This window comes from Daucus carota, chromosome 6 (assembly GCF_001625215.2).
Source record: "Daucus carota subsp. sativus chromosome 6, DH1 v3.0, whole genome shotgun sequence".
Taxonomy (NCBI): Eukaryota; Viridiplantae; Streptophyta; class Magnoliopsida; order Apiales; family Apiaceae; genus Daucus; species Daucus carota.
In genome coordinates, this window is record NC_030386.2 from 7605082 (window position 1) to 7677170 (window position 72089).

The 72089-nt window shown below is 36.7% G+C and overlaps 8 protein-coding genes across 10 annotated transcripts in view; 4 read left to right on the forward strand and 4 right to left on the reverse strand.

Moving 5' to 3' along the window:
* Positions 1-14863: 14863 nt before the first annotated feature.
* LOC108227257 (chaperone protein ClpB4, mitochondrial) lies at positions 14864-23897 on the reverse strand. The gene is made up of 10 exons (XM_017402313.2): positions 23483-23897; positions 22738-22956; positions 22423-22660; positions 21095-21290; positions 19655-19709; positions 18835-18985; positions 17733-18041; positions 17013-17278; positions 15964-16893; positions 14864-15423 (listed from the first exon to the last, which is right to left on the reverse strand). Exons 1-10 carry the CDS (start codon positions 23768-23770, stop codon positions 15112-15114), a joined length of 2964 nt encoding a protein of 987 aa, XP_017257802.1. The 5' UTR covers positions 23771-23897; the 3' UTR covers positions 14864-15111.
* Positions 23898-26362: 2465 nt separating this feature from the next.
* LOC108225706 (uncharacterized mitochondrial protein AtMg00310-like) lies at positions 26363-27145 on the reverse strand. The gene has a single exon (XM_017400637.1). The coding sequence runs from the start codon at positions 27143-27145 to the stop codon at positions 26363-26365; it is 783 nt and encodes a 260-aa protein (XP_017256126.1).
* A 3184-nt stretch (positions 27146-30329) lies between these two features.
* Positions 30330-32063, forward strand: LOC108227258 (protein SENSITIVITY TO RED LIGHT REDUCED 1). Of its 2 annotated transcripts, none has more exons than XM_017402314.2 (2): positions 30330-30534; positions 31087-32063. In XM_017402314.2, the coding sequence occupies exon 2, from the start codon at positions 31110-31112 to the stop codon at positions 31929-31931; it is 822 nt and encodes a 273-aa protein (XP_017257803.1). In that variant the 5' UTR covers positions 30330-30534; positions 31087-31109; the 3' UTR covers positions 31932-32063. The 2 variants fall into 2 exon arrangements, with proteins under 2 accessions (XP_017257803.1, XP_063936490.1); XM_064080420.1 differs by lacking the exon at positions 30330-30534 and adding an exon at positions 30807-30915.
* A 420-nt stretch (positions 32064-32483) lies between these two features.
* On the reverse strand, positions 32484-37485 carry LOC108227259 (chaperone protein ClpB3, mitochondrial). 2 transcript variants are annotated; one of them, XM_017402316.2, is made up of 7 exons: positions 37228-37479; positions 37037-37103; positions 35833-36028; positions 34794-34848; positions 34152-34302; positions 33410-33589; positions 32484-32725 (listed from the first exon to the last, which is right to left on the reverse strand). In XM_017402316.2, the coding sequence occupies exons 1-6, from the start codon at positions 37375-37377 to the stop codon at positions 33414-33416; spliced, it is 795 nt and encodes a 264-aa protein (XP_017257805.1). In that variant the 5' UTR covers positions 37378-37479; the 3' UTR covers positions 32484-32725; positions 33410-33413. The 2 variants fall into 2 exon arrangements, with proteins under 2 accessions (XP_017257805.1, XP_017257806.1); XM_017402317.2 differs by lacking the exons at positions 32484-32725; positions 33410-33589; positions 34152-34302 and adding an exon at positions 34547-34676 and having other exon boundaries at positions 37228-37485.
* A 1817-nt stretch (positions 37486-39302) lies between these two features.
* Positions 39303-41842, forward strand: LOC108225707 (serine/threonine-protein phosphatase 7 long form homolog). The gene is made up of 3 exons (XM_017400638.2): positions 39303-40244; positions 40346-40829; positions 40982-41842. Exons 1-3 carry the CDS (start codon positions 39673-39675, stop codon positions 41801-41803), a joined length of 1878 nt encoding a protein of 625 aa, XP_017256127.2. The 5' UTR covers positions 39303-39672; the 3' UTR covers positions 41804-41842.
* A 1953-nt stretch (positions 41843-43795) lies between these two features.
* Positions 43796-46181, forward strand: LOC135147167 (uncharacterized). Its single transcript, XM_064080020.1, has 2 exons — positions 43796-44884; positions 44982-46181. Exons 1-2 carry the CDS (start codon positions 43796-43798, stop codon positions 46179-46181), a joined length of 2289 nt encoding a protein of 762 aa, XP_063936090.1.
* A 4900-nt stretch (positions 46182-51081) lies between these two features.
* LOC108228135 (cytochrome b561, DM13 and DOMON domain-containing protein At5g54830) lies at positions 51082-54356 on the reverse strand. Its single transcript, XM_017403624.2, has one exon. It carries the CDS (start codon positions 54010-54012, stop codon positions 51337-51339), a length of 2676 nt encoding a protein of 891 aa, XP_017259113.1. The 5' UTR covers positions 54013-54356; the 3' UTR covers positions 51082-51336.
* A 13813-nt stretch (positions 54357-68169) lies between these two features.
* The window catches only part of LOC108227511 (C2 and GRAM domain-containing protein At1g03370), an 11171-nt gene continuing 7251 nt past the window's right edge, over positions 68170-72089 (forward strand). The window contains exons 1-5 of the mRNA XM_017402692.2: positions 68170-69205; positions 69640-70863; positions 71232-71414; positions 71592-71875; positions 71973-72089. Of these exons, the coding sequence (XP_017258181.1) occupies positions 68857-69205; positions 69640-70863; positions 71232-71414; positions 71592-71875; positions 71973-72089 (2157 nt within the window). The 5' untranslated portion in view covers positions 68170-68856. The remainder of the gene's footprint in view (positions 69206-69639; positions 70864-71231; positions 71415-71591; positions 71876-71972) is intronic.

The following is a 72089-nucleotide window of genomic DNA, read 5'->3' on the forward strand; positions in this document are numbered from 1 at the left end:
TATTGAAATGTTATGTTGCTTGGTAAATGTTGTTGAAGTAGTTGAGATTTTATGTTCTGGTGAAGATCAAGATATAGCCAAGCGATAGCTGAAGATTATGTTATCCACTTATACAGGAAATGATATTTCATAATATTATTAAATAAGATGATTTAGTCCGAAATGCATGAATGATTATATGGTATAAGGGTGTTACAAAGACTGCGAGAAAACTGCTTTCATCACTCATAGAGGAGTATACTGCTACAAGGTCATGCCTTTCGGTCTCATCAACGCGGGCGCCACCTACCAACGCATGATGAATAAGATCTTCGCACCGCAATTAGGACGCAACATGGAAGTCTATGTCGATGACATGATTGTCAAATCTATGCTCCAAGAGACGCACTTGACCGACCTGCGAGAATGCTTCGCAAACCTCAGAAAACACAACATGAAACTTAACCCCGACAAATGCACTTTCGCCCTGGGAGCGGGAAAATTCTTGGGTTTCCTGGTGAGCCAGCGCGGGATCGAGGCCAGCCCGGAAAAAATCCAGGCCGTCATTGACATGCAGCCCCCAAAAACCATCAAGGACGTTCAACGCCTCACGGGGCGCCTCGCAGCATTGCGACGGTTTATATCCAAGCTTGCGGAACGATGCCTCCCTTTCTTCGACACCCTCAAAGGAGCACTCAAAACCAAAAAGCTCACATGGACAGAGGAATGCCAAAAGGCCTTTGAGGACCTCAAGACATACCTGGCATCCGCGCCACTCTTGACGACCGCGTCCCCTAGCGAACCATTGTCACTATATCTGGCAGTTTCTGACAAAACGGTGGGCGCAGTGCTTATTAAGGAAGCAGAAACGGTGCAAAGACCAGTTTACTATGTCAGCCAAACACTAAAGGACGCAGAAACCCGCTACCCCAATGCAGAGAAAACAGCCCTAGCCCTTGTCATGGCAAGCAGGAAGCTTCGTCACTATTTCCAAGGGCGAGAGATACGGGTCGTCACGAATCAACCCTTGCGCAAAATCCTCCACAAGCCTGAGCTGTCAGGACGACTTATTAACTGGGCGATCGAGCTCAGCCAATTCCACCTCACTTATATCCCGAGAACCGCAATCAAAGCACAGGCCCTGGCAGACTTCGTCGTGGAGTGTAACTTTGCTAAACCAGACGAGGAGGCACCGGACAACCAAAAACCCCTCCCGGTAGCGGAAGGGTGGAAGCTTTACGTGGACGGCTCCGCCACCAACACCAGATGCGGAGCCGGGGCAATACTCATTAGCCCGGATGGTTTTTGTATAAAACAAGCCCTTCAGCTCAACTTCAAGGCCACCAACAACCAGGCGGAGTATGAGGCCCTGCTCTCAGGTTTAGACCTCGCCCTAACTCTGCAACTGCAAAATCTTACCATATACAGCGACTCCCAGCCCAAATCCACACACAAGTCAACCGCCATTGTACGGCAAATTACAATCCCAAAAGAATAAGTTCAAATAGTCTAACCAGCCAAGTTCAAACGTAACTTAAAAAGCAACAGTTTAGAGACAAAGGAGTTAAATGGTGGGGGTCTCGGTCGAGTCATCAATAAGCTCTTCATCTCCCTCCGGGGTGGCAGCCTCGGTCCCGGGTTGCTTCTCTGCATCAGCCATGACCGTGTCCGGGTTTTCCCTTTCCTCAGCTGCGGAGCGGGAAACCTCTGTTTCCTCCGCCGCGGGATTCTCATCCACGGTTCCCAAAGGTTTTGGACTCTTTGTCCCAGCACTACCTCCAGAGCTGCCACCCGCGCTCTCAAGCTCCTTCACCCGGTCAGCAAGCTTTTTGTTCTTCTTCTTCCTCTTGTGTGCCTTAGACTTTGCTTTCTTCAAGGAAGATGCCAGATCCGCTACCCGCTTCTCCAAAGCGTCAACACCGGAAGAAGAACCACCCGCGCCCGCCACTAAGCTCAAATACTCTGCACTTTCTTTCACAGAAGAGACTCCCTCCTCAAAAGCTTTGGCCAAGGCAGCCCGATATTCAACACTAGCCTGATATTTCCGGATGGCCATCTCCTCAGTGGGTCGCGACGCAACCATAGCTTCAGCTTCTTCGGCACGCTTACGCAGCTCGGTGAAAGTCCGCTCCGAGGCCGCCTCCTTCCCCTCCCAAAACAGCCTTTGGGTCTCCAACTCCTTGTCCACAAGGCCCCTTCGATCCGAAAGCACCTGCCAGTCAGCTTTGAGAGTCTCCATCTCTTGGGCAAGTTCTTTCTTTTGATCCTCGACTGCATGGAAGTTCTCCACCAAGGTCTTCTTTTGACCTTCAAGATCAGCAACCTGCTTCCGCAGTGCAATGTTGTCCTGGCGGAACATTTCTCCCCGGGTGCTTAACGCCAAGTCATACCCTCGAGCCTGCAACAACCATCAGAAAACATATCACAACCCACATACACAAAATTAAACGCTAAGTACAAAAGCAACTGCACAAACACATACCTTCCTGTGATGGAGCTCGGAACGACGCACCAGCTTTTTCCATCCCAACCCATCCAACTTTTCAAAATCATCCTCAGTGAGGCCAACCTGTCCTGGTGGCCCGGCTCCAAACAAATTACCTCGCCCCACACGGCGGGCATCCACAGGTCCCACCTCATCTTCGGTCCCGGACGCATCCCCAGCACTGACACCCGCCATCAAATCCACATTGCCGCGGCGCTTCACGCGACGACCAATCTGGGCACTCAAGGTCAACTTCCGACCACTGCCAGCACTGCGAACCCGCTTTCTCCGCCTGGGAACCTCGGGAGTCCGTCCCTCTGTTGTCGGGTTCTCCAGCATCAATACAGTCGACGACCCGCCGACCTCAACACCTTCTTTCTCACCAGCTGCACGGGACGATCCCGCCTCCGCAACTTTCCCGCCAGCCTGTACACTGACCTCAGTTTCACCCTCCCCGCCAAGACCATCATCAAACTCGCCCGCGGTGGTATGACCGCCACCTTCTCTTTCTTCGCTGTCCGCAATCTCATGGATCTCAGGACTCCTCTCAACGTCCTCGTCATCATCATCTGCATCCCCAAACACATCTTGGTTTTCCACCTCCTCACTTGGCACATTTTCTTCCTGCTCAGTCGCGGGCTCCGGTTCATCCCTCAAAAGCAGCACGCGGCCTCGGGACGCCGTCCCCGAAGTAGAGGCACCAATGGCCGTTCCCGCGGGTTGCACCAACGCCCCCCGTGTCGCCCGGGCAGCCGCGCGTCCCGCTCGGCTTTGAGCCGGCGTACGTCGCCTTGCCTGCGACCGCCCTTCACCTTCACCCCGGGCAGCACCCCTATACCTGGGGGGATTTCGGTTCAGCAGGCCCGTGAGCAATTTTATCTCTTCTTCATCAGTCATGCCCTCCAAGGGCGGCAACTCCGTCAATCGCGGGTCCAGGACTGCAAATTCAAGCAACATATCACAACACTATAAAGCCAAAAACCCACCAAACACAAAGCAAACTCCCCCCACATTTAGTAAAGTCAAAAACTTACGCAGGTATAGTTGCAGCCTCCCGTTCTCAAAGAATGCACTCTTGGTCCAGGTGCTCCCCAACGCCTTTGTAATACCAACCAGTATCTCCACGTCAACCGCGGACAATTGATCCCGCGGCGCGCGATAACTCTTCTCTACTTTCCGGGCCATATTAGGCATCCACGCCAGTTCGCCACCCGCCACCACCAGAAACTCATACTGCCAGTCCGTCATGCTATTCGGAAAATCAAAGGGCATATAGTCCACAAGCTCTCTGCCAATCACGCTGCTCTTATTGGCAAAAGGCAACTCCACAAACGGCTTGGCCGTGCTCGTCTTGATGTTAAACAGGTGAAAGAATGCCTTAAAGGTAGGCTGCTTCGCCAAAGTGGTGCAACTCGCTATAAACCAGTTAATAGCCCGGATCGCGTTGGGCGTGATCTGCGAGATAGAGCACTTCAAATGCACGCAGACAAGGTCCCACATAAAGCGGTGCATCGGGAACCTCAAGCCCGCCTTCAGCTGTTCGAGGGTCACGCATATGGACCCGCCAGCACCACGATGATGCAACCTCTCCTCTTCCCGGGCAGGCCTCCAGCTATAGTCACTCCCAAACCTAAACAGCTTCGCCATGTATGGCCCATACTCCGCCACATTGAACGTACTCCTCCTCTGGAGATGATCACAGCCTGCCAGTTCTTGCTCCACCTTGGCATTGTTTATCTCCACTGGGCGTATCTTGAAGGTCCGGTAGAAACTACTCTGATCCTCAAAAAACCTGTAATGCAGGTCTTTCGGCGGGAGTGGAATAGTAAACCGCGGAAAATCCCGCCATCGACCAGACAAACTAATCAGCGGCCTTGCCTCCCGCGTCACGGGATCAAAACAATCTTCCCCGGGCATGGCAGCCATTTCTTCTTCAGTACCCGGATGAATAGCTTCCAGACGCACCTCTTCAGCCACAGCAGTCATCAATTACCTGCAAGATGGCCACACAGAGAACAGCCCGTTACAAACATCGCCTCCATCCCGTCAACATTAGCGGCATACAAATCAAAGACAAAAACACGTTTCACAACACAACCCCTTTGCGTTACCCGCGACCCCCATACAAACATATTATCAAACACCTACAGTACAAACACGTGCAACCGCCGCATATTACAAACCTTAAAACTTCAACCTAACCCTAATGGTGCACAACCCGAGACAACAATCCCGAGGTCGCTACACCGCCATCAGACCGCAAACGCCACCGTGCGGACGGCAGCCATGGCGACGAAAGCTCCACTACTACCACCACAAATCAAAGACGAAAACACAGACATTCAGGCATTTCAAAAAACTGAAAGACAAGCCCTAAAACACCGATCTACCCACACTACGGCGCAACAACACGATTACGACACTTATATACGCCGGCGAGCAACCAAATACACAAAACACAGTAAGAGCGGCAGCAAACACGATGAACAAAGCAAAGTCTAAAAACATCAGCAAACTACGACTCAGCAACAACATCAAGAGAAAAGACAAGCATAAACTTAAAGGATCGCCGGCGACGCTTACTTGTTAACGGAAATGACAAAGAGAACGGTTGCACTTTACTCCCCTGAACGATCTCTCGCAACTTACAGGTGAAAAAGCGGAGCACTTCGAAAAAACTAAAGCTTCAGACAAATATACTCAGAACTGGTTTTTAAGACATACATATATACCCCCACAGTTACCAAGAGGTGCATTAACTGCATGGCCACGTGCACACACACGATTGGCTCAAAAACTGCACCATCACACCCACCCCTCCTCAAAAGCCGCATAAACCGTACTTCATCCCCAAAAAACCCCCAACTTCGAAAACCGGTGCCTCTTCGATTACCCATGTACACAAATACATATCCGCCACTCTACTTATCAAATCTCACCCACAACATTCTCGCATTCAATTTTATTCCCCATTTATTACCCACTTTATTACCAGTCATAAATTGGTCGAAGACAAAAAACATAAATACAAGCAAGCCAAAAGCCAGCGGGAAAGCAAAACACTTCACATATATATATTAAGATTCTTTTTTAATACAAGCCAAAGCGGACTCAGTCCGCGACAAGGAAGCCCTACTCTACAGCTGAGCCTCCAAATCCGCAATGCGGGCTTGGACATCCTCTAATCGCTCCTGCAGCTCGTCCCTCTCTTCCCGGGCCGCAGTCAGCCTCTCCGCCACCGTAGCCTCCGGCGCGGGTTCCGGCCGATCAATGGGCACATACCACCGCCCATTGATCTGCACCGCCGCTCGCCCGCGTCCCGGGACCAGCATCCTCTCATACACCTCCTCAAGGAGATCGTCATAGGGAAGACCATCTTCCAACATATCAGCCAACCTCCTAGCAAAAGGATCAGTAGGCAAATCGTTGAACAGGGTAAGAAGTTCGACCCTCCTCATCCAACGCATCTGCGTCCCATAGCTCCCACTGGACACATCACTCCCGTTGCTCACAGATGCCGAAGAATTATCAGACATTTTTTACAGAACTTTCACAGGAAAAAGAACGATTTGACGATTAGAAGAGAAGAAAGAAGATGAACGCACAGATGAAGTGCACAAATGAACTTCTCTAGCCCTTGATTAGTCCATATTTTTGCATATTTAAGTGCCTATTTTTTGTTTATTTTCGTAGTATTAATCGCTTATTTATTTTATTTCAGGAAATTGTAGATAAATAAAGAAAGAAGAATAATTGCAAAAAAAGGGGAAGAAAAAGAAAAGAAAAGAAGAAAAAAGAGAGTTGGCAAGTAAGGGGGCACATGGAGGGCTATGATCTACCCAACACACAAGGCACATGGATGGTCAAGATTTAGCCACCCTACCCCTAAACCCTAAATCTTTAGCTATAAATACCCCACCTTTTTACTTGTAATCATCATCTTTTTAACCTAGTCTTTTCCTAGTTGGTAGGTAGTATAGTACTAGATCTTCTTTTGTTCTCTCAATTTCATACCATATTTGTAAACACTTTTATTTTTAATGCAAATCTTCTTTAAGCTTAATCTTGTATTGTCTTAATTTTCTTGCTCCAAGTGAAATGTTGCTTCTTAGTACCACCATATGCTTAATTGCTTTTTGGGAAAAAAGGAAGTCATTGAGCTTGTGATTAGTGTAGATCTCTTACTTTTTAGATTTAATTTGTAGTAGAAACTTAAACTCTAGCACAAAAGATAATTTGTGTGGGTGTTTGGTTTATTTTATCGATTTCATATATTACAGTTTAGTATTACGCAGTTCGTTATTTTAATAATCGATATGCTTTCGTTTTAGTGCTTTTAAAACTCAAAAACATTTCCCCTGTTTTCACTTTTCTAAACCCCTGCTCTGTTTCCTTTAAAATTCGAAAACCCACCTCCATTTTCGTTTGAAACCCCCCCAGTCATGTTTATTGTTATGTTGATTGCTGCTTTATGTTTACTGAGTTCTCCGAGTCCACTGCTTCGTTCTTTTGGGATTTGTTAAATTGAGTAAGTTTGGTTTCGTTTACTGAGTCTGCTGTGAGTCGACTCGCTTTCTGTTCACCGAGTCTGCCATGGCTGAGTTGCTGCGTTTTTGCGAGTCCTGTTTAGCTGAGCTTTGTTTGTGGGTTCGTTTTTAGTCCAGTTTTTATGTTCTGTTTTGCTTCTCCGAGTCTGAGTCAGTGTTTCGTCCGAGTTCTTGATTCTGGTTTTGTGTTTTCGTTTTTCTTACTATTCGCTTGCCATGATTTTGATTAGCTGCTGCGTTTTTGTCAAGTTTGTTGGCTTACTGTTCTGTTTTTAGTCACGAGTCCTGTTAGTTGTTAGACTGCAGCACTGGTTTTTGTCTAGTCTTTGCTACCGAGTCCACCGAGTCTGAGTCATTTTGTTGCCGAGTCTCGGTTTAGTTTTAAGTTTTGTTTTGCTGTGTCGATTGTAAACTGAATGGCTGAGTTTGCTCTGTTTTTAGGTCGAGTCAGGAGCTGGGTTTCTTTCTGCTAAATTTGATGGTTTAGCTTTCGGTTTATTTGGTACTGAGTCGTGTCCAGTATAGTCAAGTTGTCGTCGAGTCAGTTGAATTTTCCACCCAGGTCATTGGTTAATTTTGTATTGATTTATTTAGTTTAAGTTTTAGTTTGGTGCTATTGTTCGAGTCACGTAGTTTTTTTTTTTTTAGTCAAGCAGTGCTCTAGTTTATTTTCTTCTGCTCGATTGAGTTTTTGTCAAATTTGGTACGCAATTTACATTAACAGAAGCATGGGTAGTGGTTAATTTGTTTTGTAGTTCTCGGTTAATATTAGGATTTGATTTGATTTAGTCTAGTTTATGAACTTTCTATTTATTTCTAAGTTTTGGATAATTTAATTTAGGATAATTAAGTTGTTAAATTTTTGATAAGTCACTATTAATTAGTTTGATTAATCTCATTTTAGATTTAATTTAGAAAAAGACACCCTCCCCACCAATTTAATTTGTTCTAATTCGCCTAGGTTAATTATTTAAGGATTGCGAAAATAGTTTTAATCCCTGTGGACGAATCTTAAATATTAAAACGGTGATCGTGCGCTTGCGATTTAAACGTAATATTTTTAGCACATCAGCCCTTATATAGCCACAGCCACAGCCCCGCAATAAAAGCAGAGGGTGTTCCCAAAGCGTTCAAACTTCCCACAGGCGTTTCCTAGGTCAAATATAACTCAAACGCACCTGGAAAACCAGCGGTCAACAGTCTCCTCAGTGAATGTCTGTGCAGTGCATTTAATGCACACGGACACCCACAAGCTACAAGTCCACACAACTTCAACACCCCCAACCGTACCGCCACCACTCCCTAATCTTCCCGCCAGAACTTCCCTCATTATTGGCCGCGTCCAATACTTGGGGGGCACATTTTCATTTTACTTCAAATTTTTTACTTCCCTCATTATTGGCCGCGTCCAATACTTGGGGGGCACATTTTCATTTTACTTCAAATTTTTTCAACTTCCCTCATTATTGGCCGCGTCCAATACTTGGGGGGCACATTTTCATTTTACTTCAAATTTTTAACTTCCCTCATTATTGCCCGCGTCCAATACTTGGGGGGCATATTTTCATTTTTTACTTAAATTTTTAACTTCCCTCATTATTGGCCGCGTCCAATACTTGGGGGGCACATTTTCATTTTACTTCAAATTTTTTCAACTTCCCTCATTATTGGCCGCGTCCAATACTTGGGGGGCACATTTTCATTTTTTACTCAAATTTTTTCAACTTCCCTCATTATTGGCCGCGTCCAATACTTGGGGGGCATATTTTCATTTTTTACTCACATTTTTAACTTCCCTCATTATTGGCCGCGTCCAATACTTGGGGGGCATATTTTCATTTTTTACTCAAATTTTTAACTTCCCTCATTATTGGCCGCGTCCAATACTTGGGGGGCACATTTTCATTTTACCTCAAATTTCAACTTCCCTCATTATTGGCCGCGTCCAATACTTGGGGGGCACATTTTCATTTTTTACTCAAAATTTTTATCTTCCCTCATTATTTCATTTTTACTTCCCACTTGTTAATCCTTCATTATTGGCCGCGCCCAATATTTGGGAGGCACAACCCTCATTTTTTACTACGTGTTCTGTTCGCTTCAAAACTTTATCGCAGGAACTAAACTCAAACACAGAGGCAACACAAGGCAATAAGCGAATAAACGGTTTCACATTAAGACAGAAATAAAATTACAACCAGACACGGGCTACTCCCGCATCGAAACTACCTAAGGAAGCTGAGCCCTCAGCTCCGCAATCCGCTCATCTACAGCTTCCAGCCTGGTAAGCAGGCCTTCCCTCTCCACCTCCGCGTCCCGCAACCGCTCCCGCACCGTAACACCAGGAGGGACCGGCGGGTTGTCAATCGGCACCATCAACCGCCCATCCACCTCCTCCGCGTCCCGGGCACGACCCGGTAGCAGAAGCTCGTGGTAAACAATCTCCAGAGCAGACTCATAGGACTGCTCCTCGTCCTCCAGCGCTTCCGCGATTCTCACCGTGATAAGCTCGGCCGGCAACCGGCGAATCCGGTTGATCAGATCCTGCCGCCGGCGCCACTCGATCGACCAGCCATAATACAAATTCGAACTAGCTGCAGAACTGTCGGAAGACATATCACCTGCACAAGACAAACCAAGAAGAGACGACTGGTTAAAAGTTCCGATCAAATAAACAACACAAAAGACAAACGATCACTACGCCGGAAAAGCCTAGAATCGAACACTAACCAAGGTTGCAGAGACAAGCTTTTACAAAGATAAACGATAAGCTGAGCACTTTTCACCGGACGAAAACTCCCTTTATATAGACAGCACTACCCAGCCCTTTGAGCTTCAGCCGTTATCCCTAGGCAATTGAAGCGCCAAAAAATACACATCCATCACCCCAGTCAAAAGCCTCATACATGTATCTGTGCCAGTAGTTAATTGGCACAAATATCCGCACAAAATACCATCAGTCAAATTAACCTTGCATGCAGTTACGACATCAACCACTCACAGCACGCCACGTGGAAAAACCGTACATTCCCCATACGGAACGACAAGACCAGGCGGCAAAAGGCTTCACACCTTTTGAAAATTTTGAAATCTATGGCCCAGCAAACACAACCCGGATAAATCACGCCAATAACCCGCCACCTCAGCCCAGCCACTCAAAACAGCACGCTCGCCCAAATACAACCCGGAAATGCACCTTTGCGGGAGGGATTTTACTTACTCCCCCCACCCGCTAAAGCAGATGGAAGGAGTAGGGGGGCAATGATAAGGTACCACGCTACAGTGACCGCCAACAGTACCCGCCCCCGCTACAGGACTTGGAGATCCCCAAAGTCAGACCTCATCATTACCAAGTACAAGGCAAACAGGATAATAAGCATGCACAAGTCCCAAAAGGACAGAAATAAGGACAGTAGCTGCACCAAAACAGCCACCCATGCTGGGGAGTGCCTACAGGCCCATTCCCGCCACTGTAGCAACAGTGGCGGCCAAGGGCCTATATAAAGCACTCTCCAGCCAAAGTGGAAGGTAAGTGCAAATTTCTCCCCAAAACTCTCTCTCAAAAAGCATCTCTCACCATACATTTAGAGTGAAAACTCCCTGATTTCCCTTACTTGTCAAGCACATCCAAATCACTAATTATCACGCCGGAGGCGCCTCACGGGATGTCACCCCCCGTGTAGCGTTGTTTTGCAGGTTAGGTCCTGCCTGAAGCTTCCCGGAACAGTGCATTGGAACCCTAGACGAGATTTGGAGTTATCAGCAGATTATTCTGATCATTTAATTTTATTGCATGATTTAGTGTTAGTTTTTTTAATTTTAGATATTGTTTGTTTTAAATAGTAGTAACTGTGGGCCTTAATTTTAGTTACTTTTTGAAAGACAAGTTGACTATTTTTAAATTTGTTTATCTTTGATACTCCCTCCATCCCAAATTAGATGACCCCGTTGACTTTGGGCACACAATTTAAGGTTCATTGACCGTATAGCTATATGACTTATTTTTAAAATTTTATTTTTGTAAATAAAAATTAAAATATAAAATTTTCATTTACAAAAGAAAAAATAAAAAAATAAATTGCGGAAATTAAACCAAAGTCAACGGGGTCATCTAATTTGGGATGGAGGTAGTATTTGACTTTCCTCTACATGCTCAAATTTGAATTCTTGTGTTTTAATTAGATAATTATTGATAGAATCTTTATTGCTAATTATTGTACTTGAATTCCATAATTCATGGGGGTCATATATGATGGCTTTATTGTATGAGGTATTATTGCACCATTAATGGTTGATTTGTTGATTGGAATTTGTATAGTACTTATAATTATAATTAGCTATAATCATGATTTATTTGTTTGCCAAGTTTTTGTTTTATATTTGAGTAGATATATCTTAGTTATGGTTTCAATTTTCAGTTATATTTTTCTATATATATATATATTTAAAATATTTATTGATATTAACAGTCGGTTATATTTTGTTGAGATTTAAATTTTATTAGGTATCTAACCAAAGAGATTTCACTATCTCTTTGGTGTAGATTTGTTTCACATTAGTTTAATTTTCCTTTCCTTATTTTTTTATATTCATATCTTTTTCCTCCTTCGTTTTTGGATAGTTTTATTATTATTCTATTGTCCGTGTGAACTTATTATGTTCTTTTATTTATATTTTATTTTTTCAAGATACGCGAGTGGAAGAAAGAATGATAGCGGGACCTCCTATGGGTGTTTTCTTATCGAACATTAAAGTTTTACTCCCTCCGTTTCAAATTAGATGTCCACTTTAAAAAAATCACACAGTTTAAGAAAAGTGGATGTTCACAATTTAATTGCATTAAATGATCAAAATATGTGGAGTGAGATTGATCTAGGAAATATAAATAAGAGATATGTGGAGTAGAATTGACTTTGGGAATATGATTTTGCATTGAAAGTTGAAGTGGACAAGTAATTTGAAACAAAAAAATTTCTTGAAAGTGGACATGTAAATTGAAACGGAGGGAGTATTGTTTAAGTGTCCACGGTCATCTCTGCATGTCCGAGGGTTAGATGGTAAACTTTCTTGAACGAAAAGAACTCCTTGCAGCTGCTATTATATTCTGATACAATTCATTATACGTGAAAGTATCTTGTGACAAAAAAAATGAATTTGTCTACAACAAAAGAAAACACCAACAATATTAAAAAGATCAATAATCGTGGATCAACAATATTGTTTTATATACATCTACAACACCATAGAGATTATTATTTACAAAAATAGAACATAAGAACAAACGAGTAGAGAGAAGATTGAGGCATGAAAACTCGATTCCTTTCTGGAGTATAAAATGTTTTCGTCTAAATTTGGAATCGATCCTCGATTTCTCATTAATCATTAATACAAGTAAGAGGTAATTGCATATCACATCCCCTAACTATTGTTCAAAAATAATATTGTACCCATATTTTAGAAAACTCAACTCGCACCCCTTATCTTTACAGTTCAAACTCGAGATGCACCCCTCTGCCGTTAACCCTGTGCATTCCGTTAAGTCACTGTATAGGTAATTGCAATTCAGACCCCCTAACTTATTTTCAAAAACGATATTGTACTCCTACTTTTGAAACCCAAATTGCACCACCTATCTTTATATGTCAAGAACGATACGCACCCCCTCCGTTGATAATTGCATATCGCACCACCTAACTATCGTTCAAAAACGATATTGTACCCATATTTTAGGAAACTCAGCTCGCACCCCTTATCTTTACAGTTCAAACTCGAGATACACCCCTCTGCCGTTAACTGCTGTTAACCCTGTGCACTCCGTCAAGTCACTGTATAGGTAATTGCAATTCAGACCCCCTGACTTACATTCAAAAACGATATTGTACTCCTACTTTTGAAAACTCAAATCGCACCACCTATCTTTATATGTCAAGAACGATACGCACCCCCTCCGTTGAATTCCGTTAACTTCCATTAAAATACTACGTCTCAATTTACATGTCTCTTTTGCTTTGTGAGAAGTCAAATTAACTAATTTTTGACCAACTATTAGAAAATATTTATTTATTATTTTAAGAAATAGAAAGTTACATATTAAAATAGACTAGATTTAGTTTTAAAAAAAATATCATCAAAAAGTAAATGCAGTCTATTTTAATAAAGGTAAATAATTGGAAGTCGGAATTGCAATTACCTCTATTATTTGCGAAATTCGGACCTTCTATTATTTGCGAAAAAAAATAGATTAGATTTATTTTTTGATGATATATTTTTTAAAATTTTTGTTTAATTAAGCTATCTCCAAGTCAAAATGATTTTACATATCAAATGATTTAAAATTTTTAATGACATGTGTATTAAGTACTTAAAATTTACACTATTTTAAATATAAAAAATAAATATTATGTGGTATTTATTATAAATAATACATAAATTTATATATTGAATAAAATATACAAATTTTAATTATTTTGTTTTGAAAACTTGATCAAAAAAATTTAAAAAAAATATCATCAAAAGTTAAATCTAGTCTATGTAAATATGTAACTTTCTATTTCCCAACATAATAAATAAATATTTTCTAATAGATGATCAAAAATTAGTCAATTTGACTACTCAAAAAGCAAAAGGAACATTTAAATTGAGTTGAGGGAGTATTTTAACGGAAGTTAACAGAGTTCAACAGTGAGGGTGCATATTGTTCTTGAAATGTAAAGATAGTTTGTGCGATTCGAGTTTCCAAAAATATGGGTACAATATCGTTTTTGAACGTAAGTTAGGGGGTCCGAATTGCAATTACATGTACAGGAACTTAAAGGAGTGTACATGGAATAGTTAACAGCAGTAACGGCAGAGGGGTGCATCTCAGGCTTAAAAGAGTTTTTCAAAGTATGAGTACAATATCGTTTTTGAACTATAATTATGGGATGCGATATGCAAAGTAATGAGCATGTTTGGCTCACCGATTTTAAAATGAAAACAAGGAATTATTCCAAAATAAATTATACAAATATATCATATTTGGGTCCAGGTCCCTGGCAGTCGTATGGCAGGGACTGGTTAACCAACACACAGATCCTAAGAGCAAGTCCAACACTATGCTAAGAGGTTCCCTAAAAATATTATAAAATAATATGTCTTAGTGATTTAGCACAAGATTTAGCACATGAGCTCCAATAGTACTCCCTATATCCATTCCCTATTATTATAATAATATTAAATTTAAACAACTTTGGTGTGGAGGAGAGAGGGAAATGATGTGGAGGAGAGAGGGAAATGAATATTTTAATGATAAAAATAGTTTAGAAGTGGCTAGCATATTCTAAAAATAGGGAATGGGAGGCTTATGCTAGTGATTTAGCACATCACTAGCATAGTGTTGGAGTGCAATTTTATCACATATTCCCTATTTTTGGATTTAAGACTTGATTTAGCACACCTATTGGACTTGCTCTAAGCCGTTGGATGCATATCCAGCGACCAGGATCATATTAAAATTTTAATATGTCCAGCGTTTTTCTAGCGCTGGACGGGAATCCCCATGTCCAGCGCTTTTTGCGCTGAACATATTAAAATTTTAATATGATCCTGGCCGCTGGATATGCATCCAACGGCCCAGGATCTGTGTGTTCGTTAAGCGCTCCACAGCAACCGATTGCTGTGGACCGCTCCCCATCATATTTTTCAATAATAAATATTAGCAGATGTTCAATATTTCTTATTTCTACATTGGATCCTTCATTCTTTTTTATCAAAATGTTCATTGTTGATTTAAATCTGAATCTTCGATTATATATTTGGCACAGCTATCAAGTCCCAGAACGCCACATTTGGATCAACTCAAGATGCTATCAACTTTCAAGCAATGGAAATCACGTTTAACAGTAGCCAAGAGGAGAAATGATACATGTTCTAATCACTGCAAGGTGGCAACATTTTTAGTATGTGACAACCCATCTTGCTTTCTGTATCTTCTCCTATCAGATCTTCAAGAAACACACACATTCAACCGTGCACCTAATATTTACTACTCATTTTTAGAAGTTACAACCCTCACCGAAAACATCTCCTCCACAAGTATGTACCTTATTCCGATCAAAAGCATTAGTTGTTTGCCACCAACGCGTCCTCGGCCCAACTACTCTCGAGTTTCTTGATCACTAATCTATTCTGACCTGCAACATCTTCGTTCTTTGAAGACATGTCAGCATCGATCAAAAGCGTGTCTTCTTCCTTGATATCTCCTTTCAAGAATCTCAAAGCAACCTCATTCTCTACCATTTGTTGTATCACTCTCTTCACTGGCCTAGCGCCAAAATTAGGGTCAAAACCTACTTGCCCCAGGTGTTCGATTGCTTCCTTTGTGTATTGAAGATTGATCTTCTTCTGCTTTAGCCTGTCCTTGACACGATTCAGCTGCAACAAAAAATATATCAAGTTGTCAATGTAAAGCACCAAAATGAAATTAGAGTGAAGACACAAAACAGATCACCAAATTTGCAGAAGGCATCAATGATAATTAACAGTTTTACAAGCCTAATACAAGTTCTCTAGCACCTTGACTCGGCATAATGGACAAAAGCTGAAGCAGCACAGGTAAGGAAGGAGCTCCTAACAAGACAATAGTGACAAAATCTTAACGACCAACGTGATTCCAATGCATTGCCCTAACCACCAGTAATGCCCACAAAAAAAAAAAACCGAACTTTTTTTCTTATCTTTCTGAGTTTTTAGTCACTGTGAAATTCCTTCTAATACCAAATATAGCATATCTGAAAACACACTCCTTAAGATGGTACAAAACAATCCTAAGCTGATATTTATCTAGACTCGGTCTACCACTACAAGCAAGTTAGTTGCACATACCACTCTAGCAGTTTGAAGTTATAATTCTAATGTAAAATAATAAATTTGTAGGAGATTATAAGAAAAGTTTTGAGGATATAGATTTATTACCTGAATCTCCACAATTTTGCTTATTTCCTTCGAGTCAAGTGGTTGGAAAACGATATACTCATCGATTCTGTTCATAAATTCTGGACGGAAAGTTTGTCTAGCCAACTCAACGACCTCTCTTTTCATCAAATTGTATACAGCATCCGTATTATCATGTGTTTTCCGGAGAGTATCAAGAATGTAATGCGACCCAATATTTGATGTCATTATCACCACACAGTTGGTGAAACTGACAGTTCTCCCTTGGGAGTCGGTTATCCTTCCATCATCCAACAGCTGTAATAGAATGTTGAAGACATCATGATGCGCCTTCTCAATTTCATCAAAAAGCACAACAGAATAAGGCCTCCGACGAACCACTTCAGTCAGCTGCCCACCTTCTTCATAACCTACATAACCAGGTGGGGCACCAACTAAGCGAGAAACTGCATGTTTTTCCATGTACTCACTCATATCAATGCGCACAAGAGCATTTTCTGTGTTAAAAAGGTATCCGGCCAGTGCTTTCCCAAGTTCAGTCTTGCCAACACCAGTCGGTCCCATAAACATAAAGCTTGCTATAGGTCTGTTAGGGTCAGAAAGTCCGGCCCTAGACCGCCTGATAGCATCAGCTACTGATTTGACTGCCATATCCTGACCGACAACGCGCTTGTGAAGAACCTCTTCCAGCAATACAAGTTTGTCCCTCTCTGATTGCTGAAGGTTTGACAATGGAATGCCAGTCCACTTACTTACGATTTCAGCAATATCAAGATCAGAGACTTCTTCACGCAGCAAGGAATTGCCAGAACCCTGATAGTCAGCAAGATTCTTTTCAGCTTCTTCAAGCTGGCGTTGAAGAGACATTAATGTTCCATATTTAAGCTCAGCAGCACGATTTAGGTCATAGTCACGCTCAGCAGCTTCCATCTCTAATTTGACTCTGTCAATCTGCACAAGGAAAAAAAAGATAACAAATAGGGCATAAGTAGTACAAATCAGAACAATGGTACCACTCTTTGCTGCATTATTGCCAGAAGCTGGATCTATGGAAAAGGAAAACACATTACCTCCTCCTTTGTGGATCTTATTCGGGTCATAAGATTCTTTTCACGATCCCACTGTTCAGTTAGCCCTTTCTGTTTTTCTTTGAGTGATACAAGATCATTTTCCAATTTGGCCAGCCGTTCTTTTGATGCTTTATCAGTGTCATTTTTCAGAGAGAGCTTCTCCATCTCCAACTTCAGTATTGCCCTGTCGATTTCATCCAATTCAGTGGGCTTAGAAGTGATCTCCATTTTAAGTTTTGCAGCAGCTTCATCAACAAGATCAATAGCTGGAATGGAAAAGAAATTCCTCAGTGAACAATATAGTAAAACACAACTCTAGAATACTAGGATACAAAATTTGTCACAAACTTTTAAAAAATTGGAAGAGCTAGAACATTACAATTGAAAAGCATATACTTTACTGATATGTTGTTGATAAAATTCCAATTAAAAAGAGATCAATAGGATAGGTGTTCTAAACCATATCAACAATCTTAAGTGTATATTCTTTACACAATAAAGCGTTACAGAGAGAAGATTGAACACAGTACTACCAGAACACAAGAAAATACTTCAAAAAGTTCAAAATTTTCAAACAAATAGAACACACCCTAAACTACAGCTAGCTAAAAACAGTTACGGACACCATAATTGCTTCAGGGTTAAGTACTTCGCAAATGGCAATAAAAAGTTTTTTCCCCAAAGAATGGAGGCATGACCATGAACTTTCACTTACTCTACCTTTATCTGGTAAAAACCGCTCTGTGATGTACCGATCTGCTAGAACAGCCGCCGAAACCAAGGCACTGTCAGATATTTTGACCCCATGATGCAGTTCATACCGCTCACGCAATCCTCGGAGAATAGAGATTGTGTCCTCTACAGATGGCTGGTCACAAAATACCTGTTGAAATCTCCGTTCTAAAGCAGGGTCTTTCTCAATGTACTTCCTGTACTCGTTTAATGTGGTTGCTCCAATACATCGCAGCTCACCACGACCCAGCATTGGCTTCAACAGATTTCCAGCATCCATTGCTCCCCCAGCGGCACCTTTACACAAAGAACAATATCACGATATATAAAATTATAAAAAAATTTCAATTCAGCCAATATGCTAGACAGGTCATGATATCTATGTATCAACGTAGATCTGCAAATAAATAGAAGAGACAATCATGTGTTTACTACACATAATCAGGCCTTGTGATACTAACAGAATTTTTGGGTAGGCAAAGGAATAAAGATTCTATAGAGAAGCATGATTATACATATGTAGCTCAAAGCATATAGGCTAGACAAGTCGGAATATATTTTCTTTCGCATCAAGAACTAATACGTTTGTAATGTCCTTGCCTCCAGCAACTTTTAAGGTCCAGAGACAGCATCCCCAGGACTCTTCAATATTTATATCATTGGTACTTGCAAAAGTTTTTACCTGCTATTTTAATCTTGCAACACAACGATGCACAATCTATGACGTGCAACACTTGTCTAACATTGGACGAACACATGTACGGTACATGACTACAAGCTTTCTATGTCAAAGTCTTAGTAGACAAATTTATTTTTTAAAAGTCCAAAAAATTCCAAGGTAAATTATCTGGCCTCTGACATCTTCATTCTTGTAAGCATGTAGCTGCATCAACAATCAGCTACTCATATCTAAGCTAAATTTGTTAAAAGCAAAAAATATACTTGCATTAGATTATCCCCGAAAAATGTTGACTCACTAGATTGGTAAATATACAGTATAATAAGCACAGATAAAACTATTGGAAGAGTTGCACCAAGGAAAAAATGCAAAAATTTACAGCATAAAATTAGTTAGACTTGGGACACTAACCTGCACCAACCACAGTGTGTATCTCATCAATAAACAAAATAATCTGACCATTCGAAGCTGTGACTTCTTTTAGGACAGCTTTGAGCCTTTCCTCAAACTCTCCTCTGTACTTGGCACCAGCAAGCAGTGAACCCATATCCAAGGAGAACAACTGTAACAAGCAAAAAAGTACTGCATCAGGCTGACAGCAAACTTCAGCAAAAGAAATAATTTTATACCAACTCCAGTACACCTTTAGATCTGATATTTCTCTCCTGGTTATTGAAAATTATACAATCATACAATTTTTCCTTAACAAAAATAAAACAATAACTATTTAGCAAATAATATAATTTACCAGCTTTGATCACCAACACTCACTTTTACCACTGTAATAAGATTTGATCAATTACAAATCGAGATTTCAACACCATAGTCAATAATGTTTCACTAGAATCTTGGTCCCAGCTAATTCAATCTATGGAGAATACCAGGTTTAAAAAAATGAATTAACAGACAATTTCATAGAACACATATATAATCCACCACTTTAACTACCAGATCAAAATATTAAGAAGCATCAATTTTTCCAAACTACTTGTGGTCATGAACCTTCGCACTTCAAAGAAATGAAAGGTGAGCTATGAACAAAATCACGTTCAATAACAATCCACTAGAATCTTGATCCCAGTGAAATTCATCAGCTGATCAACCAGTACAATATCAGTACTGCATCAACTACTGGTTTTAGTACTCGAATAAACTCTACCATATTTTATTTTCATGTTATATGCATTCAAGTATACAACACTGGATATGGAAAATGAAATAAAAGCACGACCTTCCGGTTCATCAGAGGTTCAGGAACATCCCCACGAAAAATCCTTTGAGCTAACCTGCGAAAACAAAAGTATGCAATAAAGCCCTGCTATCACTGTGACAGATAGAAGTGATGCATATGACACCATACACTATAATAAAGCAAGGTGACTTGTCAAAGTTAGATATATTAATATATGTATATATGTGTGTGCGTGCGTAAAAAAAAAACCACACTTCCTGCTGCCAGCCGTGTACAGGAAATTTAATGTGACCACTAAAAAATGTAATCGTTACTGGTCCTGCCAGCTATTTTTCCTCTACATTTTTAGGCACTACGAAAAAGAGCGGTGGGATAACAAGAGGTACTTGCACAATGACAAATGTGAAACTGGATTTACACTATTGAGAACTTCAATCATGCACTCTAATCTGTGACTTTTTAAGAAAATTTTAGTCACGGCTTGGGAAGGAGGAAGAAGAAGATTTGACCAGTTGCACCATCAGTCCATCACATAGATGGAAATTCAGGGTTGCACCATTCCAAGTCCACACTTCTGTCGGAGTTCTAGAGTCCAGAACCAGGACTTCAAGAAACAATTACATAAATTAAGTTTTTACGGGCATGGTTCGCCAGAAGAGTTTTTTCTAGTGGTGAATAGGTGAGCCACGCATGAGAACCTGCCTAAAGAAAACAACAGCTAGAAACAACGTGATGTCAGAACAAATTTAAAATATAAATTAAATTTTAAACCCCAAATGTAAATTGTACCTGATTAAAGGTAGGACTGTAATCTAAATTAAGTTAATTTATGCTCTCATAAGTCTTTGAATATGTTTAGAACTGAGACATGACCCTTGCGTCCTTGGCATCATATACTCTTTCTTCACTTTTAAAAATGTAGTGGTAGCAATAAGACGGTGTTTACAATGGCTTCTGCAAGTGCACTAGTTCTCATAATTTCCAGCACACTTATAGCAAATTTATGTTAACAGTCATCAGCCAATGTTTCTGAATGAAGCTGCAATATCTAAACCATAACCTTATCTGTTTTTGTTTAGTTTTTAATGTAGTTCACTGTATTTCTAATGATCTCGGTCAAAGAAGTTACATAACCATAATAAACAGTTTCAAGAAAAGAACACAAGGAACAGACAGTTAGAAAATGTGGTGAAGCTTATGTATGAATGTATGATCATTGAGCAAAATAAGGTACTTCGTCAAAGTGGGTAACTTAAAGTGGCTTGTTAATGTGTCAGAGAAAAGGTCATTTAAGATCAATAATGTTTGAGATAGTTTCATCTGTTTTTCTTGCCTTCACCTCACACTCTCACAGTCAAGTAGGAGAATTTCAACAAGGTCAAGGATATAACTTTCAAAAAGGAATATGTATATAGAGGGAAAGTCAAAACGGCTCAGATTTAAAAGATATTGGTGTGACAAAGAACATAAAGAATTTACCCTTCAGCTATTGCAGTTTTTCCAACACCTGGCTCGCCAATGATAACTGGGTTATTTTTTGTTCTCCGAGATAGTATCTGAATGCATCGTCTGATTTCATCATCCCTGCCTATAACAGGATCAAGTTTACCACGTCGAGCAAGCTCTGTTAGATCATTTCCATATTTGTCCAGTACATCGTATTTTCCTTCCGGATCTACATGTTAAGAGGCAAAATTTATATTAATCAGCAACCAATAAAAGCAAAAATAGGGATCGCATAATGTTGTAATAATTGCGGATATTTAGTCAAACATAAGCCGCATAAAAAATGAAATGAAGACATGCAAACAAATTTAAACCCAATATGAAGACCAGAAACAATTTCATGTGAAAATGTGACTTACATACCAGAACTGATAATGTATGGTGACCAAAAATATTTTCATGTGACTAAAAGTCTAATACAATAGTACTCAGTATTCTAAACAAACTAAAGCTGTTAGAATATAATACAACCCCCCCCCCCCCCCCCCCCAAACACAGACACACACAAAAAAAAATTCCATATATACGCGCACTTAAATTCTTTTTAAAACGAAACCTTGAAACGAAATCTCATGGTTGCTACTTTAAGTCATTGTAATTGAACTTACAATAACCAATATGTTAATGCATAATATTAACATGTACATTTGATCAGCAAAGAGAAAATTTGAACTGAAAGAAACATATTTCAACTCCATCGGAGTTGGGTAAAAAGAAAAGGTCTCAGATATGGAGCACATGAATATTAGCAGTTACCAAATGGGGAATAAGGCCAATTACAGTTTTTAATATTTTATTAAGTAAAACTGAAAATTTAAATGAGAATCTCAGAAAAGATACATAGTTATCAAGTAAAAATAATTAACAGTAAAAAAATTTGGCATAAGATATATCAACTGGAAAGAAGGTGAGGCAGCTAGGAAAGAGACCTAAATAAGTGTATTGAATATATTAATAGGGAAGAAGGTGAAGCAGCTGGAAAAGATACCCTATAAAGCGATCTTTTTCTCGTGTACTCGTACAATATATTAGCACATAAATACATAAATAACTATTTATGAAAGAGAAAAATGTTCATATCCTTTTGCCATGAAAATATCAGGTAAATGAACCTAAATTATCAATTCTCTCTCGTAATTCATATTAAATGACAATATGCATACTTATTGTAATTTCAAGCTTTACCTATATAAAACCCGGAAAAGTTCACTAGTATTAGCCACTTATACACCAGTCACATAAATAAAAAAAACTACCAACCTAAATGACTATCAAAGTTAAAGTAATATAAGGCTTCATACTTTGATCGGTGACCCTCTGATTCCCGCGAACAGCTTTGACGGCATCTTTCAAAGTCTGTTCGCTGAGCTGCAAATTCTTGAACAACTGCTGACCAAACCTCTTATCTGAGAGGAAGGCCAATAATAGATGTTCAACCGACACAAAGTCATCTTTCATCTCTCTTTTATGATTCCTTGCATTGCTCAACAGAACATTGAGATCTGGACCAAGTACTGGGCCACTTGTTTCACCTATCACCTGCCATGAGAAAATAAGAACTGTGAGTGTCTTACACGTCTCAAACCCCTCGACGTATCCCTCCCACACTTTCATACCTTTGGTTGTTTATGTATGAAGTCATCAGTAGCTTGCAGAACTGAAGTGTTATCAAGGCCAGCCTTTGTCAAAATTCTTCTAGCCAGACCATCTTTCTGCTCTAGCAGTGCTTTCATTAAATGCTCAGATTGCACAACCTGTTGTTTGCTGATTCGCGCCGCGTCGACAGCACCAACAATCCCCTCCCATGCCATCTCAGTAAATTCTGAATCATTAATCTATAAAAGAGAAAGAAAAGACTGACTTAAACGCATCACCAACGCAAGACATTTACATAAATACCAACAATTTAATCGAAACTACCGAAAACTACGACATTGTTAGAGAGAATGATTAGTAACTCGTGCCCCAGTTAGAGAAAATGACTTAAATTCAGGCAAGTTACATTTCAAAACCATAACTAAATGTAATATATACATCTATTCACAATCCCTATAACTAAACAAACCAAGTCTACCATAACCATTGTCCCGCCAGTAGACACAAAAGGGTATTTTTATCTACTACAGCTTAAATTTAACGATAACAATTTGTAAGTTTATATATACATCTGATTGTATTACAATGGCTATAACTCAACAAAACCAAATCTATGATAACCATTATCTACTATGACTAAAATTCAAGTTTATAGTTGAGCATATGGATATACACAAATACCTAAAACAATGAAAAGATTGAATATTTATCAAAGCTTCATAAAAAAGATTACAAATTTGAAAGTGAGGAGAGCAAGTTTGATACCTGAGCAGAGGAAGAGGCATTGGTGGAGTAAGAAGGAGGAGAAGAGAAGCTATAAAACAAACCAGGCCTTAAAGTTTTAGTATTAGCAAGAGAGTGAGTTCTAGTAGAATTCAAACAAGAAGTAAGAAAATGAGCTTGTGGGTTGTGTTGAAAAGGGAAAATATTGGTAGAAGAAGAAGAGAGGAGGCATAATAATCTGTGAGGAGTGTGATAATTAGTAGGGTTTGTAAGAAGAGGCCTTGTGAAGGCTCTTGCCAAAGAGAGAGAGCTTCTTCTGCTTGCTGCCATTTTTCTTCCCTGTTGTTGATTGTGTATGTATATGTGTATGTATATATTGTTCAGGGTTTAAGGGGATGATGAAGAAGATGATGAAATGATACTGCTTTCTTGGGGAGGTGGCAAACTCTCTGGATTTGTTTAGAACCTTCTCAGTTCTCACCCGTCTTTACTATCCGGGTCGGATCCTAACATACCCGGTTCCTTACTTGTTTCGGGTTTCGTTGTTTTTGTAACAAAATGGCAACCAATTTTACAGGCTCATTTCCTATTTCTAAATAGTATAAATTATCTGTATAATTATAATATAAACAAATTATAAATCTGAATGCCCAATGATTGATATCATTTGCTAAAAAAATTATGGAATACTTGAATAATAATATTATACTAGCCTTTAACCCGTGCGAAGCACGGGCGGGTATATAATTCATAATTTATTATTTATAATTTAAATTTTAATATCATTTTATTAATATTTTAGTATTAATGGATTGGATTTTAGTTAAATTATATTATTTTACTGACTATATATATATATATATATATATATATATATATATATATATATTAGTACATTTAATCCGAATTTAGTACACGTAGATTTAAAAATAAAAAAAATCAGAAAATTCAAATCTTTTCCAAACATAGCCGATCGTGTATATATATTGAAATAGAACACGTTAAAGTTAAAAAGAGTTATATGAATGTTCTTGTTAAAAAAAGATATTCAAAATTGTATATTTATAATTTTACTTACAACATCATTATAATTTTTTTAATGAAATATTATATTATAATGTATTGTTATGAGTGTTTTTAGTATTTGAAATTGTTTAACAATATAATACTAATAGACTCCACATTTGTAGACTTGTAGTACCACAAAAAGAGAGTACCAAACCAAAAAATATAACTAAAATCTTGGATTACAAATTATACATATTGGCTTATTATAATATAGATACTTACAACATCATTATAATTTTTTTAATGAAATATTATATTATAATGTATTGTTATGAGTGTTTTTAGTATTTGAAATTGTTTAACAATATAATACTAATAGACTCCACATTTGTAGACTTGTAGTACCACAAAAAGAGAGTACCAAACCAAAAAAATATAACTAAAATCTTGGATTACAAATTATACATATTGGCTTATTATAATATAGATAGATAGATAGTATAGATGAGATTCATGTTGTTGTGCTTATGATAATATGAGGTTCATTGTCTGTTAAGATTAATTAGTTTTTCGATCTGTTAAATTACATTTATGTGTTTGAAGTTTAATTAGTTTTTTTATTATGTTAAATTTGTTTACGTTATATAAGTTTGTCATTGTATTATTTGAATTCAATTCCTGGTGCTTCCTGTAGTCACTGTGTACAGTGCGCTTAGACTTGGAAAATAAATTGTAGTTTCTTTAATTTCTTAATGAAATATTATATGATAATGTATTGTTACGAGTTTTATTAGTATTTGAAACTGTTTAACAATATAATACTAATAGACTCCACATCTGTAGACTTGTAGTACTAAAAGCAGAGTACCAAACCAAAAAATATAACTAAAATCTTGGACTACAAATTATACACATGTTGGCTTATTATAATATAGGGTTAATTATCAACCAGGTGATTGATTGCGGCCCGATGACTCAATTTGGTCACTGAATGGAAAAGTGACTCAAATTAGTCACTCATTTAAAAATTTGTATAAAAAATATCACTCTATCGCTTGTCGAAATTTTGAAAGTATTATATATTGAATTTTCACACATTTTTTATGAATGATATTGCATCCAAATGAAAGGTTCCGAACTATACTATTTTAGCTAATATTGTTAGATTTTTAAACTTTTATCAACTATATATTTTTAATTTTTTGATTGTTTAACTTGATTTAAATAAAAATAAATAGCTGATAAAATTTTAAAAATCTAACAATATTAGCTAAAATAGTAGAATTCAAAATCTTTCATTTGGATGTAATAACATTCATAAAAAATGTGCGAAACTCAAGATATAAAATTTTCAGAATTTCGACTAATGATAAAGTTATAGTTTTGATACAAATTTTTAAATGAGTGACTAATTTGAGTCACTTTTCCATTCAGTGACCAAATCGAGTCATCGGGCCGCAATCAATCACCCGGTTGATATTTAACCCTTATAATATAGTATAGATATTTTGTCCTTACAAAAATATAACAATAAATTTTTATAACTTTTTTTAATTGATTTTACTTTATTAATCTTAGTTACTACCATTATTTTTTCTATTATTTTATTATTATAAAGAAAATTGATGTTAATTATTATGTATTAGACATAAATACTAATATAATATAGATTAAAAAATTTAATCATGTGATTATATATAAAATAAGGTAAATACAAATTTAGTATGAACTACTTGAATATAAAATAGTAATAACTGTAGTTTTGGAATATAATTATATGAGATTGATACATGAATATAAACTATGCTCGATGATTAAAAACTTTCATGATTAGTAGAACACCATGGGACACCTCGTATTATGATTAGTAGAACACCATGGGACACCTCGTATTCACCTAAACCAGTTTCGACATCAAGGCCAGCATCGTTGGTAAACATCCCTTGCAGACAGGCCATAGAAAACAAGCAACTTTACTGGGATTTTTAAGTTCCATAATTGATGCCAGAAGCTCCTTAGCACCATTTCATGAGGACCCTGCAACTTCTTATACATGCTTCTCACCGCAAACTGATCTTTAGGATTAAATAACCAAAACCAAGCATCACATCTTCGTCGAAATGAAATTGGAACTCGTGGAATTAGTTGTCGATCACGATCATTAAACAAATCATCCAACACATCATTGTCCCATGTATTTGTTTTATCAATATCCATCAGATTTTGGACATTAATATTCTGAAGTTCAGGCACTAAATTTGTAGAGACATAGCCATTTCCCGCGCATGGTAACCAGGGCACCTTCCAGACCTTAGTACTAGTCCCATCACCAATGCTCCTTCGACAAGCTACTTTGATAGCATCTTGAGTAGAGAGGATACTACGCCATAAATAACTTGGATTCACACCCAACCTCGCATTCAATAAATCCGTATCAGGGAAATAACGAGCTCTCATAAGCTTAGAAACCAAAGAATGTGCTTCAGTCAAAATCCTCCACCCTTGCTTAGCTAGCATCGCTGTATTAAAACATCTTAAGTTTCTTACCTCCACGCCTCCCCCATATTTTGATACACACAACTTGTACCACGCCATCCACCTGATTCCACTACTATTTGCTCCTTGCCCCCACCAAAAATCATTCATTTTCTTCTCAATCTTATCACAGTTATTAGGAGGAATTAAGAACAGACTCATATAAAAATTTGGGATGGACTGTGCTGCAATCTTCAAAAGAGTCAGCTTCCCATTTTTTGATGAAGAAACTTTTTCCCAACCTTGTAATTTTTGTGTCACTCTATCAGCCAAGAAACCAAACACTTCATTTTTATTTCAGCCTACGTACATAGGTATACCCAAGTATTTGCCAAGCACATTAACTTTTTGCACGTCCAAAATCGTACAAATCTTGCTCTGTTCCTCCACTGATGTATTCACACTGAAATTGATGCTGGATTTATTATAGTTAATAGATTGTCCAGACAAAATTTCATATCTTTGCAAAATGCCTTTCATAGTACAAGCTTCAACTTCTGTGGTCCGAAAAAATAAATAACAATTATTCGCAAACAAAAGGTGAGATATAGAAGGCGCCCCTCTAGCTATCGCACACCCATTAATCAAGCCAACATTTTCATGATGATTAATAATCGCACTCAAGCCTTCTGCACACATAATATATCTTGACGGATTCCACGTTGCGGTGTAATGTTGTTCGCACAAAATCACGCAAGCGTACGTGTTCACAAGTAGTATAGAATCAAATTTAGTTCATTCCCACAGAGACTGGTGTAATCAGAAATATGCACTTATGCAACAATGTATGATTATTATTCAATGCTTGGACAAATAACAATTTGGTTGGTTTTATCTAAATTAACTAAATCAAGTCAAATTATAACTAAGAGGATTAAAATCGAATTACTAATGAGAATAAAACATGGGATTCTAACTTCATTATATACTTCATTCATAGTTATGCCTTATCGATATGTGATGGTTGATAACTAATCAGATAACACGAGACTGATACACGCTAACTGTCGTTATACGCGCACCATACTGTTTCACATCCACAATTAAGATAGAAGGTAAACGGACACCAATTATACTTAGCCCCTATATGTCTATAAGATTTGAAAACATAACGGTTGAAGATCAAGTTATCTATGAAGATTACATAGGGCGATGCAAGATGGGTAAAATCACATCACAATTATGCATATCGAACACATAAACCTATGCTCGCATGGCAAGTTCTAAATCAATATATCCACTGTCGCTACAATAAAGATTAACAAACAATCTAAGATGTTAGCTACGCATCCACGAGGAATAAGCACAACCAATACGAGGAAATCAAAACCATCACATAAATAGTTAAGGCAAATTAACTATTGAAATCCATATATAAATCCGCTAGAATCCCACGATAATGATTAGTTCATACTCGAACTTCTCATCATCATGGGTTCGAATGTAAACATTATACTAGATGTCTAAAACAAATACGAAAGTACTAGAGTAAGAGTTATGAAACAAATCCGAACGAGCATCCACAATTACGCCTACTTCGAAGAATTACAAAAATGAAATCATGGAACTAGGTATTCTTCGTAGCTGTCACTTGCTCTCTGAATGTTTCTAGGTTCTTAGACTTCTCCCTTGAGCTTTGGTCTAAGTCCCACAGCGATCGGGTCTTCAAACGGATCAAGAATAGTCAATATGTGCTTATTCTCCCGTCAAAGTGGGGTGGAGACCCCGTCAGTGGGGTGGAGACCCCGTCTGGGCAGACCCTTTTCCTGTTGAAATGGGGTGGAGACCCCATCAGTGGGGTGGAGACCCCATTTGGGCAGGCCCGAATTCTTTTGGAACCTCCTTTCCCTTTTCTCCTTCCTCGCTCGCTCGATCCCTACGCCGTTTCCTTCACCTTTTAGCCTTGAATCCACCCTTTATCCTCCTCCTAGGAAACCTACACAACATCACAAGAAACATATCAAAAACACCACATACTTGAGGCCAAATCATCAATTTAAGTCGAAACGAAGGCATTCCAAGTGGATATAAAATCCACTTATCAAATGTCTCCAAACACTTCTTCATTATGCAAAAAAAAATTATAGGAAACAGTTTTAACGCATGCCATAATTCGAGCAATCCATACAGATTGAAATCCAAATTTCACCATCATATTTTCAATGAAGCTCCATTCCAGCCGATCATAAACTTTTGAAATATCAATTTTTAATCCCCCAATTCCATGCTTTCCTTGAGTTTTCCTCCAAATATAATGGTTTAATTCAAAAGTTTAGTAAATGAATTGTTCAGCGCCTTGTCATACACTGACTAATTTGGGGTCATTATGTTCTTCTCCACACAGAACTTTCTAGAATATCTTGGAATATTGTAGTAGGTCCTAGATGTATGAACTATTCCAGAATACTCGTGTACTTATAAATATCTTTAATATTTCGGGAGAATATCTTAAAATCTTCCTTAGTGGAGGAAGCATTACTTAGGATCTAAAACCCTCTATGGAGTAGTATAAGAGAGGAGACCCTCTCATTTGGAGGGAATCCAAGAAATTGTAATCTCTCAAATTTTGTATACATTTGTAATCTCTAATAGAAGTCTTTCTTTCCTTCAAGTATTCTAAGTGCTCTTTCTTCACTAGCTCACTTGGGTGTTTGAAAGGCTGTATTTAGTTTGTATTTTAATAATTTGTATTGAAGTAGGACTATATATATAATTATATATATATACACGTATTTATTTATATTTTTAATAAACTTTAAAATTTTAAAAAGTTATTATTATTATAATATGTGGGAGATGAAAAATCACTTATTATTAAATATTCATAAAAATGGGTTATATATATATATACCTATATATGTGTGTGTATGTGTGTGTGAATTATATATATTATAATAAAGGTTAGAAATTTGGAAAACAATTGTTATTATATTTTTGTCGCTATTTCAGTAATTAGGTACTACCTCTGTCCCTTTTTACTTGTCACTTTGACTTTTTGCACGTAATTTAAGGTGAGTAAACAAGATAATTCCGCTTATTATATTTTTTAAATTTTTTTTGTGAATAAAAATATAATCTATAAATTTTAATTCAGAAAAAGAAAAATAATAAATAGAAGTATGTTTTTTAATCATCTTAAGTTACGTGCAAAAAATCAAAGTGACAAGTAAAAAGGGACGGAGGTAGTATTAATTTTTAATACAACAATAATTAATGATGCAAAAATATATAATACTGATATTTTTTTAAATTTTTTAATTAATATAAATTAATAATATAATTTTTTCTAAATTTTGAAATATATTCATTCCAGTTCCCAACCAAACACGTGATACTCATACCTTAACCCAAACCCGATTCCTCGTTCCAACCCAAATTCACACCGCGAACCAAACAACCCTTTGTTATTAAACATTCATAAAAATGGTTGTAGTTGGTGTATAGGAATGGGAAAGTGACGAGTCCTCGTTCATTCAGTTTGTTCAGAGCTGCAGCATCAGCCACTCCTTTGGGCGGCTCCCAACCACCCATCTTCTCCATCTGCTCTGGACGTAAGTATCTCTCAATCTTTATCCATACATATATCATTTCACTCATCACCTGATTTTTCTTCCTTTGATTTTTCTTTTAGTTTAGCTTCTACATTCTCTATTAGCTGCTGCACAATTATATCATTTTTCACTTGTTAATTCTTCTGCCTTTGTTGTTGTTTCTCATGTTTAATAATTGGAATCCAATTTGTGTCACAATAGTAAGCCCTAATTGATTAGCAAGACGGCGAAGTGCTTAATGTTTTTCATTTGTCTTCCCTTACCTGGTTAGATAATGGTGAGGGAATTTGTTTTCGGATGATATACATCATTTAATTTTAAAATTCAAGGCAAATTCTTAATTTAAACAGGCAGCCAGGGATTAAAGAGGAATATACAGCGGTATAGTTTACGACATTTGATTCAGGCAGTAGATTAATTTTGTAAGATTTGAAATAAAACATATGTTTCCATACTCCGTAGATATCAGTTGATAGAGATGAATGTTAATAGTTTCACTTTAATATTATTTTGTCTTTGCTCTTTCCTCATTATATACAAAACCATGTGCAGAAACTTGACAACAAACCAGAGCAATGGCGGAAACTGTTCCTAACCCAATGGAAGATTGGACAGTTGTTTTGCCGCGTCGAAATAAGACTAGGAAAACAATTCCCACATTAAAATCTTGTCAAGAACAGCAGCAAGCAACACAATGGTTTCCTACTGATGTTGAAAATGACCCTAAACGAGAGTCGGATTTGATGCAGAAGATGCTCACATATATGAAGAAACTTCAAGACTCTCAGTTTTACCAAACATTCTTGAGTCAGATTGAGACTCCTGAGATATTGGAAAACTTTATCAAGATTTTGGGCACTGAATCAAGCATGCAGATGGTGATATATGGCATTGGTAGCATTGAATCGTATGAACCCCCACGGTTGCAGCTTAGCCTTGCAATATTGCTGAAGAGAAAGTTCAGTTGGATTGATACAATAGAAGTTTTCGATCCAATTATATCCTTGGCAGAATCAAGGGTATTGGAAGCTCTTGGTTGTTCTGTTTTATCTGTCAACGAGTTTGGTAGAAGACGAGCTTTGAGCCCGACTCTTTTTTTCATGCCGCATTGTGAGGCAGAATTATATGACAACCTGCTGCAGGCAAATTGGGGAGTTGATACGTTAAACAGGATGGCACTGTTTGGTAACAGCTTTTCAGTGTATCAGCATTATGGTAGCATTATCAGCAACTCGACAATAACTTCCAGCAGGCAGCATATCTTACATGTTAGCAGCTTTGTGGAAGAGGTTAAGATAGCTACAATTTCAGATGATTACTTTCGAGCTTTCAATGGCTCTAGTTGGCATTTTTTCCGCCTCGATTCTGAATCACAGTTGCAGTTAGTTAAGTTATGATTGATAGAAGTGTCATCGTTTTCAAAATCATATTTTATAAACATTTCATTGGGGCCTTTCAGTTTGAAAACAGTAGGCCATTGGAATTACTGTTTATTTGTTATATAATCAAAATGTTGTGCGGATCCTCTATTTCTTGTGTGTGCTTCTTTTGGATTTTACTACAGAAAGCCAAGCAGGGAGTGTAACAACAAATAATGGTCTTAAGCCTAGGCAAAGTACTTGTTCATTGTACTTTAAAACTGATTCAAGATGTCATAATTACATAATTAGCAAATGTCTGATGAAGAAAGTATATGCTTTGCATTTTCTGATTCACCTGTGTTAACTCTGGATGTTCTCTAGTTCATAATGCCACTAATGTCTTGCCTGATGAGCTTCTTCAAGTTTGCGAACTTGGCATTGCTCACAAAACAAAGAACTGAATTGCTACTTATAATTCCCCAGATGGTATGCTCTTGTAATTTAGATAGATTAAGATAAGCACTGAAACAAAAGTTCCGGAGGGAAACTAATCATTGTCAGCCCCACACAAGCAGTAGGAAGATCAAATAGAGAACTAAAACACCAATGGAAATAAGCAAGCTTTCCAAAATCATAATATGTTGAACAAGCATCTCCATAGACATTCTGATCCGGAAAATAAATAGAGACATATATATACACTAAACAAATGCTAATTGCGTTCTTCATCTGCCAAGTTTAGCTGGATCTGCCCACTAGTATAGGCATTTCTGAAGTCGACAACTCAATTCCGATACTCCATCATGCTTCATTTTGATTCTGGCTGTTTCCTGTCCAAAATCAGTTGTAAAGGTACAATGAGTGGAGGTATTTATGACACTTAAAAAGGGTAATAACAAAAAAAGCAAAAAGTTAAGCCAGAATTACATTGAGATAAACCCATATCAACAAACATTAATCAAACCATAATATTCAAATTATAAATAAACATGCCAATTAAAACCGGTGCCATCTATTTAGCTAAAAAACCATCATCAAAAATAAGAATCAAGGTATACAAGATCTACATCTTCAAAGATATTAAGATTTTATAAAATTCTCAATAACAGACCTTTTGGTAAAGATAACTTCTCTATATAAATGTAGGCTTTAAATATTGTTTGTAAAGTCTTCGCCTTAATTATTTTACTATCTCAGTGCAGTATCCAATACAAAGAAAAAGTAAAATGATGCATATATCAATCTTTATTCTTTAATGTAGACCATAAACCTGTCTGGAGAAAAAAAATTAAATTTGATGTAATAGATAAAACATAAAAGTGGCAATTTTGGAATAAGTAAAAGCCAGTGAGAGCTATTTTTTCTTGCTTAAGGCTGCTTAATCTTTTAATGTAGAAATTAACCCTGCTTATTGAACAAAATTGTGTTCTTTTAGACAAATAAAAGCCAAAGTCAACATAAGAGTGTACTACATGCAAATCAATAAAGGTATTTTGGTATTCATAAGAGACTACCTGTTCAGTCCTGCTGTTTTGAGCACAAGAGTGTCAATATCTGCCAAATAAAATTTGAACGCAGACAAAGAAGGGTGGAACAAATGTCATAACTCTTCGGCCTCATAATGTGATTAAAATTGACTAGGTCCAGACAAATGATGCAGCTTCGTTGTCGTCGTGTCCGAATCACATCCTTAACTAAAAATAGGAAGCAAGCAAGTTAAAATATGTTAAAATCGTACAGGTACGATTTTGTCGGACAAGTAAAAAGAATTTTATTTATTTTTTTCTTTTTTGCAAAATCAAACATAATGTTAATAATTTTATTTTCCTTTCTAGAGATAGTGTCCCTAACCACTCTTGGACACGTTCAGAGTCCATACGTTCAGAAACTTGTCAATTGCTGTTCCAATTGCCAAAATCATAAATAATCTTACTATAAAAGCATGCAACACTTGATCATGAACCAACGGTACGTTCTTTCTATGTTTGTGGTCTCACCAGACGAGTTAATTTATATAGTTTCTGCATTGTGTTTATAGTACACATGGTGCAAAAATTAATAAGATATTGATATCATATCAAGTTTGTTTATAAGGATAGCTTGACTTGCATTCAGCATTCTTAGACAATTGTTGATCAATGAATTTTGTTAGCATACTTTATGATGGCATTAGATGGAGCGGAACTACTGAAATATGCAAAATTTTGCGATATAAAATAGAAGTAAGAATTTCTAAAGTTCCAGAAATATATATACCTGCACCAACCACAGTCTGTATCTCATCAATAAACAATATAATTTGTCCATTTGAAGCTGTGACTTCTCTTATGATGTGTTTAATTCTTTCCTCAAATTGTCCAGTGTACATGGCACCAATAAGCAATGAACCTATATCTATGGAGAAAAACTGTAAAGAACAAAAGGTAAAACCCCAGTCAGATGAATATGATGAACTTAAGAGTCCCAACTCCACATAATATTTTGATTTGATATTTCTTTTTTTGATTTATTAAGAAACATATTCACATTTTGTAATATATTTATATCAATATATCAGTATATTTTTAATCAACTAACTCGACTGACTTCATTTCATGGAAAACCCAGCGGCAAGCCATAATAAGTATGAGACTATATTTTCATAGAACATATATGATCCATCCATTAAACTACTAGACAAAAATATCAAGAAATATCACTCTTTTGAAACCACTTAATCACGGGCATCTTCACTTTTAGGACATGGGAAGTGAATTACTAAAAACATCAGCACCGCAACACCTACAAGTATTTGTAATGGAAATTGTTTAATTACTTTCTGCTATAAACTCTTCTTGTTGCATGCATTCAAGTATTCATCTCATTAAATATGGGAGTATCTGAAAGTGCAAGTACAACCTGACGGTTCTTTAGACATTCAGGAACATCCCCACGGGAAATCCTTTGAGCTAACCTGCATATACAAAAGTATGCAACAAGGTGATCTTGTTTTTGAGTAAGAGAAGTTGACAAGGCTTTAAAAGCCCGATTATTCTCTCAAGTTCAAATGACTTCTCCCTTTCCAATCCCCATCATTTCAACAAATTGTCATTGTACCTAATGAGTAGGACTGTACTTTTTAGTTTATTCTCATGATCATATATGAACTCAAATGTGTTTAGAAAAGAGATATGAGCATTGGGTTCATTGCATCACATGCAATTCCTTCACAAGTAGAATTGCAATAATAAGACAGTATTTACAATGGCTTCTGCCAGTGGGCCCGTGTTTCTCACAATTCCTAGCACATTTTATAGCAGCTTTACCATGGACGTCATCTGCTGACAATGATACAGTGTTCTAAATATCAGAAATTGGTTCAACTCAGTAATGTTACCGCCTGATAATTATTCAGAATAATCTGAAAGTTATTGGAATAATCAATTGGTTCAAAGACGTATTGAAATATTAAGAATCAGATACATATTTAAACTTTTGTGTACTCAAACTCTGTAATATGACTACTAAAACCATATTATTTTGGCATTTTAAAACACACTTGATTAATGTTTCAACCAGTTAAATCTTTACCAGAACTATACGATGTATCTTTCTTCTCATGTTAATCTTGGTTTCCAATGACCTAAAGAAAACAAGAGTTGCGCACCACCGCAATGAACTTTTTCGAGAGCAGAAGATTAACAAACTAACAGGTACAAGAGTGAGGATATAAATGCATCCATCACAATTTAACTAGATAGTGTACTTAGTCATACTATGCAACTAGTAGAGAATTTTTCATGCATCGGATACTTTCATCTGTTTTCCTTACCACTGGCTAACAATTAAGTAAGAAAACTCAACAAGGTGCACTCGACGATAATATTACTATAAAGAGAAGGTCATAACAGTTCAAACTTTCAAACTAATAGTAAGAACAAAGAGATACAGAATTTACCCTTCAGCAATAGCGGTTTTTCCAGCACCAGCTGCGCCGACAATAACTGGGTTATTCTTTGTTTTCTGAGACAGTATGTGAATGCATCGCTCGATATCATCTTCTCGGCCTTTGACAGGATCGATCATACCACGACTAGCAAGCTCAGTTAGGTCAATTCCATAATTTTCTAGTGCCTCGTATGTTCCACCAGAAACTATATGTGATGGGCGAAAAATTATCAATCAACACTGATAAATGAAAATACAGTTTTATAAACACATTGGGCATCTAAAATAATATGCACTCGATTGAAACATACAAGTGTAAAAAAACAAATTTCATTGCGTCTATTGTTTTAGAAATCTCCATGTCTTTAACAAACAAACTAAATTTCTCAAAACCTAGCACCATAATTTTTTACCAGTGTGCATTACTCTGTATAACAAGAAAACGTTTCAGCACTTGCTATAACACGAACCATGATAGAAAATGGATCCTAAAGGAAAACCTAATGGCTGGTTTGAATCACTTTACTTGAGGCTAACAGTGACCAACAAGTTTAGGCATAAACGAACAAGTACATTTGATCAGCGAAGAAAAGATCAAAACTGAAAGAAACATACTTTTTCTGATGCAGAACAAGTAGCTGCAGATAATTCTCGAAAAAAGACGAAAAGAGTATAGGAGGAAGAAAAATACATAGTTGTCAATAAGTGGTTAGAAGTAGTTGCTCGCAAAGTTGTTTTAAGTAGTTATTATCTGTTACTAATTTCCATTCAGTTATTAATGGTTATTATGTTTGTCGTTCAATTACTCATCTGAATTGGAACCTTTGAAAGACTGCCAGATGCGTTTTCATAGTAACTGAGCTTAATTACCTACGTCTATATCAATCTAGTAGTTGCTAATTTGATAGCAGAATCCATCTTATCAATATATCTTCAGTATGTTTTACTTGTGTTGTTTTGGATTCAGAAACCTTTATACAAATGGTTATAGTTGATCACATTATTGTTTCTTGACTCTTTGAAATCCGCTGTGTCATTGCCTCGGTTGGATTCAAATAAAAACAAATGGTCCTATATATTCAAAACCGCATACAAAACTAGAATTATATGAATAAATAAAAAGTTCCTTGACATTAGTCATATAATTCAACAGTCATATTTATACCAAAATCATAAACATTCATCTAAGTTTTAGTATAAAAGGGCTACCGTACATTGATTAGGAACCCACAGATTCCAGGAAACATCTTTCCCAGCATCTTTCGAGGTCCTGTCGACATTCTGTAGCCAAATTTCAAAGAATCAAAGAACCAAAGAAATGATACTTACACATATCAACAACATAGAGGTTATATTATATGCAGATAAAAGTTTAATGAAGAGTGAGGCAGAGTAAATACAGTACCTGATGAGGGGCATTGATGGAGAAGGGGCTTGTAAATTTGAATAGTTTGAGTGGGTTTTGTTGACAAGAGAAAACCCATGTTGAATTATGATGAAGAAGCCTGCTTAAACCCCTGGATGCTGTGTACACAGAGCTTATTCTACTCGCCATTATTAATGTGTGTTCAACTTCTTTTGTCTGTATACTTAAACCCTATACTTTATTTCTCTCCATATCTCCATTTGTATTTTTAATGCACCGGGTCGACTAATCTCATTTCTGGGTAAAATGGCCCTCAATAACCATTTTTTTTGTTTTAATACCCATAATAACAGAATTTGATAAAATGGCCCAAAATAACCATTAGAGACGCTACGTCGTTTAGCGTTTTATTTTTTTTATTAAAGATGAAAACGCTACACGCAGTAGCGTCTTCTGTTTATATATATACCGCACTTTAAACCTCAACGGCTAACAAACAAAACAAAACATATCCCATTTTATACAGAGTTTTATACAGAGGTGAAGTACCTGATTATTCAACGAGTTGAAGCAGCTATCCATGGATTTCAATGTATATTCTTTAACCTTTGGGCGATTTTAATGTCTCAGCTTTGTTAATTTTCACTGTTTTGATATGCTTGCTATGTGCTTGATTAAATTCCTGTGTTAAACTGGAGTGTTAGTTACTCTGACTTTGAGCTCACATAGGCTAGATTAATTGTTATGGATGTGTTTTAATGTTTCATATGATTGCCAGTTCCATTTCTCTGGTTTCATACTTGACAGTGTGGCCGAGTGCTAAAAATGCTCATTACCTGTACACTTAACCGATCTCCTGGTTATATTCGTGTAGTGCTCCTAGCTTCATTGGTCTACTTATATACAGTTTTAATTATAAGTAGGCTTATTTTTTTAAGAAACCATCCAAGTTTGCGAGTATGGACACACCAGCCATTAAAGAAAAAAAACCGATATGCTGAGCATCCAAGTAATGTAAATGGACTGCATGACCATCTCCCAGCCTGCTAAAACCGAGTTAGAAGAGAGTGTTGCACACTTGCCAGAACTTGGAAGTGAAGGCTGTTAAAGTGAGGTTCAAACAGTGGGAACACATCAGCCATCAAGGTTTGTTGTAGAGATCCTTGGACATTGCAATGGTTATAAGCAGCTATTCACACACTCATTTCCTCACATATATCTCCAGCCTTGCTCCATGTCTTCTTACAGTTCTTCTTACATTCAAACACCCGGTTTGTGCTCATGTGGATTGAGTCCAGTGTTGAGAACATTAAGGACTGATGCTAATCCAAGAAGGAAGGTTCTGGGTCTGTAGCTGCTATATATGAATGTTAATCTTCTTGCAGTCCTAACACGTTGCCTGTACATTGTAGAGAAATCAAAGAAGAGCTTATAACTTTTATATATGGCATGACCCTGCAGTTGTAACTTCAGTTCGTTTTAAACTTTTGCAATATCTAACCTTCAGTACTAGTAACCTTCTCACTCAGCAGCAAGTGAGATACACCCCCTCCGTTTCACCAACATTGTGGTCATTTTGAATGCTCTGCTAAACTCTGCTGTGCAAATAACCGAGTTTTTTACTTTAATGGCTGGTGTGTCCATACTTGCAAACTTGGATGGTTTCTTTTAAAAATCGAATTTAGTAGCCAAATACCTGAAAGCTTCAATTGCAGCCTAGTAAACTTGAGAGTAAGTGTTGATATTCTGCAGCACTGTAAGAACTTGAGTCTGATTCTTAGACTCAATTTCCATGGTGAAAATCTGACAGCCTCGGCACCCTTGTACTAGCAGGCTGCCAACTCACTGGTTTGATACCTAACTTGCTGCAAGGTTTTCCTTTCATGGAACCAGTTCACAAAAATGGTTATTGAGGGCCTTTTTTCCTTAGTTTTTGATATTTGTAAAATGATAGAAATTCCTACATTGTTTCTGTTTGTTTATACATTGCTTTTGTTATTATCATGATTAATATTGATAGACATGATTTATTGGTGAATAATATACATGCTATTTTATCATATTATTGGTTATTGGATTTACATGATACTATTATATACCATTCTGCGGGAATCGTAGTATTTGTATTGTGTTAATTTAATTAGTTTTTCTCTAAAGTTAGTATGATGTGCTGACTTTGTATTTCCTTGTTTTTGTTCACAGGCTATTGTTAGAGACCAGGGACCTCGTGATCCTAGCCTTCTTCACCTACAGGCCACTCATAGGTCTCGTTCTGTCTGGAGAACCGGTGCTGCGCCCTCGCAGTATTTCAGGCGTCGTGATGCCAACCAGTCTGATTTGAACATTGATGTTCGATTGATCCCCATTCTGCAGGCAGCCGGTTTTTATGGTGTAGCTCGGGTATCCACTCTTCAGCTTGATTGGAGTTTGCTTGGTGCTCTGGTAGAGAGATGGCGACCAGAGACACATTCATTCCACCTGCCGATGGGAGAGTGTACTATTACACTGCAGGATGTTGGTGTCTTGCTCGGGTTACCCATTGACGGAGAGCCCGTTATGTGTCCTGTAGGCCCTCCACCTGGACAGAGATGGGAGACCATCGTTGGTGAGGTATTTGGACAGATTCCTCCACCTGAGGCTTTCAATAACTCGAGGCTACGGCTCACATGGGTAGAGGGTCTCACTCCAGCGAGATTACGTGATGATGCAGGCGTTGAGGAGATCAGGCTTCACGCCAGGTGTTACTTGCTACAGTTGTTTGGGGGGTCATTGTTCACCGACCATTCTGGTGGACTTATACACTCCTCGTGGGTTCATTTTGTTCGTGACCTGGAGGCGCTCGGAGGTTATGCATGGGGTCCAGCTGTTCTAGCTCGTCTATACAGGGAGCTTTGCAATGGTTGCAAAGCGAGTATTAAGGAGGTAGCTGGATGCCTTCTCTTACTGCAGCTATGGGCATGGGAGAGGTTGCCCACTCTTGCCCCTGTTCGGACCACTGTTCCATTAGAGGATGTTGCTTTTTGGCAGCATCAGCTTCCAGGACCACATGGAGCCAGGTACATAGTAGCTGTGTTTTTACTGGTTTGTACATTTCAAGTTGTGAATTGTCTTTTTAAATTGACTAATGTGTTTTTTTGTATTCCTATGATGTCTATAGGTGGCTTGTTGGACATTCATTCGTTGAGAGTGATGGAAGCACTGTGACTACGTCTCGGGCGGCATTGGATGCGCTTGCTCCACATGAGTTTATTTGGGAGCCTTATGCTGGGATTCTTGATACACTGCCAGACTATTGTTTAGCCGGCCGTCATCTCTGGCGCTTTCGCGGCCCCATGATATGTGTTTACATAGTCGAGCCACATCAGCCGGACAGAGTTGCTAGACAGTTTGGCATGATACAGCGTATTCCGGATCAGCCACACTACTCCCACGAGCATCACGTTATGACGCTGAGGGGCCAGAAGGTCTTGGATTATGCAGTCGTACATCAGCCGAGTATGATACACTGGCAGCATCGTCTGCAGCATATTTGGACTGATGACTTGATTGATGGTCATGCTACAGTCCCAGAGTACATGGATTGGTACTTGCCTCGGACTGTGAGGTTCATTAGTCAGTTGGGTGCACTGCATACCCACCTGGTAAGTATTTTTTTACTATTATATCTGCACTTTCTGTGATATGTGTCGTGCGTTTTCGTTATCTGTAGTTGGGGTATTAGTTGTATTAGTCGTCATGCTTTATTTGATGGGTTCTAGTAGTTGATATTGCATTTGTATTCGTTGTATTTCAGGGAGTTGTGCTAGAGACTATAGCAGCCAGGACAGCAGACGTCCTCCCGGATATGTCCCAACTAGCCACTCAGAGTCTGCACCATCTCCGAGATCGGAATGCATACAGGTTTGATCCACGTCAAGTTGAGGAGCAGGATGCTAGACAGGACGGGGGAGGGGAGGATGCAGGTGGTAGAGGAGGCCGTGGTGGTGGCAGGAGAGGCCGTGGTGGTGCCGAGAGAGGCCGTGCTCGTGGCAGAGGAGGCCGTGCTCGTGGCGATGGAGGCCGAGGCAGTGGACGGTTAGTTGATGAGCCGGATGATGATGCTGATCATGCGGATCATATAGGTACAGGCGAGGATCGAGGCCCAGAGTCTTCTGCTACTGCTGCTACAGCTACTGTTGCTGATGCTTCTGCTGCTGCTGCCACAGCTACTGCTACTGTAGCCGAGGCTTCTACTCGCCCTGCTGCTGCTGCCGCTGCAGCTACTACTACCGGTGCCGGTGACTGGTGGCCTAGTTTTTCTCTAGGCCTAAGTTTGCCTTCACAGCCAGTACCTGAGCAGCAGACTTCTCAGATGCCAGATACCAGTACAGAGCAGCCTCCTCCTGTTGTGCAGCGTCAGCACAGGATTCGGCCTTGGCATGGTACACCAGAGGTACCCCCTTTTGACTTGGGCAGCTCTTCACAGTCTACGCAGCCTAGTCAGCCTGCTACGTCTACGCAGCCTAGTCAGCCTGCTACGCAGCCTAGTGTACCCCCTTTTGACGTCTTTTATGTTCGACGGTCAAAGAGGGCTAAGAAGGTTCCTGACTGTGGTACTGGTTCACATAGGGGATGATGATATTTGTAGGTTTTTGATGACATTCTAGTTATAGGATGCTGAATTTGTGATATATGATAGCACGGATCTTGTAAATATTTTAATTTCATGTCGTATGTTTCTGTTTTAGTATAGCGTTAAAGTTTTAATAATTAAATTGGCCGACGGTTAGGGTTTAGGATCGAGGGTGTAGGGCCGGTAGGCCCTACTCCCTCGAGCCTAAACCCTAATTAAGCGAGGCTGAAGGGCTGAAGGCCCTGAAGCCGAGACGCCGGCGGAATGATAATTTTATAACCGTTAACATTTAGGGTTTAGGTTTGGGTTTTAGAAAGATTAATTCATACTGTATATAAATTGGCCGACGGTTAGGGTTTAGGATTGAGGGTGTAGGGCCGGTAGGCCCTACTCCCTCGAGCCTAAACCCTAATTAAGCGAGGCTAAAGGGCCGAAGGCCCTGAAGCCGAGACGCCGGCGGAATAAATAAATTTACAACCTTTAACATTCAGGGTTTAGGTTTGGGTTTTAGAAAGATTAATTCATACTGTATATAAATTGGCCGACGGTTAGGGTTTAGGATTGAGGGTGTAGGGCCGGTAGGCCCTACTCCCTCGAGCCTAAACCCTAATTAAGCGAGGCTGAAGGGCCGAAGGCCCTGAAGCCGAGACGCCGGCGGAATGATAATTTTATAACCGTTAACATTTAGGGTTTAGGTTTGGGTTTTAGAAAAATTAATTCATACTGTATATAAATTGGCCGACGGTTAGGGTTTAGGATTGAGGGTGTAGGGCCGGTAGGCCCTACTCCCTCGAGCCTAAACCCTAATTAAGCGAGGCTGAAGGGCCGAAGGCCCTGAAGCCGAGGCGCCGGCGGAATAAATAAATTTACAACCTTTAACATTCAGGGTTTAGGTTTGGGTTTTAGAAAGATTAATTCATACTGTATATAAATTGGCCGACGGTTAGGGTTTAGGATTGAGGGTGTAGGGCCGGTAGGCCCTACTCCCTCGAGCCTAAACCCTAATTAAGCGAGGCTGAAGGGCCGAAGGCCCTGAAGCCGAGGCGCCGGCGGAATAAATAAATTTACAACCTTTAACATTCAGGGTTTAGGTTTGGGTTTTAGAAAGATTAATTCATACTGTATATAAATTGGCCGACGGTTAGGGTTTAGGATTGAGGGTGTAGGGCCGGTAGGCCCTACTCCCTCGAGCCTAAACCCTAATTAAGCGAGGCTGAAGGGCCGAAGGCCCTGAAGCCGAGACGCCGGCGGAATAAATAAATTTACAACCTTTAACATTCAGGGTTTAGGTTTGGGTTTTAGAAAGATTAATTCATACTGTATATAAATTGGCCGACGGTTAGGGTTTAGGATTGAGGGTGTAGGATCGGCGGAATGATAATTTTATACTTTAATTTAACTTAAATTAATGCAAGGTTTTAATTCAAATTTCCATCAAAACAGATTTGATATTTTTACAAATCATTTTTAATATACATTTTTAATTTAATATACATTTTACAAATTCAATATACATTTTACAAATCATTTTTAATTCAAACAAATGTGTTTTTAAATTAAAAGAAATTAAAAATCAGCGTTTTAAACATTTTTAAAAAAAATAATTAGATGAAAACGCTACAGCTAGTAGCGTTTTGTTTTAAAATATATTTTATACATTACCTAGACGCTAATGCGTCTAGCGTTTTGATTTTAAACATTTAAAAAATTATTAGATTAAAACGCTACTGCCAGTAGCGTTTGGTTTTAATATATATTTTAAATATTACACAGACGCTATTGCGTCTAGCGTATGCGTATAAAATAAAATTTATGTATTAGCTAGACGCTATTGCGTCTAGCGTTTTCTTTTTTTTTTTAGTTGTTATCCCAGAACCTATACACACTGCCATACACACACTGCCATACACTAACAGCCATTTCACCCAAATATTGTTGTGCCCTAATTCACCCAAAATCTGCCCTAATTCATATTTCAAACATTCATATACAATCATGGCTTCCGGTTCGGGTTCGGGCTCGGGTTCGAAAGCTGGGAATACGGTTGTTGGATGGATATACCATGACGGTAATATTATCGAATCTCAATTAGAAGGTTTTATTTATGATAAACCTGTTTCAAAGCATGTTAGGCTCGATTTATCTATGAATTATGCCAATTTATGTGCTTTGTTACATTCCAAGTTGAAGATTGATAGTAGTAGTAGGTTGAGGATATTTTATAGGTCTAAAAATCCCGATAATTTGAAATTCGGGATTATACCTATTGAGGATGATGATGATGTAGAATTAATGTTTGGTGTTGTGGTGTCAAAAGGGATGCCATTTTTTGTTGAACTTTATGTAGAGAAATTGTCTTGTGATGGAAATTTGGTAAGGAGTAGTTCGAGTGTGGGGGAGAAGAGTAGTGGGCGTGATTCGGGGGGTAGTCATTTTAGACATGATCAGGATGTGGGTGATAGCTATATGTCTGTGGATACTTCCCATTTAGAGAGGATGACCTCATTCGACGATGTCGAGGTTGAAAATAATGAGGTCCCGTTGGAGTTGAAGGAGGGAAGGTTATTTAGCACGAAAGAGGATTTGATGCATGTGGTGAAGCAATACCACATTCAGAATCACTTAGAGATTGGAGTGATACGATCAGATCCGAGTAGTTGGTATGTTGCTTGCAAGTATAGAAATGATGGTTGTATTTGGAAGTTGAAAGCTAGAAAGAGGACTTCACATGGTAAATTTCAAATCATGGAGAGTGTAGGACCACATACTTGCTTGAGCACTACCATCACACGAGATCATCCCAACTTGACAGCCTCGGAGATTGCTGGAGTGATTAAATCTCAAATTGTTGCTGATCCGACAATTAAGGAGAAGGTGTTGTTAGCCACTGCTAAAGATAAGTTTGGATATGAGCCGGGCCGAAAGAAGATTAGGAATGCAAAGAAGATTGCATTGGAGGATATTCATGGCTCGTGGGAAGGATCATATGAGGACTTGCCACATTTGATGGAAACTCTTCAGTCCTTCAATGTGGGCACGAAGGTGGAGTGGTGCTTTAAGGAGGATGATGCAGAGCACCTAGAGGTATGTTCTATCACCGTGTAATTTAATTCATTTTCATTAAGTATTTGGACTCCGTTATTCATTTTCTAATGTAATGTTTGTTATTTATTTGGAACAGGAAGTGACATTTAGGAGATTGTTCTGGGCTTTTAAGCCATGCATTGATGGCTTCGAGTATTGCAGACCCGTCATACTGATAGACGGGACTCATTTGTATGGACCATATCCGGGTGTTCTTCTGAGTGCAACAGCTGTAGATGGTTTTAGTCACATTCTACCATTGGCGTGTGCTATAGTGGAGTCGGAGAACAACTCTAGCTGGGAGTGGTTCATGGATAGGTTGAGGAGCTTGGTGGTTGGTCGGAGGCACGGGATATGTATCATTTCTGATAAACATTTAGGGATCATGGCAGCTATGCAGAAGGAGGGATGGTGTGAGCCACTTAATCATCATCGGTACTGTGTGAGACATTTTGCCACAAACTTTGCCACCAAATTCAAGAAAGCTGGATTGAAGGATAGATTGGTTGAGTTGGCATATCAGGTCCAGCCTAAGAAATTTGAACTACTATGGGGTGAGTTGTTGGCACTAGAGCCTCGAGCACTTGCATGGTTTGAGGACAAACCAGTAAGGAACTGGTCACTGGCACATGACTACGAGCATCATCGTTTTGGCATCATGACTACCAACCATGCTGAGAGTTGGAACAATGCAATTGTCGATGCTCGGAGGCTCCCGCTTACTTCATTGGTGCGAGTACTATTCCATAAGACGGTTGAGTACTTTGATCAACGTCGCCTTGAGATTGCAACACAAGTATCGAAAGGTAATATTTTCACCAAATATGCATCCCATCTCTTGAACCGTGCTGTAAGACGTTCCACGGGTCATAGTGTGAAGATATTTGATCGGGGGACTTGGTTATTCCAAGTAGTTACAAGGAAGGATGGGTTGAAAGGGGGAAACACACACACGGTTCGTCTTATGGAGTCTAGTTGTACTTGTGGAAAATTTCAAGCTTATAGAATCCCTTGCTCCCATGTAATTGCATGTTGTTCACATGTGAGGATGGACTTCCATGGGTTTGTTGGTGATTGGTATAAGTTAGAGAACCAATCGAAGATTTATAATGGTATCTTTGAGCCAATTCCAAACAAGGGTGATCCTCGATATCCTACCGAGCTTGCTTTCCCGAGAGTTGTGCATGACCCCGATATGGAGAAGAAGAAGGGCCGAAGAAAATCAACGAGGTACAAGAACGAGATGGATTTCCAGAGCCGGGGAAAGCATGGAGGGACTTCATCGAGAGATAGTTGATTCTCTAGTTGTTTTTATTGTTGTAGTACTATGGTTCAAGTACAATTTGATATGGTTGTTTGAATTTCGCGAAAATTGGAATTGTATGAATGATTTATGATATAAATTAAATTTTATGTTGTTATGAATTAGTTTATATTGTCCATGCAATTTACATTGAATTGGTGTTTTAAAGTTTTGGTTTTTAAGTTGCGGTTGGAGTTTTGGTTTTTTAGTGGCAGAAGGCAGTAGCTTCTGCCTTGGTTTCAAAAATTTAACAGGACAACGCTATTAGGTGTAGCGTTTGAGTGTTTTTATTTAACTTAGACGCTACACGGTGTAGCGTTTCTGCTGTTTAACAAAAAATCTATATTTAGAACTGAGACGCTACACCGCGTAGCGTTTTTGTTGATTTAAGGAACTGAGACGCTATACGATGTAGCGTTTGTTGTTTTAACAAAAAAACAACTTTTTTGTAACTTAGACGCTACACGATGTAGCGTTTTTGTTGTTTTAACAAAAACGCTACTCTAAAAACGTCTCTACTGGTTATTGAGGGCCATCTTCCGGGTATTTGGTTATTTAGGGCATTTTGAACCTAAATATGGTTATATGGGGCCAAAACCCGATTTCTGGGCATAAGAGCTACCACGCTTCTCGTTCGGATCATTTCCGAAAACCTCCTAGCTGGCTCATAAATATATATAATAAATATATATAAAGTATAAATAATGTCAATCTTAATAATTTAGTACAAAGTTAAAAGTGTAAAGTAAAACAATACTTTCTATATCTTTAAGAGCATCTCCAATCATGAGAAGCACTTGACCAAAAGTCTAGGTGGATTATCAAAATTAAAATTTATAGCCAACGTCCACGAAAAACATCACTTCAGCCATAGCAAGCTCTTATGTATAATTATAGTCATCCCTCGTGGATGGTTATATTTGTCGAATCACTTCTATAGTGAATTCCACATCATCTCCCACAATTTATTTTCCTTCTTCACGCTGATTAAATATTATTTATTGCCATATTAAACTGATATATTTTATTTATAACAGTCTAAATATTAATAACAACTTATTTTTTAATTATAGCCAACCAATATAGCCAATACCATTGAAGCACAATGTCTTACAGGTTCAACAAATTTTACATAATGTCTTAGAGGTTCAATTTAGCCAACGATTATAGTCAACGTCATTGGAGACGCTCTGATCTATTTCATATTTTATTTTTATTGGGCTCCACTACAACAAAGTTAAGTGGAGGTGAATTTGAGGGAAGAATTTTTTATTGTAAAAAAATAAGTTAAGAGCTATGTGGTGGCTCTTAACTTTGAGGAGAGATAGGAGAGAAATAAGAGACTCTTAGTGATTTGAAGAGCCCTAAGAGTCTCTTGAGCAATTTTTTTTCTTATGCTCCTCAAATTTCAAGTTAAGAGCCTAAGAGCAAGTCCAATAAATTATCTAAATGAACTCGTAAACTCATATTTAAATAATGTACCACAAAAGATTCACTCCAACACTATTCCAGTAATTACCTAAATCACTAGCACATCCTCAAATCTCCTCGCCATTACCTATTTTTAAGTAATCTTTAGTCATTACATATTTAATATTTATGAATAAAAAATTCATCTTTCTCTTTTTTTTGTCTTTTCCCTCATTTCCTCTCTTCTTTCTCTCAAATTTATTGTTAAAATTAATAATAGAGGAACAAATATAAGGATTGCTATTATAGTTGACATTAAAAATAGATACCTAAATTACTAAGACTCCCTAGGATTCATTATTTTATATTATTAATAGGTAATGAGATAGGTAATCTATTGGACTAGCTATATATAAAGAGGCTCTTGGAGATGCTCTTAGGTCTATAAATCAAAAAATAGAGAGGCATGTATAAAATAGAGTTTTAAGACACTCTTTGAAAAGTTAGGAGTTCATTTTCTCTTCTAAAAAATCACAACTTGACTTTAACTTATTTTTATCGGAAAAAAAAAATGTCTCCTCCAATTCATCCCCACTCATCCCCACTTTTGAATTTGGATTTTTGTTATAGTAAAACCCAACATGTATAAAATATGATATATGAGAAGAGATATAAAAAACATTGTTGGAGTTCATTCTCTTAATTTTGTAATAAATTGCTATTATATTATATTTAGGAGTGAGGCTCTTGGAGATGCTTTAAGTACTGTAAATTCATTACATTTGTAATTTTATCATCGATATTTTCAATTTAAATTGAAATACAGACTGATTATATTAACCGAATTTTTAGATATTTTGATTTAATTGATAATAAAAAGATTTATTAGGACAAATTATATATTAAGGAGACCTGTACAATATTACCGACCGACTGAGAAAACTCGATTGACCAATAAAATTATTAATATTTCAGTTTTAATAGAATAATAATAATAACAATATATAGTATTGTATAGTATAAACAAATAGTATAGATCTATGATATTACTTTTAAAGTGATAACATGGAATAACTAAAAAAAACATTAATGTATTTAGTCGAAACATATCATTTGATTGTATATTAATAATTATATATAATAATAATTTTTTCATACGTATGTTGCATGTTGCATATGTTATTTTTAGAAAATCAATTTTTCAATTAGGAATCTGAAAATGATGACGTGTTTTAGTTAAAAAGGTAGACCAATCCTTCCCCGATCCTCATCTACGACCACCAAATGTCGGAATAGAACATAAAATCCTTACTGGAATGATTCAACCTCAAAGTGACAACCTTTTGCCAGAAGAAAGCAAGTATGATGGATGGGGAAAATCCTTCTCTTCAGATTAACCAGATTGCTTGCACTAGAAAAAACTACACAGCTATAAAGAACAATACATGGAAAGGCTGTAGTAGTAGTAGTGTCATACTCTTGTATTTGATATGCACTGAAAACAGGACTTGCTGCCTGAAAATAATCCTTGTGAACCATACACAAGCAGTAAGATCAGATAGAGAATTATTACAAAAAGGAAAGACAACATGTCAATCTGCATGCAATGACAGCAACCCCTCCTAAGATCACAAAACATGTCAGAAGCAAAGCCAGAGATATTCTAATCAGGAAAAAAGAACGCAAACATAAATATCAAATAAGGATACTGCTAATTTCATCTTGCATTGGCTAACATTGGCTGATTTCGTGTCAGTACAGACCCTTTCATAGTCAACAAATGAAATCCTGAACTTCATCCCATTTCACTTGAATTCCTTGGTTATTTCTGTCCAAAATTGAAATAACGGTACAGTGAGTGAAGAAGGTACTTCAACATTACAATTTACAGTAATAACAGACAAGACACACATTCCATGTGAACAATAATTATCTCAATCCTTTGTTTTAGTAGTCTCACTCTTTCTCCTCCTTTCACCACTAAAGCTCTCATGTTTCCTCATTTTTACTACATGTTCTTGCAACAACATTAGACGAGGCAAGAATATAAACAAAGACCAAGAACCGCAAAAACCCACCAGAAAAAAGTCGGTGCCAGCAACAAGAAGCACGCCGAGGCATACAAGCTGAGCATTTTCAAAGATCTTAAGAATTCATCAAATCCCAATTTTACACCTTCAAGTACAAACACCCTTCTTTCTATACATATGTATATAATTTAATTTGATTGTGAAGTCTTAACTGTTTTATTTTTTGATCTCAGGGTCAGGAAAGAAACTTGTGAAGTCATGCATATGTAGAGCCTTCCTTGGGTCGTTATAGGGAGTTTGGAGAAGAGAACTGATATTGATAAGTTCTTTAAGAGAACTGATACTCAGAACTTCTTTAGAGGAAATGCAAGAGATTGCCAATTGCAGAGTGAGTAGAGGCTGGTGGGAAATTTTTCCTTATGCCTGATTACTGTTAAAATGATAAACAGAACTCCCTATTTAATTCCATTATTTGTCAAAAAAAAAAAGAGACCAAAACATATGAAAGTATAGGTTGTCTGCCATCAACTTTACAAGCGTAATGTACTGAGGTGCAAACTAACCAAAGTTAGGGGATACAAAATGTAGTTAATTCCAAAGACAAACAGAAAGCTGACACAACAAATTGACAAGGCAAACGAAACTACATGCAATTCTAGTGTGTAATGCGTGCGTGCCTGCCAGGAGGAATCAATAAATTTCAGTTCATAAGAGATTACCAGAATGATCCAGCTGTGCAGAGACCAAGATTTGCCCATATCTGCAAAAGAAAATAAGAATGTAGAAAAGAAGGGGGTCTGGTTCAAGTCTTTCTCATTCTGGAGGACTTACTTTTAGATATTACTCAAAGCTATAAGTCGAATGAGTAGTGATAACTGGCATACTTCTGTTTCGAGGTTTCATAGAGAGCAAACCTACTTCAATAAGAAGAAATCATAGTGTATTTACATTTCACAAGGTGTTTATATATTTACTATTTTGCAAATTTTACATTGTTTACTTAATATGCTAGAGCTTCATGCAGCCTGAAACCTATATACGTGGAACTTCTCCAAATTCAAAAAATTTACTAACAGGTATAACTCAATCAGGTAGATCAACCAGTACCCAGTTTTCAAAAGAATATTACAATTTACATAATATAAACATGCATATACGTACAAGCAAGAAATTCATGAATAAAACCACAAATATTTTTTACTCTGTTGCTTCTGAAGCACCAAAGTCATCCTCTAACAGAGAAATAACCTTGACTAAAATGAAACAATCATCTGCTGGATTGCACAAAGTATGGAAAAAATAACTTGACTGTGGATGCATACTAGCATACAGAAACATGATATCTACTCATCATCTGTACAACACTGAGCCGGGATAAATTACATATTCTTATGCGATAAGTTCAGGACCAGCTCTCTAAATTACAGTAAGAAGATATGGTACACAGTCTCATATGGAAGAAACAGAATGAGAGTAGATAAGCTTCCTTTAATGTATGGAGTATACAAAGTACATAATCACAAAGTATATAATCTACCAGGCAAATAGACGGAGCCGTGTGTAGTAATTAGCTAGTTAACCTCAATCCTAACACCCAAGAAGGCTTCTAAACAAGGAAACAAGCCAACAAAATCTTGTATGTGTAAGGAGATCCCAAAAATGGAGAAAAGGGAAAGTTCACTAACAAATAATATATTCAAAAGAGCTGTCTATCTATTTAGAGGTTCTAGTTGAACTTCCATCCTGTCAGAAGGATGCAAATCTTTATCAACACTCATTCCACTTGGACTTAAGAGATCATGATCCTCATCTTCTCCATTACCAAGAACCCAGTTGCTTCTTGCCAAAAAGCTCTCCCTCCTTCGTTGCTTTTCTCTATACTCTAAATATAAAGTAATTAAAACACCAATCAAGAACCATATAATCAAAGCCCAGGTGACACCCTGAACATTTTCACCATCATATCTCTCTCCCAAATGCTTCATCCCACTAAAAAGAGCAGCCATGCCAACAACTATTGAACATCTGCCGACAATAACATGGATGTACTCCCACAGAATTCTATTTGAAGAAACAACTTCACCACTTGCAGATTTTTTAGGTCTCAAATAAGCATTTACTGGTTGTACACAGGCCAAAAGTATGGCTCCCATACCAAATTTAACATGTAATGAATCAAGATATAGACCCCGAAGCTCAGCCACTGCAAAAAGAAATCCAAGAAAGATGATTGCTAATCCAGAATACTGCATATAAACATGAATCTTAAACCATCCATCACCCTTCAGATGTTTCAGGTACCTTGCCGACAATATTCCACCTGGAAGCAAAATTCCCCAAGCTAAAAACATCATAAAGCCATGAACAGCCAACACCGGCCTTAAATCCTCCTCTGCCTCTGCAGAGCCACTTACAAGCAGAACACGGACAGGCCTACTACTTGTTATGGAATGCATGTTTCTCTCACTTAAATGTTTCCCTGACCATTGAGCACCCATAGCCCAGATTACTTTTAGAGGTGTTGTAGGATCAATAATATTATTGCACTCAGGCCTTTCATCACGATCACATGATGGTTTTAAGGGACGAGTGAACTCCAGAGTGATTACTCCATTTTCTGACTTGCATCTCACATATGTCAAATTCTCATTTGTTGGATGAATATTTGCCGCATCCCTGCCATCAATCCAATATGTGCTAACTCCTCCTGTGCCATTACTATCCATCCAACCCACATAAGCATAACTATTCACCATTTCACTACCAAAACCTATAGCAAGATAACCACTCTTCTTCTCACCCCGAGCTGCAACAGATATTGAAGTTTCTGATAAGGTCCAAAACAAAGTAACTTGTTGATCATCTAAAACAACACTATTGTTATACATATCTGGCAAGCCTCCATCAACTACTTGAACCTTCCAACCCATTTTTTGAGTAAAAAGGTTCTGGTAGTAGACTTGATCGGGAGTATTGCGATTAGGTGCCCAAATTAATTCTGTGGGGCTGGACTGGACACCTTCTGCCTTGGGCCCCCCAAAGTAAATAGTTTCAGTTAAATTTCTTAAAGTAGCATTACCACCTAGGGGATCTGAAGTAACATAGAATGCCACATTATGCCCGGCTTGAATCGAAAACTTGATAGGAACCCCCCTTTCAACCCTCAAGAGAGGAGCCTCTTTTCTGTTTATGTAAATAACTTTAGATGGATTGGGGGGGTTTGGGTAATGCAGTGCTGGACCAGTTGAAATAACAAGTGCTTCTTTACCATCTGCAATGAGAAGATCTTGATCTTCCTTATCTTCAGCATCTAATGGACCCAGACAATCATTTATATGCTCAGAAACATTAATCTTGAGATAACCATAAGACTCGCCATGCTTCTGCGGAAGATAGTACGGTCGCAGCATATCTGGCGGCTTCATAGACCCCAACGCCCAAATCACAGTCATGTTTTCGGTAGAATTTACTTGCACATCATACTTCTTGTCATCTGAATTCAACATCCGCTGAAACCGAATAAATGACACCCCATCTTTTCTATGTGCATAAACCAACTTCGTATTATTCAAAAAAGAAACTTCTTCTGCTGGTTCATAAAAGGTATCTGGACACACTCCCTGAAAACCATCAGCAGTCATCATACACTGACTATACCTAGTTATGTAATAATCTTCAGCAAATGGCAAACCATCATCAGTAAACCCAGTAACTGCCACATCACCACCAAGCATAGGATTGGAAGACCCGGGCTTTGCCCACCCAAATGCCATATAATTTTGAATCGCGATCCCCGCTTCCAACCCAATATCAATCACATTATCTTCGGCCGCCAAAGTCCACCTAACCCTAAAATCACTCGACAATTGCTTACAATTCTGAAACATAGTCGGTACATTCTGAACCCCACCTCTGCTCCCATTACTCGGTGTAGGTGCGGGAGCTTCCAACCCATCTCCCAAATTCCCCAACACAACATGACCAAAATCAGAAGCAGTAGGTACATCCCATATCGAAACAACCTTAACAAGATCCCAACTAACATTCTTCCTCAAATTGACAACAAAACTATCATTGCTAAAAGTCTTATCAAGCTTATCATCCGACAGAAGAAAACCCCTTGTCATATTCTCAAAATCAACCCCAGTTGAACCCCACCAATGCACATCAGATCCTTTAAGCATATCAAACTTACTAACCCTAAATGAACAATCATCCAGAATAGTAAAAACACCTCTCACTTGGTGTTGTATCATAGAGAATTGAGTCTCATAATCAATCAAAGAAGTATTTGATTTCGAACAACTAGAACCCGGATCAGACTTGACTAAAGAATTCAAAAACACCCAACAAGAAAGTAACAAAAACAAAGATGATCTAGTCATGGAAAATATAAAAGATCAAATCAAGAAACTAGTAGAATCAGATCAAGAAAGTATGGAGATGAAATGGGTTGGAGTATTATAAATACAAGTACAGATACATAACAATGGTTTACCTGAATAATCAATTTCTCAGGCGATTTACGGCTACACAAATCCACAAATTAACATAAAAAAAACGCAATCTTTCTGCTAAATTCTCAAATATTTTCAGTTTTTGGCTTTATAAACACAATCCCCTTGAAACCCATCTCATTCTTTTGATTTCTTTCTACGCACAAAAATGTTTAACTTAATTACGAAGCTAATCGCTGCTATCGCACATCGTGCTGCCGACGCATATACCAGGTGTCTAAATATTCTTTTTTTAATTAGGGATTAGGGATATATATATATCAAGAAAAACACTTTTTATTTCTTTTAATAAGTTTACATGTTTCTTGTAATAGATAAATTTTAAAATATTTGATTCCAGTGTTGGTAATATAATGATTTGACGAATAAAATAAAAGTTGATTTGTTTTTATTTTATTTTTATTATATTATTATGAGTAATTTAATTTTAGATAAAATAAAATTTATATCTACATAAAATATATAAAAATGAGATTACAAATTTTATCGGAAGTTACTTTGTTATAAATTATCATATCCCACCGTATTAACATGAAATCCTAATCTACATTACATACAACTTCTTCTATTCATATATTTTATACAAATTTTGTAATCAAATTATAAAGATTATAGTTTATTCAATGTTAAAAAATATGGACTCCAAAAATCCAATTTAATTATGACCTCCATATAATTTTAATGATAATATAAACATACGATAACTTGATTTTGTTATATATTAAATTTCCTAGAACAGTTATAGTTATAGAATGAGTATAAACACATGATTCTTTTTCTCGTTATTCTTATTCTTATATTTTACTTGTTGGAATTAGTTTTGAATTCTTTGTATTGCATGATATATAAATTCTTTGTTCATTAAATCTGTTTTTTCTTCCAATTCAACAAAATCACATGTTAATATTTTTACAACAAAAAATTTAATATTTAAGATTTTCACTTCATTTGACGGTAGTACAATCATCAAAATGTTTATCTTTTTTCATCTTTCTCATTCATTAAATAATAATATTAATCTTGGTATGAGATATTTACAGGAAGTCTCATCATCATATGCACAGAGCGAGTTTTCTCTTTGATTTTGTTTTATATGATCACAAGTGATTTTTCAACAATCACTACGGGATTCGGTGATAAGATCTGCAAGAAACATATTGTTAGACACACAGATAGTCAATAATCACTATATGTATTGTATCTAGTTTGTTTCAATTATTTTGATTTCCCAAGTCAATTGTTAGATTATCTAATCATTTTGAGTTATTAACATTAACATTAGTGACTAATATTATAGTTTGATTCTTCATATTTGGTTGCTTTTTAATTCATTCAGGTTTAGAGATTATGGATTCTTAATATTTGGTTGCCTTTTAATTCATTCAGTGGTTTAGAGATTATGGCAGTTTCAGGTAGAGGATCTTCGGGAAAAAGAGGTTGGAGTGAGAGTCGCAATATACTTGATTACAATTTTAAGATATGTACTCTACACGTGAAAACCCTCAAAAGAAAATTTTTAGAGCTAGTAGATGTGTTAAATAAAAGGTAGGTGCAACAACTATAATGCTACGTACCCCAAATTTTTTTTACCAGATTTCTTTACCATATGATGTGGCATACAAGTGGAAAATTCTGATTGGGTGATTGATGTATATACAAGGTGAGTCTCATTATTATTGGAGTAAATGCAACCAATCAGATTTTGACACCTCATTAAGAAAAAGAATTTGGGATAATGTTTTGGGATACCTAGCATTTTCCATACAAAATATGAAATGAAAGGGAGCGAAAACAAATGAATCAAATTGATTTAATAGCGGTATTCAAGGGTAATAAGCATAATAAATGGAGTAGGTATTATGTTGGGTTCGAATATGAAAGATAACATAGTGATGGTGAGAAGATTCAATGATATGATTATGATGATTAAACTAGTAGTCGATGCGGAGGCTGTAAACATTGCTAGTGCATATGTGCTGCATAGTGATTTGAGATAGGTGAACAAGAAGAAACTTTGGGATTGTTTAGATGAATTAGTCTGTATCATATCAACTGATCAACTTCAATTTGTATCTATGAGGTGGCTTTAACGATCATAATGATGGGAGGAACAAGGGATATGTAGGAACTCATGAGACTTTACTAGTCCCACAATGACGTAGAGGGGGGGGGGGTGTTGAATACATCACTAACAAATTTTTGATTTCCTTTCGTTTGCAGATTATTATGTTCAAATTCGTTATTCAAAATCTGACTTCAACAACTTTAATTTGACTTTAGATAAACAATTAACTTAAATTTGAAGAATAAATAACTTTTATTGGATTTGTATAAAATCTGTTACAAAACTCTCTCAAAAAATATTGATATTCTTGAGAGCTACTAAGTTACAAGATACTCGAGTGTGTTGATACAAATGATGTGAACCTAAAATTGTGTTTATATACTACACAACTGTTCTATCAATTATAAGATATGCCTAATCAATCATTATCATATTCTCTACCTGTCTATGTTGATGGTTAAGATTATATAAGTCGGCAAGCAATAAATCAATCTTCTCCACTTTCAAGGAAAAAAGATATCTTCAAGATACTAAAGGTTTTCCTAATCCTGATATCTTCTGTTGCCGACCAACTTCAGATACTAATGAATTGGTGAATATCGATCATCTTTTGGATCCTGACGAATGTTGAATACTGATGACAGTACTCATAAATCTTGATCAGCTTCTTAATTAGACTTGAAGCTCATTAAATCAGTTAATGTAACAATATATCTCGATTGATACTTTGTGACATAATTATAAATCCCTTGACGTGACAACCCAGATCTTTCAGAAATATTTTATTAATGATATTAAAATATTTTTCGTGTTGGTGGGATATCGAAAATCTTATTATTTATGTTGGTATATGAGTTCAACATTACGTGCAAATTATGTGAATTAATGTGATATTCATTCTGTCACACATCTTCCATTAAATAATTGAAAAAATATCTTATGCAATTTTCCTAATCTTTCTCAATTTGACCTTAATCCTTATTTTATAAATATTATTTCATATTATTTTCATATATAAATTATAAATTAAAAAAATATAAAGCAATATATTTTATGAAATATTTAAAAATAACGCGATGAACAACATTTTCAGTCTTAGATCTATATCACAATTAATCATATTTATTTTCAAATATTTGTTTTTGCAAAATCACTAAAATAAGATATATTACTAAAATCTTAGACACAAATATGTTATAATTATAACACATCACAAAGATCACAAAAAGTTATAGTTTTACGAATCTTTTTTTAAATTTATATTAGAATATCATTTATATCTTTAAATAAAATCTACTACAAACTTTTTTTTTGGTTAGAACACATTAATAGTAATCATATCAATTATTTGCATCAAATAAATTTCATTTTCTCAAAATAATAAACTTCTTGGAATTCTTGGCATGCGTAACACCAATATAATTCCCTCATGGTAGATTATAATTTCTGTTATAAATGAAGCAAGAGTGTTGTCAAGATTACTAGAAGCATGCAATTATCAATTCACGTAATTTGAAAACTGTAGCCTACTTTATCTTTTCGATACACAGTACCAGCTTGTATTTATATTATGCAAGTGAAGTAATTTTCATCTATAAATAGAGCATGTACAAATGAGTTGTGAAGATAAGCAATAACATCATTTACCCTGTCTTTCTCACCTTCTCATCGACACATATTTCATTTTACTCGCTTAATATTATATTTAGTTGATTACTTTAGATTTATAACACGTTATCAGCACGAGTCTCTGCCCGAGTTTTATTTCAATAAAGGAGTATAAGATGTAATTCGGGTTTTATTTCAACGAAGAAGGTACGTTCTAACTTATTTATTTTATTTTATAAATGTTATTGTGAAAATCCTCATTATTATTATAGCTTTTGAATTTGTTTATATTGTTGTTTAAATTAAAGATTCATGTAGCATCATTATAATATTTATTGTTTTGTATTATAAATTTTATTATGTGACATATGAGTAATTATTTATTCACCAACACGTTATTCTATTGTGTCGTCTTTTAAATTCTGAATGGCGAATCTTGAACAATTAGAGTTCGTTGCCTTGGATGTTTTGGGAAATAATTATTTGTCATGGGTCCTTGATGCAGAATTACACCTTAGTGCTAATGGCTTAAAAGATATAACTGACCCAGAAAAAATCCCAACTGTTGAACAAAATGCAAAAACAATTATCTTTCTTAGGCATCCCATCCACGAAGACCAAAAATCCGAATACCTCACTATCAAAAATCAATTCACTCTTTGGAATAATCTCAAGGATAGATTTGATCACAAGAAATTTGTTCACTTGCCCTCTGCCCGATATGACTGGATTAATTTAGGGTTACAAGATTTCAAATCTGTAGCTGAATATAATTATGTTCTTTTCAAGATAAGCTCAAAATTACTATGATCCTCTCAACCTTTCACCCCAACACTATGATCCTGGCTCAACAATATAGGGAGCGGAATTTTCAGACATATGGTGAGCTGATATCTCTCCTTCTTGTGGCTGAAAAGAATAATGAGTTGCTATTGAAAAATCATCAGATACGTCCCACAGACTCTGCCCAGTTACCTGAAGTACATAACACGTCATTCCTGAAGAATGAACGTGGGAAAGGGCATAGAGGAGGACGAGGTTATGGACGGAACTGTGGACGTGGAAATTTCCATGGTCGATTTCGTAATCAATATCATTCTGGCCACCTAAAGTGGCAACGTGATGGTTACAACTCTACCACCAGAAATGGCAACGTGAAGTGCCAAATAAAATAAAGGCATCCCAAGAAGGAGAGAACTGACGCGTATGTCATAGGTGCGGATCTGAGGGGCACTGACAACGTACTTGTCGCACACCCAAACATCTTGTTGATCTCTACGAGTCATCTAAAAGAAATAACAGAAGGAGAATAGAAACAAATTTTGCTAATTATAATCTAGTTAATGAACCAATCAATAAGGCCTCGAATGAAATTGACACTGGTGCTAATCTTTATTATGGTTTAGACGACTAGATTTTATATGTATTGTCAGACTTTACTTAGTTCCTTTATGTACTCTTTTTTTGTATTTGTTTCATGTTGTTGTTTAATGTACTCGGTTGTTGCATGGTTGATTGTGCAACCACACACACAATTTCAAAGAGTCAGAAATACTTTTCATAGTTGACTAAAACCAACTCGCATGTCTAGACGGTATCGGGTACATCAAATATAATAGAGGGTTTTGGGAAAGCTAGTTTTATTCTACCAAATAAGACACACATACACATACAAGATGCTCTATACTCTAGCAAGTCAACTAGAAATCTACTGAGTTTCAAGGATATTCGTCTTAATGGGTTTCACATTGAAACTACTAATGAGAATGAAAAAGAATACCTCCTCATCACCTCAAACACTATTAACAATAAAAAGGTCTTAGAAAAATTCCTCTCGGTTTTTTTAAGATTATATGTTACGAGTATACGAGTTATTAAATCCCACAGTGTCAACATTTCTAAAGTCATATACCCAAAACTACTTTCCCTTTACCACGAAAGACTTGGTCATCCAGGAGTATCTATGATGCGTCGTATCATTGAAAATTCTGCGGGACATCCTCTTAAAACTAAAAAGATAATACCCCAAGATGAACTTCATTTTTCAACATGTTCCTTAGGAAAACTGATTGTCCGACCATCCCCAGTTAAGCGTGGTAGACCTATTGGTGCAAAAGATATTGTACCACGAAAACAAAAATTGATTGAAATTGTCCCAGAAGTGGCAAAAGTTTTAGAAAATACTCCAGAAGTCGTATTGCCTCCTGAAGAGGTACAAGCCCCTGAAGTGGCTATAACAAAACCTCCTGAAGAGGAAATTGCCCCAAAAGTGGCACATGCCCCCAATGTGGCAAATGCTTCCATAGAAGCAAAGGTACCTGAGAATTATGAGATCTCAATGAGTTATGTACATAACAGATAAATTAGTGGATCGTGAGAGTACTGAAATTGATGATATGTTTGCTTTTTTCATGGCATATGATATTATTATTATGAGCTCTAAACCTGAACCACAAAGTGTGGACGAATGTCGACAAAGAGATGATTGGCCAAAATGGAATATTGTAATCCTAGAAGAATTGCAATCATTGCGCAAAAGAAATGTGTTTGGACCTGTTGTATTCCTTGTTGGGAATAGATGCATATTTGTACGAAAACGAAATGAGAGAAATGAAATTGTGAAATATAAAGCCCGGCTTGTAGCCCAGGGATTCTCTCAAAGACCTAGTTTTGATTACGAGGAAACATACTCTCTGCTGATGGATGGGGTTACTTTTCGTTTTCTAATGGGTATGGCTTGTATGGAAAAACTGAAAACACGTTTGATGGACGTTGTGACAGCATACCTATATGGATCACTTGATAGTGATATTTATATGAAAATCTCTAAAGGATTAAATATAGAGGACACTAAGCCTCGACATTTATATTCAGTTAAATTACAATGATTATTGTATGGTTTGAAACAATTTGGTCGTATGTGGTACAACAGGCTTAGTGAATACTTATTGAATGATGGATATGTTAATAATCAAGTGTGTCCTTGCATTTTCATTAAACGATCATCAACCGGTTTTGTTATAATTGCTGTATATGTGGATGATTTGAATATTATCGGTATTACTGAAGATATTACTAATGCTGCTACTTATTTGAAAAATGAGTTTGAAATGAAAGATCTTGGAAAGACAAGATTTTGTTTACGTATACTGGTGGAGCACTTATCTTCATGAATATTTGTTCATCAATCAAACTACACTGAAAAGATTCTTGATCGGTTTTACATGGACAAAACTCATCCACTAATGTAATATCCTGTAAATTTTCGAATAATATTAATTGATTAGAATTAATAATAAGAGCTTAAAATTGGATTATGATTAAGATTTAAAATTGAATTATTTAATAATAATATGAATCACACTTGGGAATTAGGGTTTTGAGACTCATTCATTATATATTCTTTCTCTCATCATTCTTTTATAACCATCTGTGTGTCGTCCAACCTTTTCTTCGTTTCCATGACAAAAATTCGTAGGGCTTTATTCAAACAAATCAGTTGTCTTGTAAAATTCGTAGAAAATTCAATTCTTTTTATAATTCGATGATTCTTGATGTTTCAGAAAGGTCTTTAAATTTCCTACAACTTTATTGCACAATGTATCCTCAGATTTTGTTTCGAACTGTTCTCAAAATTACAAAACACATTCAGATCCCGTTTTTCTCTTTGAATTCTGAATCAGTAGACGTTTTATTTAATTACCGATCGTTATGAGCCAGTTTTTGACAAGCCATAACTTTTCAGAAAGGTCTTTTTGTCCTCTACAACTTTTGTGTTTTGAGGTCTCCCAGAAAATGTCGTTTAGTGGGTCAAAACAGGTGATTATTAGTCTGGGCATATTGGATTCTTGGAGGATTTTGGAGTCTAAGATGAGATGATTTTGGTTGGTTGTTAAGGATTGGATATATGATTTAGGATGATGTGAATTCTTGAGTTTCCATTAGTCAGGCAGGTACTTTTTACTTTACTTCTATTTTCGAAAAGATATTTTGATTATGTGAATTTCAGATTTTTGTTATACGATATAAGAATTTTGTTTCGAAGTTTACAAGATATAAGACATGAGAATCTTTGAAGACCTAGTCTCTACGTTTCGAACCCGTTCGTAATTTACGCTATAGTTTCGGAACTAGCCTTAGATACCCTTAGTAGGCGCACAAGTATGCAACTTCAGATACCTATTAAAGGCAGGTGATTATTGAACTTTAGATACCGGTCACTGGGTAAGTGTTGCAAAAGAATAAGATGCCGGTCACTAGCTTAGTGTGGCCGTAGTGTAAGACTGTGGTATTTATAAGATTTTTGTTTATGTTCTGTATTTATTTTTGTTTTAAATTCTGATTGCTTTTAAATATAAACTGCGGGTTGGATTTGCTTTTACAAGTGTTTGAAAAATTATTATTGTTTTAGGGAACATTGTTTTATCAAAAACGCCCACTGATTTCGAGATTAACAGTGAGTCAAATTGTTTATTGCTGAGCTGTGTAGCTCATCCCTTCTTCATCTTTCAGGTTGGATTTAAGAGCGAGTTGATATGCATTGGATTTGGAGTTTGATAATATTAGATTTGGAGTAGATCGACGTTTGGACTTCCGTTAGCTGGGCTTTTGCAATAGTCCTCTTTGTAATAGAATTTTAGATTAATAAATTGTGTTGTATTTTGGTTTTGGATTTAGTATTAATATCTCGAAAAGTCAGGATGTGAGAACTAACCACACCAATGGTTGTTCGATCACTCGAGGTTGAAAGGATCCTTTCCGTCCTAGAAAACAAGATGAAGAAGTTCTTAGACATGAGATTCCATATCTTAGTGCAATTGGCGGTCTCATGTATCTTTCAAATAACACTTTGCGCTCTCATGTATCTCGCAAATAACACACGACCTGATATTGCATTTGCAGTAAAGCTGTTGACAGGATTTAGTTCCGACCCTACAAAAAGGTATTAGGATGGAATTAAACATATATTAAGATATCTTCGGGGGACAATTGATCTTGGGTTATTCTTTCCAAGCAGTTCAAGATCACAACTAACTGGATATGCAGATGCTTGATACATGTCAGATCCTCAATTTGGGCGATCACAGACTGGTTATTTATTTACATTTGTGGTACTTCTGTTTATTGGAAGTCTACAAAACAGACTATGGCTAATTGGCTGCAACGTAATTCATCAAACCACGCAGAGTTACCAGCAATTCATGAAGCAAGCAGAGAATGTATTTGGCTAAGGTTTGTCATTCAACATATTCGAGAATCATGTGGATTATCAGGTATTTCAAACAGTCCTACAGTTTTATTCGAGGATAACTCGGTCTGCATCAAACAACTTAAGGAAGGATATAGTAAAGGGGATCGAACAAAACACATATTGCCAAAATTCTTCTGCACTAATGAGCTTCAAGAAAATGGTGATATTAATGTACAACAAGTTCGCTCATGCGATAATCTTGCGGATATACTTACAAAGTCACTACCTACATCAACATTTGAGAAGCTGCGAAATAATGTGGTTATGCGGAGGTCAAGATGTCAACATGTGAGACATTTTATTCAGGGGTGACTGTACTCTTTTTCCTTCGATAATGTTTTTATCCCACCGGGTTTTTTCTTGTAAGGTTTTAACCAGGCAGTCAATCTTTGTAATAATAACTCACATTGATAATCAAGGGGGAGTATTATAAATGATGCAGTAGTGATTGTCAAGGTTACTAGAAGAATGCAATTACCAATACATGTAATTTGAAAATTGTAGCTTGCTTTCTCTTTTCGATACACGGTTACCAGCTTGTATTCATATTATGCAAATGGAGTAATTTTCATCTGTAAATAGAGCATGTACAAATGAGTTGTGAAGATAAGGAATAACATCATCTCCCTCGTCTTTCTCACCTTCTCATCGACGCATATTTCATTTTACTCATTTAACTAGCTTTTTGCATGTGCTTCACACACGGAAATTGTTGATATTCTATTTAATTTTTATAAACTTTAACCGGTTTTCAATGGCGACAAAAAAGTATATCACTTACGGATATTACAATTATAAATTAATTATCATAATAACATGTTGATAATTAATATTTGTGCCGTACCTTCACACACGAAAATTCTCTATACTCCATTGCACAATTTTAAATTATTACCGATTGTCGACGATGAAAAAAAATATTATTTTAAGAGGTCAGGGTCAAATTGCTTCTCTAAATAATATGCCTCGTGCATCGCATACGGTTGTTTTTTTTATGCACTAATTTGTAATGAAAATATTAAGTCATGTTTAGAAATAATTCAAATATATATATATATATACGCATAAGCATAATTATAAATATTATTCATGAAATGTTAACTTAGAAATTAAAATATATAAATAAATAAATAATTTTTAAAAATATTAATAAAAAATAAGTTAACATTTTAATTGTAGTCGCTTCTTAGCATCGCCTCAATTCGATACTTCTATCATAAAATTGCTAAAATGCATTTTGTGTAATACATTTAAACATCTGTAAAATTATAATTATATTTTTTTAAAAAAATCATAATTATAATTAAAATATCATAAGTCATTAATCAATGGTATGTAATTTCAAGTCTTGTAGGCATTCTAGTAACAACCAAATCCTGCTGCTGCTAATTCTATCAGTAAGGGGACTTCAGTTTAGAGTGAATTGAATTAAATTAAATTAGTTAGCCAATCGGAAAAAAAATAAAGAAACCGTCCTTTAAAGTATAAACTAACAGAAACAATGACATTTTTTATAAGTCAGGAAAAGAATTTTAGCAGTATTACTTTAAATTAAACACCACACACAAATTGTTAACAAAACAACTATAAGTACATGCAGGAGAAGCTAAAATCGAATCACAAACCAAAAGTCACATTGAGACAGATTCTTGATCATCCACATGCATAAACCTCTAACTTATTTGTTCACCTTTTTAAGCCATTTGCAGCAAGCCAACAACAACTGTTCCATGTCCCCGAACATTTGCTACATAATTTGTATCCATGGCTCGTCTAACCTTTTTGCATCCCATGATCATAAAAACTTTTTATCTAGCCTCCTTTCATCATGGGTGTGTAGAAACTTACGGACAACAAATGACAATGTCAATTCCATTAATTTGCCTCATATTACTATATTAGAATGCTAAAAAGTTGAACAATAAGAATGCTAATAAGTTGAGCATAAAGATAAAAATAAATGAACTTAAAGAGAAAAGAAAGATGTGAATTATAAACTCCATACCTGAAATATTGCAGAATGCTACAACAACAAAACCAGAGAGATCGTGTCTCTTCTCCTTCCATCCCTTTCTTTCTCTCGTTAAGGTCCAAGCACTGTCCTCTTCCGTCCGGATCTTGTGATCAAACAATAAGCAACTATCCACAGTTTAATTGACCTGTTGCATCCATTAACACCGGAGCAGAGCCTCATTTGCAGCAAAACAAAACATCAGTACTTTTAATAAAATAAGCTAAATACATTATAATAGTTCCTCGGTCCCTCGACTTTCTTTAAAAATTATATCTTTAATAAATTACATCATGTTAAAAAAATTAAATGCATTTAAATGATATTAATAATATATTAAAATAATTAACTAAAACCAATTATATTATAAACACCATGCAAAGTGTAAATCACATCAGATTAGTGGAAGAAGAATAACACACTTTCTCAAGACTTGGTTCATATGTGAAGATTTAGTAAATTAAGATTTTTGTATTCAAACTTTTATAAAATTTATTAAAAAGATAGAGATTAACGGTGCAAGTCATGATGTTTTGGGAAAATACAAACCTAGTAGCAGCCGGATTAATAAACACTTGGATGGGAGCCCTGCCTCTCTAATACATTGGCATACCCATACCACTAATCAATTTGAAATAATATGCAATTGTAGCAAAATATTGGCATTAATCTCGCGTGCTTCTATATTAGGATGACTACTTTAAAAGTAATATTGCAGTGCCTGGAATTGAATTTCCAAAATTTGCCAGATTTGCAAAGATATTATGCATTTGTTTTTTTATAACTATATATATGGTCATTGTTAATGATTGTCACAGCCAAACAGATTGCATCTGTTCTGGTTTTGAAAATATACCTCATATTAGGAGGTGTCCACAGCATGATATTATATGGTAAACTAAAATATGCTAATGTTCACATTTGGATGAAAAAGCAAAAAATACATATTGTATAGGAATATATAACAGGGATTATGCATCAAATTATCATCCTGTGACCTACAGAGATATATGATCTGAACAGTTCGATTAGTTCATGAGGATCCTCATGTTGTCTATTTAAGTAACATACTGTACCCTCACTGAAGTATTTGAATGATCTAATAACATCAGTCCTAGGAACTGAAAAGAAGGAAGCTATCAGATAATGTTCATCAGATGAAATTGTTCATAAGAAATTACAAAAGGATACTGACTTGAAAAGGAGGGATCACACTCATAATAGTTTAGTATTAGCTATAACAGAATGTAAACCATGTGTAAAAACAGAACAAAATATTAACTTCACTGCATTTCTTCTAGTGATGTAGTTAGGAGACACAGTGCCAATTCATTGTACTCTTTGAAAAATTGTGAGCACAAACAATGTCAAATTAATAAGATGAAGAATGATTAATTATTGCCACAGCCTGTCCAGTGTAATCTTCCCAACACTTTCCTGTACAAATTTGTGGAATCATAATCGGCACAAAAATAGAGATAAATGATAACTTAGTCCACGGAATGGTGTGGTAAAATATTAATATATAATTAGGGAAAAATCACAATTCTGAATAGAAAGAGATGTCAATTTTGTGTCACCACAGTCCACCTCTCCACTAGAGCGCCCAGACTGCCAACCTAGAAGAGTTTTTATTTGTCAGAAAGCCACATTATAGTATGACACTAAAGAATTATTTATATATAAAGTTTCATAACATGATTATGTAAACAGCTAGCACACTCGAAAGTTCCTAGATCTAGCTAGAGGGTAGGTACATCCTCCTTTCCAGTGCCCTTCCAGTGATTTAATAAGTTTATCTTTTTCTTGCCGCAAAGAATTGGCTCAAAGCCCATAAGGCTCCACCTCATTTCTAAAACTGTGTTTAGTTTTTTGTCAAGCTCATCAGTTCGATTATTGGTTACATTCGCTACACAAATTCACAACTCGGTATCAGTTCTATATTGCATAAAACTATATTAAATGGTGTCATTGTAAATTTGAAATCTTTACTTGAAAAATACTCATCATTAGAAACACACTACTGGATACATCTGAGTTTGCATTTGATAATGTCGTACAGAATTTACAATCAAAAAATAGCCAGAATATATATAAAAGGTTAGAGAAGGGACAATTTACAATCAAAAAATATAGTGCTTGCAGAAATTATGAATATATTGATTGAAATAATAGAATGTGGAAAGAAAGAAAAGTAAACCTGAATTTTTTTTTGCATACTGCTTCACTCCCAAATTTGATGCAAATTATTAGATTTGGTACCCGTTCCCACCTGTCAACATATTCATTTGCGCAAAAATTATGAAAGGCAACTTTGGATACGCAAGAGACATCAATTTGCAATGAGATTTAAATTCGAGCCTAAAACCCCGGGAAAGTTTGAATGCGGAAGTAAACTTCTTCATTTGTGCATTTTATCAAACACTAAGAGGGAATAGTGTATATCAAATCATAAACGGAAGAAAATTTAGCAAATCAACATTCATAATCAACATATTCTAAAAGTGTGCTAGCATTAGGCCTCTTCCACCTCTTCCAAAAGACTAATTCTACTCTTCCCTGATATTACATAATTTTGAAACTCAGGTGCATTTTAGACTTTTTCCTCATGCCTGGATCATCCATTTCTAAACGGGTTGTACCCAAATTTACTATTTTACTTCAGTTCATTTCTGTACTTGGGTGGATTATCCATATTCATATGGGTTAACCACGTATCTTTTAACTAATTTTTCTCCAACTGCCTGATTTCTCTATCATTTCTATTATCTTTCTTTGGATTTAAATTTTGAATTCCCTGATTAGTGGAGACGTGTTTTCAAACCTACGCTCAGAGGATGTATTGCATCATATTTTGCAGAATATGTTGATGTTGGAAGTAAAATTAGTCTTTTGGAAGAGGTGGAAGAGGCCTAATGCTAGCACACGTTTAGAATATGTTGATGTTGATATTATATTTAGTTAATTACTTTAGATTTATAACAATTTCCAACTTATTATCCAATTTGTACACTTACAAGAAATTATAATTTAATGAATCCTATCCCGAAAACAAAAATTATCAAATTAACCGGCTAGTTTTTTTTGAGCAGGATGTCGCACACATCATAACTCATACTTCGTTGGACATGCATCCAGTTTAGGAGAAAAAACAGTTTCGTCTTCCCTTGATTTCAAGTAAAGCAGAACACAAGCACTGTAACTCTGCAACCTATGAACAGTCAGCGCCGTCTGATGACTGTGAGTTCTTCTCTTTTGTTGTTTTAGGAAAAAGTCAAACTTGGTCGATAGTGTCCGATTCTTAGTTTCTTACATTATTACACTACAACGCGCATTCAGTCGATCAGAAAGGCTGCTTGCTTTCACTTGTTATTAACTTCTACTTGTCTTTAATTTATTAACTGTCCTCGTCTTTTAGATCCATTCATACATATATTTATTTACTTGTAAGTTGTAAGCATTCCACTTCTTTCTTTCTTCTAGTTTTGGTCATCTTTCTATCAATTCATCCCAGATCTCTTTTTCAACTAAAAGGGTAGCCAAAAGTTTTGATTTTTATGACACCCTTTTCATCTTTTGTAAAAACCCAACAAGTATATTCTCATTCTCTGTTTGCTTTATAGATCCTTCTTACAAGGTTGACTTGGTCAACTCAACTCACTTCTTTGATTGGCATAACCCTACTTGACCATCCAGATTTTTATTAACTTGGGTCTATTCTTTTGTACTTGTTGAAGTGTTTGTCATTGTAATTTAAGTTGATATAGAATCTAAATTATGAAGCTTGTAGTGCGTGTAATTGAAGCTAGAAATATACCAGCAATGGATCCAAATGGTTATAGTGATCCATTTGTTAGGTTAAAATTAGGTAGGCAGAGGTTTAAAACTAAAGTGGTGAAGAAATCTTTGACTCCTTCTTGGTGTGAAGAATTTTCTTTCAAAGTTGAAGACTTGAAGGAAGAGCTTGTTATTTCTGTTTTGGATGAAGATAAGTACTGTAAGGATGATTTTGTCGGTCTAGTTAAAATTCCGGTTTCTCGGGTTTTGGATGCTGATAGCAAGTCACTTGGCACAGCTTGGTACACATTGCAGCCCAAGAATAATAAGTCCAAGATCACGGATTGTGGTATGCTTACTATGGATTTTTTTAGTATCTATGTTTTCTGTATCATATTTTGTAATTTTTTTGCTGGTATATATTGTCTTTGATAAGTTAGTTGCCCATTCAATTAGATGCCGATTTCGGTACCTTTATATATAATGATATCCTTGCTGAATGAATTAAATGGTTAAGATGCAATTTTGTGTCACCTTGTTCTGACTATGATGTATCTGTTTGCCTTACGTGGCAACCTGAGATACTGAAGAAAATACAAAACAAGAAGTTTATGCTTCAAAATTTCTTAAAATGAAACCTAAATTTTTCCTGGATTTGTTTATCTTCTATGTTGTTCCTTTACCTGATTCAAGGAAACTTGTGAATTACTCCGTGACTCTGTTTATACGTGCTGTAGGGTAATCTGACTCGGATGTTGTTTTTCATCCTTTTGTTTTCAATAGGTGAAATTCTTCTCACTATACGTTTCTTGCAAAACAATCCATTTACGGATGAACAAGATCTTGACTTAGCACCATCCAGAAACTCTACCGACACAGCTTATGAATCACCATCGAGATCCTTTAGTACCTTTTCCTCTCCAAACAGATTAGAGGAGGTTGCTCCGATTAAGGAGGAGAAGTCACAGATTCAGAATTTTGTTAGCAGGGTTGCTCAACTATTCAACAAAAATGTAGAGTACAACCCTACCACTAGTGAAATCACGCAGATGCCAGAGATGCTGGAAACAGCTAAAACTGAGATTATTGAGGACAGTTCTGCAGAACCATCTTCATCTCCCTCTTTTAGTGATGCAATGAAAAGTTTGGAATTGAGATATCAAGAAATTGATATGCCAAGCAATCTTTCTGGAGGAGTAATCATAGATCAATTGTATGCTCTTGCATCACCTGAGATGAATTCTTTACTCTTTTCACCAGATTCAGACTTGCTCAGGTCCCTAGCTGACATACAGCGGAACACAGACCTGCAACTACGACCTTGGAAATTCGAGGATGATGGGAGTTTGAAAAGAGTGATTTCTTACACCAAAGCTGCAAGTAAATTAATCAAGGCGTTGAAAGCCACTGAGGAGCAGACATACTTGAAAGCAGATTCGAAGGGGTTTGCAGTTCTATCGAGTGCCAGCACGCCAGATGCGCCATACGGGAGCAGTTTTAGGGTAGAAGTTCTTTACTGCATTACACCGGGGCCTGAGTTGCCATCAGGGGAACAGTCATCTCGAGTAGTAATATCGTGGAGGATGAACTTTTTGCAGAGTACTATGATGCGAGGTATGATAGAAAATGGGGCAAGACAAGGTGTAAGAGAAAGTGTTGAGCAGCATGCAGCTTTGTTGGCTCAAAATGTACGCCTAGTTGATCCTATGGACATTGCTTCTGACAAGGAACAAGTTTTAGCATCGCTACAGGTGGAACCACAGTCAGACTGGAAACTGGGAATCCAGTATTTTGCTAATTTTACGACAATATCTACCATTTTCATGGGATTTTATTTGCTTTTGCACCTCTGTTTAACCACGTCTAACACAGTTCAAGGACTTGAATTTGTGGGGTTGGACTTGCCAGATTCTGTTGGGGAAGTTATTGCATGTGCTATATTAGTTCTTCAAGGTCAACGAGTGCTGGCACTTATATCACGTTTTATGCATGCCAGAGTTAAGAGAGGTATGTATCAATAGACTGCATATTATTGAAGTCAATTTTGTAATCAACTTGAAGTAAAATGTTACTCTCCAGCTAAGAATCAAGTGACGTAATTAGCACAAACTCTTATATATACCAACACTGTGGTATGGTTATCATAACTTTAGTTTGGTACCGACCAAAATGCTACATGTATTAAGATTTTGCATTTCTAACCTAATTCTAATCAAGACATTCATTTATTTGTACCCTCTACATTCTTACCTTATTGATTCCTGCTGCTTCTCAACCAGCTAAATAAAATTTGGTTGTATTTAGCCATATAATTTAGCTTGTTGCATCAATCTCATTCTCCTACTTATTTTATCATTTTATAATTATTAATGTAGGCAGTGACCATGGAGTTAAAGCACAGGGGGATGGGTGGTTACTAACCGTTGCCTTGCTTGAAGGGAGCAACTTGGCCACTGTTGAGTCAACTGGGTTCTCTGATGTTTACGTGGTTTTTAGCTGCAATGGCAGAACTAAAACCAGCTCAATCAAGTTCCAGAAATCTGATCCTCTGTGGAACGGTATGATTCAGTTTCTGGTTTCTGTATTCCACAATTGGCATGTTACTCTGTTGCTGCTTGAAATTGCTATGTGGGATAAGAAATGTCTAAAGCATGGAGCTTAGATAGCCTAATCCTTGTATAATTTAACATTATTAACCTTGTTATCTGATTTAAGTTCTTGCGTGAACTTTTCAGAAATATTTGAGTTTGATGCAATGGAAGAACCTCCTTCTACGCTGGATGTGGATGTTTATGATTTTGATGGGCCATTTGATGAAGCTATGTCTCTGGGACATGCTGAAATTAATTTTGTGAAGAGTAATATATCTGAGTTAGCTGATGTATGGGTTCCTCTTCAGGGGAAACTAGCACAGACATGTCAATCTAAATTGCATTTAAGAATTTTTTTGAATGACACAAGAGGCACTAATGCTGTTAAAGAATACCTAACGAAGATGGAGAAAGAGGTGGGAAAGAAGGTAAGCACCGCCCAACTCTCTTAAAGGAGTTCAGGTTATATATTATTTTCCGAGTACGGTATAGTTTCTTATTATAATTTTTTCGTATGATGTATAGATTAAATTGCGGTCTCCTCAGACAAATTCAGCATTTCAGAAACTGTTCAAGCTTCCATCAGAAGAATTTCTCATAAATGATTTTACATGTCAATTGAAACGTAAAATGCCTCTGCAG

Coding starts and splice junctions, on each gene's coding strand:
- LOC108225706 (XM_017400637.1), bottom strand. CDS start 27,145: ATGAGTCTGTTCTTAATTCCTCCTAATAACTGTGATAAGATTGAGAAG.
- LOC108227258 (XM_017402314.2), top strand. CDS start 31,110: ATGGCGGAAACTGTTCCTAACCCAATGGAAGATTGGACAGTTGTTTTG.
- LOC135147167 (XM_064080020.1), top strand. CDS start 43,796: ATGGCTTCCGGTTCGGGTTCGGGCTCGGGTTCGAAAGCTGGGAATACG. Junction 44,885..44,981: donor ATGATGCAGAGCACCTAGAG/GTATGTTCTATC, acceptor TATTTGGAACAG/GAAGTGACATTTAGGAGATT.
- LOC108228135 (XM_017403624.2), bottom strand. CDS start 54,012: ATGACTAGATCATCTTTGTTTTTGTTACTTTCTTGTTGGGTGTTTTTG.
- LOC108227257 (XM_017402313.2), bottom strand. CDS start 23,770: ATGGCAGCAAGCAGAAGAAGCTCTCTCTCTTTGGCAAGAGCCTTCACA. Junction 22,957..23,482: donor ATGCCTCTTCCTCTGCTCAG/GTATCAAACTTG, acceptor TCTCTTTTATAG/ATTAATGATTCAGAATTTAC. Junction 17,279..17,732: donor GCGGTTTTTACCAGATAAAG/GTAGAGTAAGTG, acceptor TTTCCATTCCAG/CTATTGATCTTGTTGATGAA.
- LOC108227259 (XM_017402316.2), bottom strand. CDS start 37,377: ATGGCGAGTAGAATAAGCTCTGTGTACACAGCATCCAGGGGTTTAAGC. Junction 34,849..35,832: donor AAAACCGCTATTGCTGAAGG/GTAAATTCTGTA, acceptor TTGTATATGCAG/GTTAGCTCAAAGGATTTCCC. Junction 33,590..34,151: donor ACAGACTGTGGTTGGTGCAG/GTATATATATTT, acceptor TCCTATTTTTAG/TTAAGGATGTGATTCGGACA.
- LOC108225707 (XM_017400638.2), top strand. CDS start 39,673: ATGGGAGAGTGTACTATTACACTGCAGGATGTTGGTGTCTTGCTCGGG. Junction 40,245..40,345: donor CCAGGACCACATGGAGCCAG/GTACATAGTAGC, acceptor TGATGTCTATAG/GTGGCTTGTTGGACATTCAT. Junction 40,830..40,981: donor GTGCACTGCATACCCACCTG/GTAAGTATTTTT, acceptor GTTGTATTTCAG/GGAGTTGTGCTAGAGACTAT.